Source organism: Heptranchias perlo, chromosome 10 (assembly GCF_035084215.1).
Source record: "Heptranchias perlo isolate sHepPer1 chromosome 10, sHepPer1.hap1, whole genome shotgun sequence".
NCBI lineage: Eukaryota > Metazoa > Chordata > Chondrichthyes > Hexanchiformes > Hexanchidae > Heptranchias > Heptranchias perlo.
The window spans coordinates 70,600,424-70,672,512 of record NC_090334.1 but is presented as its reverse complement, the minus strand read 5'-3'; the positions used below and the strand labels follow the sequence as shown (position 1 = coordinate 70,672,512).

Here is a 72,089-nt window from a genome sequence, read left to right as displayed (position 1 = left end):
CCTTTGTCTTACCTGATTTTTATGGACCAACATAATCAGCTCTTGATTTCAATTTCATATAAGAATAGGGCTAAAATGTGACTGGACCGTACATTTGACAACCTGGCTGCCCACCTTACTCCAACTACTAAAGAACAGTTATTTCTGAGCCCTCTTAAACAAATTATTTTTCATCACTGTGACCCCTCTTGACATTGACTGTATATATTTAAAGGGCCATTGTCTGCATTGGCAAACCATGTGTTTTTTTTTAAAAAAACAGTTTAGGGTAGTAGAAAAGCCAAATGAGCAGTGCATTATTTTTGTCCTAATCTCATGTACCAGTAATGTGGCCAGGTGTTTTGATATGATCCACATCATTGGCTTTCCAAAATTTCCCCTCAGAACTGCCCCTTTAGGAATATGGCACCACCTTGTTGATACATCAGAGGAACGGGAAACTGTTGGGAGATTGGACTGGCATGAACTTTTCATCTTTCATCAAGGTCAAATTGCGTACCTCCAGCCCATGATTTTCTGTCCATTCATTTTAACGGATGGAGAGTCACAGGCCGGAAATGCTCAATTTCTTGCATTTGCCAGGAGCAGTGGAAGCAGAAAATCTCCCCTATAGTGCTGGAGTGAGGAGAGATCAATTCACACTCGCCACCCTCTGTGTGTTGAGCAGGTTGGTCCCAGGAACATCCAGGTGTTTCCTCACAGAGGAAGGATAGACACCGTGGGCTGCCTGTTCACATCTCTCTGGAGTCACGGCATTGGTGGCCGTGCCTTCAGCTGCCTAGGCCCCGAGCTCTGGAATTCCCTCCATAAACCTCTCCACCTCTCTCTCCTCCTTTAAGATGCTCCTTAAAACCTACCTCTTTGACCAAGACCTGTCCTAATATCTCCTTATTTGGCTTGGTGTCAATATTTGCTTGATAATGCTCCTGTGAAGCTTCTTGGGATGTTTTACTATGTTAAAGGTGCTATATAAATGCAAGTTGCTGTTGTTTTTGAGCCAGTTTCAGATCAGTGGCAGGGATTTGTGATTCAATACACGCAAAGCACTTTGTAAAGCTTCAATGCGATAAGATGCTATATAAAATAAAAACAGAAAATGCTAGAGAAGCTCAGCAAGTCAGGCAGCATCTGTGGAGAAAGAAACAGACTCACTGAGACAATGGCAAGACACTTAGCCTCATCAAGAGGATGGTGCTATATAAATGCTAGTATTATTATTTCATTATTTATGCAGCTCAGCTGGCTCCAGGAAGGGGTGGTTGGCCAGATCATGTCATCTGGTATCTAGAGCCTGAGCTTGAATTTACCCAACTGATGAGATGAAAGTCTTTTTCTCTCAGCTGTAAAGGTTTTAATTGAAGTGAATTTGAAGTAGCCTAATTCTGTTCCTGGTTGATTATGAGACAGTAGCACTTTAGAAACATGAGTACTGAACTGGCAGTATCATTCAGAGACCTCAAGGATGCGGGGGCAGTGGGGGAGGAATGGAAATGTCGTACAAGTGCAGAAGGAGGTGGTCTTCTGAGGTTGAAGTTTAGGTGCTTTGAGAGGGAGCTTTACTCTGTGTCTAATACATGTTGCATCTAACCATGGAACTGAAAAGTTTCTGCACTATTCTGCAAATTTACAAAGTAACACTTATAAAAGGATATGTTAACTGATGTGTATGGACTGACATCTGCCATGGAATGCAGCTCTCCACATTCAGACTTGATGTGAGAAAGACACAGATTCTCTGCTGGATTTTGATGAAAGCGTGGGCATAGCTGATGTGCCGTATGATGCGAGGTAACCTTTGACCTCAATTTGACTGTGTCCCATGACAGGTGTGTTGATTCAGAAGAAGCAGTGTCCTTCGCAGTGGCCGAGAGGCTATGTCCTATGTCACTGTGCGTGCCATACCTGAATAGAGGTTCAGGCAACTCACTTAGAGGCATCTGGGAGCCCAGAGCTAATGTTAAAGGTGCCTTGGTATGAGGCATTGGACAGGCTTGTTTAATAACTGGGCTAACAAGGCTAGGTTGGTTTTGGGATGATTTTCTCACCACCAGTGGTATTGCCTCTGTCTGATCCTGAATGTCGAAGGTACAAGCATTTTGAGAGTTGTCAAAATATCTGTGCATCATCATTGGATCTTGAGGGCACCGAAGCTCATGACTGGCCATCCTTAAGTTTGTGTTCTCATTATGTGTGACACTCTTGGGCCTAGAGGCTGGCAAACCTTGAAATGACCGAGAAGAGGTGCTTGAAGGTTTAACAGAGAACAACTGTACCGCTGAGTCTACAATGTGAGCCACTGCGTTGGTTAATTCATACTTAAGGGACTCTGCGAGATATCCACCCTCAACAAGAGAGAAAGAAAAATGATTATGATTGTTGAACTTTCTGTTCATATCTTGATGCTTGTTTGTGTCCTTTCCTGTTGTCAGTTCTTCCTCTTGGCTAAATGACTGAACATAGTCAATATAGAGACCTTGGTCCATGTCTGAAAGATCACCGTCACATCTTTCTGGAGTATTTTCTCCAATCTCTGCATTACAGTCAGTGCCACCCAAGTGGAAGCTGGAATCTGATGTGTCCTCTTGGTCTTCTTGTTCTGATTCACTGGCATCGTAAACCTGGAAAAACTTTTCCTGAAGTTCAAGGAGTTTTCCCTGCATGTCCTGCAGCTGCTGCTTCAATCTATGGCACTCCTCTCTCCTGCGCTTCTTCAGGGATGAAGCTAGTTTGGGAAGGTTCTTGGGATTCCCCTCCTGCTGTTGCTGTTGTTGTGGAAGTCTCTGCTTCCGTTTATTCTCTTTGTACTGGTCTCTCAAACTTCTATGTCGTTGGCTACTGTGCCTCTCAAGCTCATTGTTGGGGAGGATGGTGTTCGGAGAACTGCTCATCCCTCGGATGATGTTCTCTACTCTTGCCCTCTTAGCTTGCAAGTGCTCGTCAAACGATCGATCCCCTTCACTGTTGTTCATAGCGTGGTGCTGACTGAGAGGTGAGCCGAGGTCCAGAACACTTTCTTTGGAGCAGTTGCTGCTTCTGTCCTCCTGAGATGATTCTACGGTGGAACGGGGCAGATTCCTTGCTGAGAAGAAAAGCTCTTGATCTGTTGAATTATTTTTCTTGGTAGCTTTCTTCAGAAATTGCGAAATGATGGCCCTGCTGGAATAGGACGACACAGAGTCCTCAAAAAAATTTCTTTTCAGACGCATGTGAAGCCTATTTGATTTGTCTCCTTCTATGTAGCAGTTATTGGAACTGCTCATATCCTGTTCAGACATGTTGAGGTTCATTGCATAGGCTGAGGATTCAGTACCTTGCCTAGAGACAGAGTCACCAAAGGGGTTTGTGACTTTCGAGTCAAAGCTTCTTTGTTCAGATTTCAAGGAACGAAGTGATGAGCTACGGCACTCAGGCATTCCCATGGACTCAAAACACTATTGGCACATCCTTTCAAAAGCAGCAAGAGGAAGCAGGCTTGCGACCTGGGTAATAAAAGAGGAGAGAGATGTTACTTTTTCAGAGAATTTAGTTTGTGTTTACATTTATTAAGTTGGACTTTTTTTCTTCATTGGGAGGGATCAGAATGCACAGTGAGACAAATGCAGAGATACACACCCAGGAACCAATCACAAAACACCAAATTCAATGTTTACAGAGATCCCCTAGAAAGTCACAAACCAGTACTGCCAAAGGTGGGAAATCCCACGCCCCACTAACCAAGTCCTATCAGGTCAATGCCCTGCCCCCACCCCCCTCCGCTAACAGACAACAGGAATCCACCCTCTCCCATTCTGCCAACTGTAGCAACCCTGCTGCAGTATTGTCAAATTCCAGGATGTCCCCCTACCCCATTTCTTCCAAACCCCATGATCATTCGCCAGTGCTATCAAAGTCCAGGGTCTTCCCCTAGTGCTCCTAAAGCATAGGATTATCTCCATTTTGAACAGAGTGCAGGAGTGCCCCAAGTACAACTAAACCCCATTTGCCCCTCCCCAGTACTGTTATATAACGTCTACCTCCAATTCACACAACTTGCAAACCATCTTACTCGAAATATGGTAAGAGATAAAATAAATATATAGGTAAAAGAATATGATGCTTTCTTTACATGGCATAAACACCTCCATTGTTATAAAACATCAAATCCTCTGACTTACTGTGAATCACACCACAGGAGATCTACCATTCTATATTAAAAAGTCTTATGACTGCATGCAGCTTCTGTTAACTTTTCCTATTATAAATTTTTATGTCCACATTTATAATGGAAACTGCCTATGTAAAATTGCATCGGCCGTCTAAATTTCTCTATTCTCCTCTATGCTCACTCTAACCTACCTCACTCTGAACTTGCAGCACTCCGTTCTCTCAGGCCCAATCCTAATGTTGTAATTAAACCTGCTGCCAAGGGCGGTGCTGTTGTTGTTTGGTGAACGGACCTCTACCTTGCGGAGGCTGAACGCCAACTCTCCGACATCGCCTCCTACCACTGCCGAAATCAAGCCATAGTTTCCCAGACCATCACTGACCTCATCTCCTTTGGAGATCATGCCCCCACGGCCTCCAAACTCATAGTCCCCCAACCCACACAGCCCGCTCCTACCTCCTTCCCAAGATCCACAAATAGGATTGCCCCGGTAGACCATCGCTTCAGCCTGTTCTTGCCCCACAGAACTTATTTCTTTCTATCTGAACTCTATTTTTTCTCCCCTAGTCCAGTTTCTTCCGACCAACATCCACGACTCTTCCGATGCCTTCCGCCACTTTAACAGTTTCCAGTTTCCCAGCCCCAACCATCTCCTTTTCATCATGGATGTCCAGTCCCTCAACACCTCCATCCCCCACCAGGACGGCCTGCGGGCCCTCCGCTTCTTCCTTGAACGGAGGCCCAACCAGTCCCCATCCACCACCACCCTCTTCCGTCTGGCACAACTTGTTCTTACATTGAATAACTTCTCCTTTGACTCCATTCACTTCTTCCAAATAACAGGTGTCGCTATGGGAACCCGTATGGGTCCTAGCTATGCCTGCCTTTTTGTGGGATACATGGAACATTTCTTGTTCCAGTCCTACTCAGGTCCCCTCCCTCACCTCTTTTTCTGGTGCATTGATGACTGAATAGTGTAATTTCCTGCTCTCGCCCCAAACTGGAAAATTTCATCAACTTTGCTTCCAAATTTCCACCCTACCCGTGCCTTCACATGGTTCATCTTCGACCCTTTCCTTCCTCGACTTCTCTACCTCCATTTCTGGGGATAGGCTGTCAACCAATATCTACTATAAGCCCACCGACTCCCACAGCTACCGTGATTACACTTCCTCCCACCTCATTTCCTGTAAGGACTCCATTCCCTTCTCCCTGTTTCTCCGTCGCATCTGTCCTGACGATGCCACCTTCCACACCAGTGCATCCGATATGTCTTCCTTTTTCCTCAACCAAGGATTCCCCTCCACTGTCATTGACAGGGCCCTTGACCGTGTCCGTCCAATTTCCTGCATTCAGCCCCCGCCCCTTCCCCTCCCTTCCAGAACCACGATAGGGTCCCCCTTGTCCTCACCTTCCACCCCACCAGACTCCACATTCAACCTTTCATCCTCTGCCATCTCCAATGCGATGCCACCACCAAACACATCTTCCCCTCTCCTCCCCTTTCAGCATTCCGAAGGGACCGCTCCCTCCGCGACACCCTGGTCCACTCTTTTATTACCCCCAACACCCACTTTCCTTCCCACGCGAGCGCAAGAGATGCGACACCTGACCTTTCACCTCCTCCCTTCTCACTGTCCAGGGCCTCAAGCACTCCTTCCAGGTGAAACAGCGATTTACTTGTACTTCTTTCAATTTACTATACTGTATTCGCTGCTCACAATGCGGTCTCCTCTACATTGGGGAGACCAAACGCAGATTGGGTGATCGCTTTGCTGAACACCTCTGCTCCGTCCGCAAGCTTGACCCTGACCTTCCAGTCGCTTGCCATTTTAATTATCCGTTCCATTCCCACTCTGATCTCTCTGACCTTGGCCTCCTACACCATGAAGCTCCGTTTCTTTCTCCACACATGCTGCCTGACTTGCTGAATATTTCCAGCATTTTCAATTTTTATTTCAGATTTCCAGCATCTGCAGTATTTTGCTTTTCATTTTATGGAAAATTGCATGTGCTGTAATTACACCTTCCCGCCATTGGAAGTTGCATGCAGATATAGTCGCAGGGAATTTCCTCAGGGTTTCCCCCTGTTGGCCGCTATAACTTCGGCAGAAGATAGTGGGAAACTCTGTTTATCCCGGGGTTCTGGTCACCCTATTATAGAAAGGATATTATTAAACTGGAAAGAGTGCAGAAAAGATTTACTAGGATGCTACTGGGACTTGATGGTTTGACTTATAGGGAGGGGTTAGATAGACTGGGACTTTATTCCCTGGAGAGTAGGAGGTTAAGGGGTGATCTTATAGAAGTCTATAAAATAATGAGGGGCATAGATAAGGTAGATAGTCAAAATCTTTTCCCAAAGGTAGGGGAGTCTATAACGAGGGGGCATAGGTTTAAGGAGAGGGGAGAGATACAAAAGGGTGCAGAGGGGCAATTTTTTCACTCAAAGGGTGGTGAGTGTCTGGAACGAGCTGCCAGAGGCAGTAGTAGAGGCGGGTACAATTTTGTCTTTTAAAAAGCATTTGGACAGTTACATGGGTAAGATGGGTATAGAGGGATATGGGCCAAGTGCAGGCAATTGGGACTAGCTTAGTGGTATAAACTGGGCGACATGGACATGTTGGGCCGAAGGGCCTGTTTCCATGTTGTAAACTTCTATGACTCTATGACTCTAAAATTATGGTGGCCAATCAGGAGAACAACCAAGGAAATTCCCGGCAAAGATTTGTAACATGGACTAGTCAATCTCTAGTAGTATTGCACACAGCAAGTCAAGGAATCTACTCACTTTCTTACTGCTGTCTTTGTGATGCTGTTTCTCTCTCTATATCTCTTTTCTGCCTCTCATTTTCTTCTCTTCTGCTTCTTTTTGCTTCTCTCTCTGTCTTTTTCTTCTTTCTTTTTGGATGGGAAGTGGTGGGTAGCATAGCATGGTGTGTTGGGGAAAGGAGCCACTATTGGCTTCAGGTGAGGTGGAGTTTGCAGGGAGAGTGGCCCACAATGGCTCCCTTCTCCTCCCCAATTGCATACTTCCCCTCACCTCATCACATCCATCACATTCCCTACCTCTTCACCTCCCAACTACCCATTCCAATTCCTACCACCCTCTCATTCCCTTTATTACCACTACCTCTTCCCATTTGAACTAACCACTCAACCCATGTATCTTCCCCTAACCCTTGCTCCTCTGTCATTCTACTGACTGCTATACCTTTATCCACTTCCCTAAACCCACATTCCCTCCAAGGGCAGGTGGCGAAAGGATAGAGGCCCCCTTACCATCAATCACTTTCTCTCCTGCCCTCTCTTAATATCTGTCTCCATGAAAGAAGCTTTGTTTTTTTTTTGAAAAGGAAAAATTAATCATATTAGAATGAGGAAAGATGCTGCCTGTCTGAAATTCTATCTATTTGTGTGTATGTGTGTCTCTCTGTCTCTCTCCCATGTGTTAGAAATTAGAATCTCTATCTCACAGGTATAAACATGCAACATTGACTTTTTCTAACTGTCAACAAAACATGAGTAACTGTCAACAAAATCCAACTGGTATTTTTATTTGAAAATTGAAGTAACATTAAATGAAGAAAGACACACACTCTCCCCTTCTCTCTCATTCCCTCTATCTCTTTGATCTCATTCATTCACTCCTTCAAACTTAATACACTTTCTGAAATTTATAGAACACATAAAATTTACAACAGATGTATAATCAAAACACTGTTTCACCATTGTTTCCATCATCACACACACATGCACAGATATGTCTCTGTGTTTTTTTTCTTTAAAAATTCTCAATATTATTTTACCCCGTAAACCTTTTGAAGTTTATCTTCTTGCTTTACAAAATTAGTTGAAGTAAAGCTATTGAGCAGAAGGTTCTGGAAGTTAAAGAAGAATTTTCCATCAGTTCAGCTGACTGACTGGTGCTGATGCATCCTGTGAAATTAGATACACTGTAAATTGTCAGACTGTATAATCCAAATTCAGCTCACTGAGTCACAGCTCTGGGCAAAAATATTAAGTTCAAGCCTAGAATTTTGGGAGGGGCTGGCACCTTCAAATAAAAAGACAATTCAATTGATAAATGTATTCATGATATTGTGAAATATGTAATTATCTGATTTTTTATTGTTTTGAAACCCCTACTTTGAGAAAAAAATGGCAGATGAAAAAAATTTCAGAAAACATTGAGTGATTTGTTGGAACCCGTTGGCTAAATTGTGCAATTACAGTCATGAGTTTACATAGGCAAAGCCCATTATAAACGTGGACATAGGAATTTTGTAATGGAAAAGCTTAGAAAGTGTGACAAAACAAGATACAGGAAGTAACGTTGTGCAGACAGGAAACGTCAGAAAGAGAGAAAACAAAAGGGGGATGAGAAGGCGTGGGAGGGGGAGCAGCAGAGGCTAGTTCTCACATTAATCAGCATCTGTTTCTTACTTCATCGGAGAACTAGCTTCCCTACGCTGCATGCAATCCCTGACTGAGAATGCAAGTAATCTTTTCCTGAACTCTTATCATCAGCTGTTCCCTATCACTAGCAGCAGCGAGAGCTGACTCGGCTAATGGGTGACACCCCCTCTGATATTCTCCCTTCTTTTTGTAGGGAAGGCTCCACTCAGTGCCTCCTGGCAGCATTATGGCTGCAATCTGGACCCAAATGTGTTGGAACTAAAAGAAGCATCATGCCACCCCATGGCGTTCTTTGTGACAATCATCAGTACAGAGAGTAAGTTGTTTAATTTCTCTTTAGAATGTCATGCTTGTGCAGATCTCATGAATGCTATCATTTTCAATCCATTTACAACTACACATCGATGTTGGCTTTTGTTTTCTAGATAAGATCGTCTAATCTTGCAGCTGATAACATAAGAAAAAGTCAATGGATGAAAAAAGGCCCCTTTTGTCCCATTAACGCTCGTTGCTGTCGTACCCTCTCTCCCCCGGCCTGGCTCCAAATGCATTTTGAATGCCCAAATGCTCTTCTTTCTATTACTTTGACAGACAGACTATTCCAATCATTTATCACATTTTGAATAAAGAAGTTCTTCCTAATACATATGTATTTTAAATTTATTTTACACTAATTTAAACTTACATCCTGTGGTCCTATTAGCCTAACTTCCTTTCGAGTAATATTCGGGGTTTACTTAATCTAAACTGGTCAATATATTACATACCTCAATGAGGCCCTACTTTATTATGATTTGGGCTCTCAATAAATGTTTTCCAGATATACCTTTACAGACAAGCCCACATTTCCTACCAACCAAAATGAGGCTTTATACACAAAATCTGGGAGGTAGCATGTGCAAGCTAAACAATAAAGCCCTTATATTGCTGATAAACTCACTGAATATAATGTGTTGCCTTGTACTCTCCGATTATTTTCGATAGACAAATAAGACTATCTCAGCGTATAAACTATGAATCAGATTTATTATAAATATTAATCAGAAGAATGAATTAAAATGGCATGTTTCACTCCATTACAATACCTCATATCATCGCCCAGTGTCGCTTTTTGAACAAGAACAATTAGGAATACTTTAACAGTCCACTGCAATACTTTAAACAGCAAGCTTCCTTAATGAAACACCTTAGTATGAGAAAGGCAAGCTCACATAGTCCTCCGTTTGTCTCCACCCGAGTGGTAGTACAGCAAAAAGGAGAACTAGTGAGCTTGCCATATCTACACCCAGTGATCTTCAACGGTACAAGTCTCCTGTCCTGCAGAAAACCATCTCAAGCCCTTCATCAACCTCCAGGGCAATACAGGTCTCTGAGACTGATAAACAGAATCCTTATTGAGATAGCCATCTCAGTCAGTGACCCTTCAAAGACTTGATATAATAGCACATGAAATAGATTGTATATCTGGGGAGATCAGAATCCCCATGGTCCAAATTATTTACATCACTGGCAGGAACTTTAACTGTTATCTCACTTGCTGAACAATAGGGTGATAAAGATTTTAACTGTCCGTCTCCAGTCTATATTTCTTTGTATGTAATTGACAATGTCAGAGAAGGAAAGGAACTTAGAGACCCTAGGGGTAATTTTCCAAATTCACACTCCTGCTTGGGAGCCTCACCACCAGAAGCACATATCAGAAACTCGGGGCTTGCTCTGCATGGTTTCCTGATGGTTGGAAAATCGTGTGCAACCAATTTTCTAACACAAATTCTTTGTGGGTGAGACTCCCCCACGCAGCATAAAAAGGTGAAAAATTACCCCTCATATTTGTATAGGTATGAGCCACAGATATGCATATTCTAACTGACCAGCCTGCGTTTAGTCAATGCAGTAACCAAAATAAAGTGATCACTGGCGCAAGCCTTCACCAAGAAATTTTAAAATTAGAGCCTCTAGTAAAATGAAAAATGACAGATTAGAAATATGTCACGCTCCCTCCTTAACTACTTTCTGTTTAGATGCTAGAACTTGAGATCTCGAATTTTTCCTCATAGTTCGTTCATTTTACAATTGGGATCATTCTTGTCACTGTTCTCTGTGCCCTCCTGACACGTGTGTGTCCCTCTGTGTCGTGGTGACCAGATTTGAACACAATACTTCAAGTGTGATCTGCTTATGGTAAATTCTTAGTATAACCATCTGTAGACTTTTACTATACTAGTTTTACTATACATCCCAGAGCTCCATTTGCTTTTTTTTTTTAATTGCTTCATCACGTTGTCCAGACATTGGAAGTTATGGGTCAATGGCTACTCCCAATACGCCCAGCTCCCTTTGAGCCTCTGCGTGAATTCTGCTCAATTCATTGTTTACTTGTTCCATGTGTTTTTTTCCCCACCTATTGTGCAATACTTTATATTTGCCTGTCCAGCTGCATAGCTGATCTAAATCTTTCTGAAAACCTTTAACCAGATTCTTTGTCCCTGTTTTAGTACCATCTGTAAATTTAACAAACAAGATGATGTTTCTGAAAATAGCCCTGTACTTCACACTCCATTTGAATGTCCATTTATAGAATAATAATGACAGTAACAAGCATTTAATGAAAAATAGCCCAGACTCATCCTATGAATCACTATTTCTTCTCTATTTTTACAATATCGTTTCACATCTCTGGATGGGATACGTGAAACTGCCTACCCTTGTTTTCTTCAGCACATTTTGACCATTTTTGTATAATCCCAACTTTCCCTTCAGTTCTCGATTGATTTTTCTCCATGTTTCTGTAACCCCCAGGACCATACACAACTCACACACCGAGAGGGTGGACAGATCTAACCTGCTCCCAGGCATATCAATGCTGCTCACTGGTGATGCTCGCAAAGCTGGAATCTTTAAAAAAAAACGTGGACCTCTCACTAGTGGATCCTATGGCGAGTTGGATCTCCTAAAGCAGGCCTTCTGAAACACCAACAGCAACCTGTTTGTAGTATTTCAATTTAAAAAAAAAAAAAAATCGGTTTCACAGTAGGGGTTTAATTGTTCTGGCTGTCTCAAGAACACGTGACATGTGGAGAATTGCAAACGTTATACCCTTGTTCAACAAAGGGTGTAAGGATAAACCCAGCAATGACAGGCCAGTCAATTTAACCTCAGTGGTGGGAAAGCTTTTAGAAACAATAATCCAGGACAAAATTAAGAGTCACTTGGACAAGTGTGGATTAATAAAGGAAAACCAGCACGGATTTGTTAAAGGCAAATCGTGTTTAACTAACTTGATTAAGTATTTTGATGAGGTAACAGAGAGAGTTGATGAGGGCAATGCGGTTGATGTTGTGTATATGGACTTTCTAAAGGCGTTTGATAAAGTGCCACATAATAGGCTTGTCAGCAAAATTGAAACCCATGGAATAAAAGAAGCAGTGGCATCATGAATACGAAATTGGCGAAGTGATAGGGAACAGAGCGTAGTGGTGAACGGTTGTTTATCGGACTGGAGGAAGGTATACAGTGGTGTTCCCCAGGGATCGGTACTAGGACCACTGCTTTTTTTGACATATGTTAATGATTTGGATTTGGGTGTACAGGGCACAATTTCAAAATTTGCAGATGACACAACACTTGGAAGTGTAGTAAACAGTGAGGAGGATAGTGATAGATTTCAAGAGGACATAGACAGGCTGGTCGAATGGGCGGACACATGGCAAATGAAATTTAACACAGAAGTACAAAGTGATATATTTTGGCAGGAAGAATGAGGAGAGGCAATATAAACTAAATGGTACATTTCTAAAAGGGGGTGCAGGAACAGAGAGACCTGGGGGTATATGTGCACAAATCATTGAAGGTGGCAGGACAGGTTGAGAAAGCGGTTAAAAGAGCATACGGGATCCTCAGCTTTATAAATGGAGGCATAGAGTACAAGAGCAAGGAAGTTATGGTGAACCTTTATAAAATACTGGTTTGGCCACAACTGGTGGATTGTGTCCAATTCTGGCACCACACTTTAGGAAGGATGTGAAGGCCTTAGAAATTGGGCAGAAAAGATTTACTAGAATGGTTCCAGGTGTGAGGGACTTCAGTTACATGGATAGATTGGAGAAGCTGGGGTTGTTCTCCTTAGAGCAGAGAAGGTTGAGAGGAGATTTGATAGAAGTGTGCAAAATCATGAAGGGTTTAGATAAAGTAAATAAAGAGAAACTCTTCCCATTGGCAGTAGAGTCGAGAACCAAAGGACACAGATTTATGGTGATTGGTAAAAGAACCAAAGGCGACATGAGGAAAAACTTTTTTTACGCAGCGAGTAGATATGATCAGGAATGCATTGTTTGAAAGGGTGGTGGAAGCAAATTCAATTGTGGCTTTCATAAAGGAATTGGATAAATATTTGAAGGGAAAAAATTTGCAGGGCTACGGGGAAAGAGCTGGGGAATGGGACTAATTGGATTGCTCTTACAAAGAGCTGGCACAGGCTTGATGGGCCGAATGGCCTCCTTCTGTGCAGTACCCACTCGATGATTCTATGACATCATTTTTGGATGCTGTTGGCCTTAGTATCTTTTAAAATATAATTTACAACTGAATGCGTTGCTGTATGACGACGATGTGTCATAAAAATATTTGGTAGTTTCTCCTCAGTGAGAGTATGGTACTTGCTTTGTGCCCTCACCTATTAAATAATGCAGGTCAACACAACAACTTCCATTTAGAACATGCATGTATAGCGCTTTTAACGTAATAGAAACATCCCATGCCACTTCACAGTCATGATCAGACAAAATTTGACACCGAGCCACATAAAAAAATATTAGAACAGGTGACCAGAAGCTTGGTCAAAGAGATAGGTTTTAAGGAGTGACTTAAAGGAGGAGAGGTAGAGAGTGAGACAGGTTTAGGCAGGGAATTCCAGAGCTTAGGGCCTAGGCAGCTGAAGGCACGGCCACCAACAGTGGAGCGATTAAAATCGGGGATGCGCAGAGACCAGAATTGGAGGAGCGCAGCAATCTCGGAGGGTTATAGGGCCGGAGGAGGTTACAGAGGTAGGGAGGAGCGAGGCCATGGAGGGATTTGAACACTGGGATGAGAATTTTAAATTAATTTTGTCTTACTACAAGTCTGTTATTCTCCTATAATGTACAGAGCTAAATTTCATGGAAAGGAATTTAGGGATAATTCTGCATTTTTTCACACTGTGTGCATGCTAGTAAGGCTATTAATGGGAAAGATAAGCACATTGACACAATAATAAAGCCAAAGTGGCAAATGTTAAATAACCCTTTTTATATTACTGCTCCGTAACACATTATTCTCTCGTAAAGTACGCAGATTATATGATTCAGCATCTGATTTATTGCTGTGGGGGTTCTCCAAAGCCTTTGACAGGATCGGCAGTTCTTAACATATGGACTCCCACCAAAGCTTTGTTTGTGTCTGTCTCATTTCCTCTCATATCACTCCACAGTTAGTGGCTCATCCTCGGGACTCTTTTTCCCATGAACTCAGTGGTTTCCCTGGGCCCTGACCTTTTTAATTCTTCATATTAATGACCTCCTCAACTCATCATCTAATCCTATCCACTCTTTTGCTGATGATCAATTTCGTTCAATATCCAGCAGGCTCATTTTTGAACATAATTTGAATCCTGCTCCCATAACCCAGGAGGCTTTTCCAACTCCTCAATGTAATCTGATAGAGTCTAGAAGTGAAACCGAGAGACCACCTAACCTTTCTGTTGCAACCTTTCTTACAAAAGAAACTGCAAAGAGTTGAATGCTCTTCAGTAGTATGGTGAAATAGATACTGAACTCTCGGCTACAGCTGACGGGTGCCCCAGTGAGTCCAGAATAATGAGAGCGAGAAACTACGCTTTAAAAATTTATAGAGGGATCATTATTTTCACTTTAAAACTCTATATATCATGTTTAATGATGGTTTGCAAATCTACAATTTGTGCCAATGAAACAATCCAAAAAATATTAGTAAAATAATCAGAAAGCTTTCGAAGCCGTTTCCTCTCCCTGTTGTAGAACATTAGCGTCGAAAGCCAATGCAAGAGAGCACCTTATAGGCTGAATGAGTTTGTCCGGCGAGTTGTGCAGCAATACAAACTAGGAAGGTTCCAGGTTTGATCCCCGGTTTGTGCTGAGCTAAGCCGATCGCGGTTCGGCAGCGCTAGGAACATTACAATTGATCTCAGTGCTTGTGGGTCAAACAGCCTTCTCCTGATCACTGTCAATAGCCCCTGCTGGAAGTACTCGTGTCTAGATCGGGTGAAGACGAGATCAGGGTGAGCAATGATACTCCCCCATCACCCAGGTTCAAATAACCCGCTGACACTCACTGTCAAAGGCTCACAAATGAGTAACAGACACTTCGGCAATATACCCGTGGATGACCAGAGCCCTTGAAACCATAGTGCGGTAGAGACTCAATGGTTGAGAGAAGAGGAGAGGTGGGGAGAGGAGTTTGGTGGAGAATAACAAATAATCCAGAGTCTCTTCTAAATTCTAATAGGGAGAGTCCAGCTACAGTTCCTGCTTTAAGAGGTTATTTGATAAAGGAATATTTCCAAATAACTAAATAATACTTGAAGAAAGAAAAAAAACTTGTATCTCACAGTGCGTCTTGACCGCAATAATTCTATTATAGTTTACCCTAAATTTAAAGCCAGATTCTGCAATGTAGCCTGAAGGAGAACGCAAGTTGCTGGATCTTGATCAGTATCCTATTGTTTATTTCTAACTACATGCAACAATACAACGAGCAGTATTATAATTCATATTTATGCAATGTTATTAGATTATTGGAGAGAAATGCTTTAAAATACAAATCATAATATTTAATTACGTGTTCTTTATAAGGGGATTGTGTATTTACGTTTGTCTACATGCGTGCTATCTTTACATTCAGTTTTATTTCTGATTAATATTTAACTCGGAATTCTTAGTGTCTGCTTGTCTGAATACCTCGTCATTGTACACGACTTGGGAGATAACATCAGGGTTTTAAAAACTCGACTTCAATTATTATGGAAACTATTCCGAACCCGTTTATAAAGTGCAGGAGTCATCTCAAATCCTTCGAAACTGAAAGCAAGGAACAGTTTGCGGCTCGTCCCATCTTGAACTTAAATCTACAGCAGCCAAAGGAGATTTCAAACCAGTTTAAATAGCCCGTTTAACCAGCGCCTTCCTGCACGAACCCGTTAGTTATATTGATCCCACGAAATATTGAATTATTCCTGCCTTCAAAATATCAACTGGATGACAATAAAATCGACTTCGTAAGACTCCAAACGTTCATTTTTTGAAACACGTAGCTATAGCTTCACAAATAAACAAACAGTCATAATAATTTTAATAATTCTAGGGCTATGTAGGTAGGTGTATTACTAAACAGCATGTCCAGTCCATCAAAGGCAAAGCGGTGAACTCTTTAAAAGAAAGGTGTTGAACACTAACACAATCTGCTGCCATAAAGGTTTACAAGAAACGAAAGCGAGATCGGGTTTGGCCAGAGGTGTTAACCGCTTTTTATCCCGATGCTAACGGACCTACTTATCAGATTTTAAAGGTCTGAAGTTTTTAAAAAAAACAATCAATATTGAATTAAATACCATCGCACAATGACGTCAAGCCATTTCATTACTGTATATATGAAACAACTTTTGAACTAAAAGTCTGAGAATTATTTATTTGCGAGCTATACATACACATAAACCTGGTACGAAGGAAAAACTTTCACTCGCAACAGTAATTTAAAAATATTGGAAAGTTCAATTGCAAAGAATAAGGTTATTTGTTCCCAATAATAATTTGACTTTTTAAACTATTCAGAGAGACGGTGCACCAGCTGACTTTTTCCCTTTGCCCAGAGGGAAAAGAATGCAGTGGAATGTCTATATAGTTAATCAAAAAGAACAAGAGCATCAAGATAGCCGTTAACACGGAAATACAGTGAATAAAGCTTTTGTTAACGCCGTATCAAAAAATAAGGCGAATATCTCAGTCTTCCCGCCATACAAACTGGTCACTATATCATTCTGATTAAAAGATGTGAGACAAAGCTTTTTTGTTAGGAAAACTACAACTGCACTTTCTGTTAACCAGAATAAGAAGTATTTCAATAATTAACCTATTATATATTGTCAATAAAAATAATGGTGGGTGATGATAATAATAATAACTCGCACTCACGTTGCAGCTCTCCCCCTGGTCAGACACTGCCACTCGACCACCAAACCCATCTGAGCACCTGCCAGCGCCGGGTGCACCTGTCGTCACTCATCTTCATACCTTAAAAGGATAAAAGGGGCGGATACGCTTACAGCCAATCCAATTCAAGCAAGCCCGCGGCGATGACCAGATATGCAAAATTAACGAGGACTGGGTGCAAACCATTAACGTTAGCGGGAAGAATTATTATCCATAAGGCAAAATCTAAACGATGCTGCAGTATAGTTATTAATAAATGCACGATGGTGTTTGAACGCCAATTCTCTTTATAGTTTAAATGTGTTTTTCCCCATGTACCTGTTATGGATAGGGTGCAGAAATTGTACTTTAATGTAAGTCCTCCCTCGATGCATTCGTACAGCCCAGTGGGAAAATAGGCCAAACCATTCTTCCAAAATAGGTGCGTCATAAATATTTTATCAAACACACATTCACTTATAACGGTGTATTTTATTCGATGCGATATTGTTGTTTCGGTTTGAGTGTTACGCACGGTTGAACCGAGCTTATCTCCCTTTCCTGACATTCCCTTTTCCCCATACCACCACCACCACCCCCCCCCCCTCTAGTGTCCGGCGTGTTGGTGTGTCCGAGCTGTCTTCCGCTCTCGGGATTCGCTTGTGCTGCAGCGTCGCCATGTTCGCTCGGTCTCGGTGCCTGTCTCGGAGTCTAAGCCGCTTTGCTGTGACCCGCAACCCCGGGGCCCTGCAGGTAAGGGAGCCGGAGGCAACCCCGCCCCGGTGTGTGTGTGTGGGTGGGCGGGGACACGGTGCCACTCACAGAGGAGTCAGACGGACAAGACAGAAAGTGAGGAGGAGGAGGAGGAACAGGCCTGAGGCCTTAAGGCCAAGGACAGACTGTCACCCCGAGCAACAGCGGAGGGTTGCCCTCTCTTTCCCCGTCCTAGGGACCAAACCCAGTTCGGCCACCCCCGCCAGCAACACCTTACTCTCACCGTCTTTGTATTAAATAATATGCAACAGCATCGGTGGTGATTAATTATAATTGTGCATTTGCTTATTTTAATCCCTTTTATTTATTCATTTTCATACATTAAACCAAAAGCAATTTAACAGTTCGGCAGTTGGCGTCAGAAACTCTAGTTATAACTTGCTGTTAGAGTCAGTTCCACACTCACTTTCCATGGAGGTCATCTTCCTAACCCCACCTCCAAAATGGAATGAAGATGGTTGTGTATCTGCGACTGTGAGCATGCGCTTGTGTTTCTGTGGATAAATACTTGAAGTAGAGTTCGATGCAGAGGACCATGGAAGGGGCGGGGAGTGGGATTTATTTTTGCATTACTCTAGCAAATAACCAGCACAGACACAATGGGCTGAATGGTCTCTTTCTGTGCAACCGTTCTGTATTTCTAATAAAATCGTAGACTGGAGCTGTCACTGATTTATTTTTTGGCGGTCAAGTTTTCATTTTCAGTGTGGCTCATTTGTTGAAATGAAGTACTTGAGGGAACACAGTGACTTATCTTCTGAGGATTTTAAGTGGTTGGCATGATCCAGCCTTTTGTTGCTGAAGTGTTCATTGAGAATTTATGGGATAAATGGTGAATGGAAATCAGTTACCACCTATGTGAGGTGGATATGTTAATTATGATGGATGTTGTTTCCTTGAATATCAAAATCATTTATTTGGAAGAATAATGAAATGCATCAAAAGTGTGTCTGATTGTAATATATTGGGATGATATAATCTCAAAATTCTGTTCCCAAAATATGGGTCAGAAAATAGTGCCAATTCAAATTAAAGGAATAGCTTTATTTCTTTAGCTGGAAAGCATTAATGATAGACTAGCTATTGACGTGAGTCTACTTTAATTATTTTTGTAATTTTATTTGATTACAAACTTCTAGGTTTTTTTTCTGTGCTGCATACTGTCCATGTTGAGAATGACGTGACGTGCTTGGAGACTTCTGCCAATGTCGCTCTGAAATTGTCCACTGGGATATGCTTGAGAATTAGCCTTGGTACTGACTTTCTTTCTCTGCCTATTTGGACAGCCTACCCTCTGGTAACTCCTACGACAGCACAACTGAGATGTACTCAGTGACTGGAGGATTGTGGCAAGAACTTTTTGGCTCTAATGTATTAAGTGGTTTAATCCATAGGTGATAACTCAAGCTCTATAAGGTGGATCAATTATACCATTTTCTTTCTCTTTCTTGAATTGATTGGATATGGAGTAAGCCAGTGCTACTGACACTAGGTGGCGTAGCCATTGTCCGCACACTTTTTGCTTATTTATTCATTTATCTGTGCAATAAAACTATTCATGGGTCACTATCTCCTTCAGTAGTTGACAGTCTGCCAAAAAGTGCTTATGTTTAAATGTAGAGGAAAACTTCTGTTAAATCTGTCAAGGCACTCATTTTTGATAGTGGTGCATCTCATGGTTGTGACAGACATCAGTGGAACTGGATGATATAAAAAATCCTTTTGAAACTGCTTGGTTTAAATTTTATATGGTTTAGATGATAGTGAGTAAAACTGCCCAAATACACTCTCATGCCATTTCCCTTTCAATGAGTTCCACTGTGAGTGATGAACTGATCTCCTTATGTTGTATGTCATGTGTGTTTATTCACAGTGTAAATGGTTGATTGTAGACAGAGAATGAAAATCAGACTTCACAGCTTTGTTAGATCTTTGTGTTCAGGTAGTTTAATATAATGTGCTGTAGTTTGTTCGGACTTACAGCTTTTATAGAAAACGACGGAAGTTTAGTAGTGGAAAGGCCTTCCTACTGGAAAATCTGGTGGTATAAAAGTTATATTGGTGTCTGAAATAGGGGGTGGGGGGGTGAAGAGATGATCTCTGCAGGTAATCTTGACATAGGTGGTGGTAAGAGATAGGAAAATAAAAGCAGTTTCTTAGTTCAGATTTGTGCTGAGTTTAAGAAAGTCAAGCTTTTGAGGGAACACATCTTCAGCTAAATCAAACAAGAAATGATCACTGCTAGTTAGGCTCAATAGAAAGTATGAGGAAAGACTTGCAGTTATGTAGCGCCTTTCACAATCTTAGGACATCCCAAAGAGCTTTACAGCCAATGAAGTACTTTTTGAAGTGTAGTCACTGTTGTAATGTAGGGAAACATGGCATCCAATTGGCACACAGCAAGGTCCCACAAACAACAATGAAATAAATGACCAGATAATTTGTTTTTTAGTGATGTTTGTTGAGGGACACCGGGAGAACTCCCCTGCTCTTCTTCAAAAAGTGGATCTTTTACGTCCACCTGAGGGCAGATGGGGTCTTGGTTTAACATCTCATCCGGAAGGGACTGACTAAAGGGAGCTTTTCTCCACATCTAGAGATACTTTTACATTTAGTACTTCTTTGATTAGCAGCTATCTTTCTTTTCCCAACTGTAGAATTGTAGACCCACATGAATCTGATTCTTATGTGGGAATAAGGGAACTCATTTTAGCAGCATGGGGGAACGGTGCCCCAATGTGGCTCTCCACAATGTCAACCATAGAAGCGTGAAATATTGAGGGCTTTAAAAAAGAAAGACTTGCATCTATATAGCGCCTTTCATGACCTCAGGACATCTAAAGCGCTTTACAGCCAATGAACTACTTTTTGAAGTGTAGTCACTGTTGTAATGTAGGGAACGCGGCAACCAATTCGCTATAGATAGAACAATGTGTAGTGACATTTCTAAATTGCACAATTAAAGATCCTGGCTAGCAAAACGAATGCCAGAAGATTTCAATTTTACTGGTCTGACTGTGAGTTGTTGAAGTGTGGCCAGTCAGGAGCAGAAAACTTCACAACCTCTCAGTAACCTGACAGAGGAGCAGGAGCAGGTCGTTCATCAAGCATGCTCCACCATTTTGTCAGCCAAAATGTTTGCTACAACTACACATACAACCAGTAGTAAAAATATGACATTTAGGGTTTTTGAACACAATTTAGATCCAGCTAACAGCACCTGCTTTTGTATTGGATCCTGGTTTTGGGTTGTTCTTGTAATGATGCTTATTGTGCAAATGGTAGCAATCCTGCTGGCAACCAGCTTCCATCAGAAACACTGGTGTAGTGGTTTTAATACTGGACTAGCAACTCAGTTCAAATCACATCATGGCAAGTTGTCAATTGTTTCAATAAATCTGGTAACTTGTGACCAGAAAGCTGCTGGATTGTTCTAAATGTTTCACTTTAAGGAACGGAACCTGCCACCCGTATCTGGTCTGGCCTGCACTACATGGTTGCCTAGCAAACCCCTCGGTTGTACAGCCGCCTTGGGGCAACTTGCCTGCTTCGTCCTCATCTTGAGAATTTAAAACAAAATTATTTTTTGGCCCAGAGCAATGCACCATGACATAGGCTGTAACAGACCAGTTTATTTTGTTTTTGGCTAAACTGGACTTGGTAAACAGATTAGATGGTATGATGGTGGATAAGCAGTGGCAAACATTTAAAAATATATTTTATGACTCGCAACCAAAATATATCTCTGTGAGGAGGAAAGACTCCACAAAAAGGGTGAACCAACCATGGCTAACTAAGGAAGTCAAGGATGGTATCAGGTTAAAAGAAAAAGCATACAACATGGCAAAGATTACTGGTAAGCCTGAAGATTGGGCAAACTTTAAAAACCAGCAAAGGATGACTAAAAATAATAGAGGGAGAAAATAAATTATGAGAGTAAACTAGCAAGAAATATAAAAACTGACAGTAAAAGCTTCTACAAGTATATAAAAAGGAAGAGGATAGCTAAAGTAAACATTGGTCCCTTAGAGGATGAGACTGGGGAAATAATAATGGAAAACAAGGAAATGGCAGAGGAATTGAACAGATATTTTGTATCTGTCTTCACAGTAAAAGACACTAATAATATACCAATAATAGTAGAAAATCAAGGGGCAAAGGGGAGGGAGGAGCTAAAAACAATCACTATCACTAGCGAAAAAGTACTAGGTAAACTAATGGGTCTAAAGGCTGACAAGTCCCCTGGACCTGATGGCTTGCAGCCGAGGGTCTTAAAGGACGTGGCTACAGAGATAGTGGATGCATTGGTTGTAATCTTCCAGAATTCACTAGATTCTGGAAAGGTCCCAGCGGATTGGAAAACCGCAAACGTAAGACCCCCATTCAAGAAGGGAGTGAGACAGAAAGCAGGTAACTATAGAACAGTTAGCCTAACATCTGTCATTGGGAAAATGCTAGAATCCATTATTAAGGAAATAGTAGCAGGACATTTGGCGACTCAATGCAATCAAGGAGAGTCAGTATGGTTTTATGAAGGGGAAATCATGTCTGACAAATTTATTAGAGTTCTTTGAGGAAGTAACGGGCAGGGTGGATAAAGGGGAACCAATGGATGCAGTATATTTGGATTTCCAAAAGGCATTCGATAAGGTGCCACATAAAAGATTACTGCACAAGGTAAGAGCTCATGGTGTTGGGGGTAATATACTGGCATGGATAGAGGATTGGCTAACTAACAGAAAACAAAGAGTCGGGATAAAAGGGTCATTTTGAAAATGACCATCTGTAACTAGTGGGATGCCGCAGAGATCAGTGCTGGAGCCTCAACTATATACAATATATATCAATGACTTGGATGAAGGAATAGTGTCTTGTGGCCAAATTTGCTGATGATACAAAGATAGGTGGAAAAGCAAGTTGCAATGAGGACACAAAGCATCTGCAAAGGGATATTGACAGGTTAAATGGGCAAAAAATTGGCAGATGGAATATAATGTGGGAAAATGTGAAGTCATCCACTTTGGGAGGAAAAATAAAAAAACAAAATATTATTTGAATGGAGAAATACTACAAAATGCTGCGGTTCAGAGGGATCTGGGTGTCCTCTTACGTGAAACACAAAAAGTCAACATACAGGTGCAGCAGGTAATCCGCAGGCAAACTGAATATTGGCCTTTATTTCTTTTTTGACCTTAACGTCCCCTGCCAAGATTGTAGCAATCTCTCCTTGCATGAATACAGTATGCTTTAAATCACAAGTTTTAAAAGGCTCGGAGACAATAGATAGTTAAGACACTAATGAACTAGTTTCCATGTTCTTTCCTGAAGATTGTAAATAATAAGCAATTTGTTAGCCTGTCTGCACAGTTGAAAAATACGTCCCACCCATTGTGCTGGATAATCGCTGATCTCTTTCTGCTGTGAACAGAGGAAGATAGAACACAGAGATATAGAGTAACAGTCAAATTTTTGAAACAAAGCTGCAAGGTAGTCAGGCTCAGCAAAGGCTGCGAGAAAGTTAGAATGCAGGAGAGAATAGCTTGGAGTTATTTTTAAGTCAAGCAAGATGACCCACTGATGTGGGGAAGCATTGAGTGTTTATTATTTTTGTATTACGTACAGACAAGTTGCATTGATTTTAAGTGTATCCGATCATAACTCTTGCTCCATATGTTCATGGGCTGTGAAATAATGCAGCTTAACAACTCTTACCTGGCCTCGTCTAACCCAATGTTTGCTTAGTCTGCCTTCAGAATGATTGAACAAACACGCATGCAAAGGAGACGAATATCCAGTTGAGATCATAATGAGATACTACTGTTACACCCCGGGTTACGCTGTGGTGTATTTAGATATCAGGCAGTGCAGTCACACCCCAAACGCAAGACCCTTAGCTTGCTTTTGGGTGCGACTGCCACTGCTGTACCTGAGAGAATATATACGGCGAGACCCTAAACTTGTAATAGGGACACTATTTCCTTTCTTAGTGGGTGACAACATGGCATTGAAACCATGTTAGCTGTTTTGATGCTGACTAGCCAGGACAACACCTGTATTGGGTATTAAGATGTCGCTCTCCTTTTATAATGTTGTTACATTCCTGAATCTCTTTTGATAATTTCCTGTACACTAAAGTGCATATTTATTCAGTAGTTTATATCTAGCATTTTAAAAGAATTCTGGTCGATTGATTTTTTTTACTATTTCTGTCTGTTTCTCTAGTAGAATTGTGACTTACCCATGTGGTTTTGGGGATGGGGGAGGGGAGAAACATAGTTCAGCAGACCATTGCTGTGGCATGCTACTTGGAAATCAGCCAAATAAGGCATTACCTGGTTTCTGCTATGATGCTATAATCCTTTTCTATGAATTGCTTTATACCTCTGCAGCCTTTTAATGTTTGCTACTGTTTATTGCTGCTTTCCTCTGTGCTCAGACAGGTATAAAATAATTAAAGGCAATAAAAAAAACTTCAAAAATAATGAATTAGTAATTCGAGGATGAGTTTTTCCAATGAATTAGCATTATAAACTTGAACTTGCTATGCTTGAAATTAAGGCTGAAGCCCCAAGCCTTAAGGCTGAAGCCCCAAGACTGTGTGATTGCTGGTACTTTGAATATTTGTGTTCTATGTTAACCAACAGCAATAATAGCTTGCTTTTATATATTACAGTTGATATTAAAAAAATCCCTTTGCGCTTTATAGCGGGGAAAAGGAACTCAAGCTAAGCTGTAGTGAAAGAGTTAGGAGAGATGACTGAGTACTTAGTTGGAAAGATGGATTTTAAGAAAGCTTTTAAAGGTGGAGAGAGAAGTAATGAGGTGTTCATGGAGGAAGTTGAGGCTTTGTCACCAGTGGTGCAGCAGAGTGAGGAGGATGCATAGAAGACCAGAGTCAGGTGTGAAGGAGGATTTAAGACTGGAGGAGCTTGTAGAAATGGTGGGGGGTGAAGGCAAGGAGTGATTTGAAGATGTGGAAGAGGATTTACAATTCATTACATTTGGGGACAGTGTAAGTCAGTGAGGATGGGGTTGAGGAGAAAGTGGAACTTAGTGCAGCACAGGATGCAGGCAACAGAGCTTTGGATAATTTGTAATTTATGGAAGAAGGGAGGCTGAAAAAGAGGGCAATAGAGAAATTGAGTCTCGAAATGAGGAATGTGTGGATAGGGGTTTCAACAGTGGTGTGGGTGAGTAGGGGTGGAAGCAGTTGCCGTTGCAGAGATGGAAGTATGGGGTTTGAAGTTCATTTCTGATTGAACAGCACATTGAGGTTTTGCACAGCTTGAGTAATTAGAGGGATAGAGTCAGTGGTAAGAAAGTGAAATTGATGGCATAGGCTGAAGATGATGGCATCCATCTTCCCAAGATTCAGTTGGTGTAAAATTTCACATGTCTACGATTTAATGTCAGACAGGCAATCTGACAGTGTAGAAGTGGTTGTGGGGTGGAGGGAAGAGGTAAAGCTGGTGTCATCGGAATAGAGAAAGAAGCTGAATCATACATGTAAATGATGCTGCTAGGTGATGCTTTGTAGGTGAGAAAGGAGAAAGGGCCAAAGATAGGTCTTTGAGGAACTCTGGAGGAGCCCCAAAGATCTATCTGCTTCGAGGAAACGTAGAGAAACGTCACTGCTGGAGATGTGCTGGCTGTGTTGCGATGCAAAATCATAAGGAACTGGACAACAAAGGAGAGATGGTGAAGGTGGATGGTATGGTCGACAATATCAAATTCTCTGAGAGGTCAAAGAGAACATGGAGGGATCATGCACTATGGTCGTAGTCTCAAAGAATGTCATTTGTGATTTTTGATCACTGCTGCCTCGGTTTCCTTTTTTCATGTGGATTTTTCATTTATTTAGAAACTTTTCAGAAGGGCATGAGGACTCCGATGACCTGATAATCTCCTCAAAAGGAGATTAGTATCACAATAGTTTTAAATTTGAGTTTATTATGACTATTAGGGTATTTAAAAAAAAATTTGCATCAGTGTGCACTTCCTGCCTACAAAACCTTACTTCCTGTTGTCACATTTTTGTCAACTTTCTCCATTATAAATTCTTGTGTTGACATTTTCATGGGAACTGCATATGTAAACTACTTGCACTGTTATTACACCTTCCCACAGGGGTGGCCTAGTAGCACCTCACTTTTGCATCTCCTAATTCTTCATTCTCTACTGCAGATAAACCCCTATGCACCAACCAACTCCACTTCAGTGCTTCCCAAATTTCAATAAGTTTTCTTATTTATAGTTAAATAATATCAAATGAAAGCATTATACAAAACATAAAACAGAATGTATCACTTTAAAATAGGGACTGAATTATGTCTGCATATCCTGGTCCAATTATGACTTGCCCTTTAACCCCATTTTGCCTGAAGACCATGCTTGATCTTGATTCACCATATGCAATGCCACGGGAGATTGACCAGTATACATAATTGATCTGGATGTATAATTGAGGGAGTTCTATCAATTTGCTGACTCAAAATAAGGGGCATGGCAAACTGAGGAAGAATGCAAGAGACTGCAGAGGACATTGATAGTTTAGGGCATTGGGTAGATATGTGGCAACTGCAGTTCAATGTAGATAAACATTCTGGATTTTGTATATAAGGATATCGAATTCAAAAGCAAGGAAATTATGACTGTTCAAGGCATTAGCAAGGGCACAGTTGGAGTATTGTGTGCAGTTTTGGGGACCTCATTATAGAGAGGATATTAGAGCCATGAGAAAGTATAATTGCTAGGATGATACCAAAGATAAGAGGATGCCGTAATCATGAGAGACTTTTAAAAAAAAAACTAGGCTTGTAGAGAAGTTCAAGGGAGAACTAATAAAGCGTTCAAAATTACAAAAGGGCTTGAGCAGGTAGCTGCAATAGGTGATTTCCACTGGTCAGTGAATTGGTAACAAGGGCATAAGTTCAAGAATTGTAATACAAGCATAAAAGAAGTGGTTAGAAGGATTTTCTTTTGGTGTACTAGGGTATGAGATGAATTACCACAAGTGGTTGTTGAAGCCGACTCAATCATGACATTTAAGAATGAAGTAAACACTTGAAGATATTATGGGATACAACAAAAGAGGAGAAATGAGATTAGAGTAGATAGCTCTGATGTGGAGGTAGCATTGGTGCGAATACTGAAATTTGTTTGATTCTGTAATTGCACCCATTTCAAATGAGGGTTAGGTCATTGGGATAAGGCCAAGCTGGAGGGAGAAGTACACCAATATTGTAAAAATTATAAGGTCTTTACAAAGCTGCAAAGTAACTTATCTATAGCCAGTTGGAAATTTCAAGACTTAGTTAACTGACACATCTCTGACCGTCTGGCAGTAACTTAGATGTTGTATGCAAAAATATTCTGTTTTGCTATGTTGTACAGATTACACTTTGCAGCCACATAATTCATTTTTTCAATAACAACTTGCATTTATATAGCGCCTTTAGCATAGTAGAATGTCCCAAGGCGCCTCACAGGAGCTTTATCAAACAAAATTTGACACCGAGCCATATGAGATGAGGACAGGTGACGAAAAGCTTGGTCAAAGAGGTAGGAGAGTCTTAAAGGAGGAGAGAGAGTTAGAGAGGCGGAGATGTTTAGGGAGGGAATTCATGTTCCAATGATTCATGAACACAATGCACAGAAGATTAATAAAAATTAATTGCAAAATAATTTGTTGCAATTGTACGTGCAATATCGTGATTTCAGCTTCGTATATCGCAAGGTATAATTGAACAATTAGTATGATACATTGGCATTTAATTGTTAGTTTAGCGATTATGTATAGCCAGTGGTAAAAAGCTTTTGTTCTGAGAATAAAATGTTTTCTCTTTCCATTCCTCCCTCTCCACAGGGTAATGGTTCACGAGGACACAGAGGTCTCTATGGTGAGTTCATGTTGTTCCTGAGTGGAAATGTGTGTGTGCGCAGTTTAATTAGTTGGTATTCCCTATGACTTGTGTTGATTCTTCAACTATGAAGTTTTTCTGTAGTCCTGTTTCTTTTCACCCAAAAGAGTTTCACTCGAGTTCCTGCTGTGCTTGCTCTAGTATCCTGCACCAGTAATTATAATAAATAGAGATCTTCAAGGTAGAAAAACTTTTTTTTAAATTACAAATATTTTTGCACTTCTGGAAAAGTTGTGAATAAAAGGGGGAAGAAAATGTAGGGGGGTAAATTTTATTTAAGGTACTCGGCCCATTCTGACGACGCAAAGTAGCCGACCGGCAGTATGTCTTCACAGGTCTGGGTGATTCTATATTGCTTTTAGGCTGGCTCAAAGTTGCAGTCTTTGCTGCATTCAGTGGCGGCCAACCGCGGATGCTAACCATCAATGTCATGATGTGGAGATGCGGTGATGGACTGGGGTGGACGAATGTAAGGAATCTTACAACACCAGGTTATAGTCCAACAGTTTTATTTGAAAATCACAAGCTTTCGGAGATTATCTCCTTCGTCAGGTGAGTGAGTGAAAGGTTCTCAAATCGCATATCTTATATTAGGCTGGGACACGATATCAAAAGTGTCGTTGGTGTTCAGACAGGTTAGCCACGGAAAACAGTACATCCCAGTATACTGAATACACAAGGGTCAGATTACAAAGCCAGAGAGAGAGAGAGAGAATGTCCAGTTGTATTAAAAACAGATAATTTTTTTTTTCCTGCTGGTGGGGTCACGTGTAGCGTGACATGAACCCAAGATCCCGGTTGAGGCCGTCCTCATGGGTGCGGAACTTGGCTATTAATTTCTGCTCGACGATTTTGCGTTGTCGTGTGTCTCGAAGGCCGCCTTGGAGAGCGCTTATCCGAAGATCGGTGGCTGAATGTCCTCGACTGCTGAAGTGTTCCCCGACTGGGAGGGAGCCCTCCTGTCTGGCGATTTTTGCGCGGTGTCCGTTCATCCGTTGTCGCAGTGTCTGCATGGTCTCGCCAATGTACCATGCTCCAGGGCATCCTTTCCTGCAACGTATGAGGTAGACAACGTTGGCCGAGTCACAGGAGTATGAACCATGTACCTGGTGGGTGGTGTCCTCTCGTGTGATGGTGGTATCTGTGTCGATGATCTGGCATGTCTTGCAGAGGTTGCCGTGGCAGGGTTGTGTGGTGTCGTGGACGCTGTTCTCCTGAAAGCTGGGTAATTTGCTGCGAACGATGGTCTGTTTGAGGTTGGGTGGCTGTTTGAAGGCGAGTAGTGGAGGCGTGGGGATGGCCTTAGCGAGGTGTTAGTCGTCATCGGTGACACATTGAAGGCTGCGGAGAACATGGTGTAGTTTCTCCGCTCCGGGGAAGTACTGGACGACGAAGGGTACTCTGTTGGTTGCGTTCCGTGTTTGTCTTCTGAGGAGGTCTATGCGATTCTTCGCTGTGGCCCGTCGGAACTGTCGATCGACAAGTCGAGCGTCATATCCTGTTCTTACGAGGGCGTCTTTCAGCATCTGTAGGTGTCCATTGCGTTCCTCCTCGTCTGAGCAGATCCTGTGTATTTGCAGGGCCTGTCCATAGGGGATGGCCTCTTTGACGTGGTTAGGGTGGAAGCTGGAAAAGTGGAGCATCGTGAGGTTGTCCATGGGCTTGCGGTAGAGTGAGGTGCTGAGGTGCCCGTCTTTGATGGAGATTCGTGTGTCCAAGAAAGAAACCGATTCTGAGGAGTAGTCCATGGTGAGTTTGATAGTGGGATGGAACTTGTTGATGTTATCGTGTAGTCTCTTCAGTGATTCTTCGCTGTGGGTCCATAGGAAGAAAATGTCGTCGATGTATCTGGTGTATAGCTTTGGTTGGAGGTCCTGTGCAGTGAAGAAGTCGTGCTCGAACTTGTGCATGAAAATGTTGGCGTATTCGGGTGTGAATTTGGTTCCCATGGCTGTTCCGTGTGTTTGGGTAAAGAACTGGTTATCGAAGGTGAAGACATTGTGATCCAGGATGAAGCGGATGAGTTGTAGGATGGCGTCTGGAGATTGGCGGCTGTTGGTGTTGAGTACTGAGGCTGTTGCAGCGATGCCGCCATCGTGGGGGATACTGGTGTAGAGCCACCGATCTTCGGGTGAGCGTTCTCCAAGGCGGCCTTCGAGACACATGACAACGCAAAATTGTCGAGCAGAAATTGATAGCCAAGTTCCGCACCCATGAGGATGGCCTCAACCGGGATCTTGGGTTTATGTCACGCTACACGTAACCCCACCAGCAGGGGAAAAAAAAGTTATCTGTTTTCAATACAACTGGACATTCTAATTTTCTCTCCCTCCCTCCCTCCCTCCCTCCCTCCCTCCCTCCGGCTTTGTAATCTGACCCTTGTGTATTCAGTATACTGGGATGTACTGTTTTCCATGGCTAACCTGTCTGAACACCAACGACACCTTTGATTGGTGTGATCGTGTCCCAGCCTAATATAAGATATGCGATTTGAGAACCTTTCACTCACTCGCTCACCTGACGAAGGAGATAATCTCCGAAAGCTAGTGATTTTCAAATAAAACTGTTGGACTATAACCTGGTGTTGTAAGATTCCTTACATTCATCAATGTCACTGAGTGGCCTAGTGAGGCCGATCAGAAAATCTCGGCTTCTTTCTCAGAAACAAAAGTCCTGTTTTTAAAAATCGCTGAAAATGGCCAAGGAGTTTTATTGACAGCAAGAACTAGACACTGAATATGAATTCCTTGTGAGGAGAGTTGGAAATACTTGCTCATCTGCACAGCTCCCACAGGTCAGAAAGCTGGAAAATAAACGGGTGAGATTTCAACTGAAATTGGTGGAGGTTCTGATATTGCCCACTTTTTGATGAAACGTGGCAAAAATTGGACGTGGCTTGGTAGGCTGAAGGGTTAGATTGGTACACCCTGCTCATTACTCAGTTGCCTGGGAAGAGGCCTGCGATCAGGTCACTTGCTCATATTGGCATCTGGAGCATAGAATCCATGGTGATTCCAAAACTTTCCCAGTGGCTGCTGTGTAAAGATTTTACTGCATCTTGGAAATTGCACTGTAACCAGGGTATAAGTGGCATTGCCAGACTTCTCTTATCAGATCTATCTGCCATCCCTGCTGGAGAATGATTTGGGAGAAACTGAAGAGGACAAGGGGCTGAGGGAAGGGGTGTCGGAGTAAATAAGATTGAAATTTTGATCTGTGACTTCCAAAATTGATGTATTGTTATTTTCATGTAATGACTTTGTAGAGAAGATGTTTCCACTTGTGGGGGAGTCCAAAACTAGGGGCCATAAATATAAGATAGTCACTGATGAATCCAATAAAGAATTCAGGAGAAACTTCTCTACCTAGAGAGTAGTTAGAATGTGGAACTTGCTACCACATGGATCAATTGAGGCGAATAGCATAGCTGTCTTTAAGGGGAAGCTAGATAAGTACATGAGGGAGAAAGGAATAGAATGACATGTAGATAGGTTTAGATGAAGTAGGGTGGGAGGAGACTCGTGTGGAGCATAAACACCGACACAGACCAGTTGGGCCGAATGGCCTGTGTGTGCTGTAAATTCTGTGTAATTCTATGAAAATGTAAAATTTTAGCATCCCTTGCATTATCAGGCATTCTGATTAGCAGATTATGTTCATGTTTCTGTGTAAAATATATCTGATATCAAGTTGGAAAATGTACATGGCATTCCACATTCTTCCAAAATGGAGCAACACTTCTAAGCACTTTACAAATACTGCCTGAATGTTTAACTTGCTGAAATTAGTAGCTCAGTATCCTTTTAAGACTGTCTCCTCCATTGTGTTTTACTACATGTGAAACCTGATTGGCAGTAACCAAGTATGCCTCTTGTTTTTCTAGGTTTATTGGTGTGCCAACGATCTATCTATGATAAAAACAGGCAGCTTCCGTAAGTACTGAGAATTGTAGAGAATATAAATTGAAAATATATGCATTATGTTTCCAGTTCCTCCATGATTTTTATTTTTGAAACCATTCTTTCTCAGGATCTTGAAACTGTAGAACTCTTCACTTCCCCCCCACCCTCACCCTTTAGTTTTTCCTTCTATAATCTTCAGGCATTTAGGACCTAAACTCTTTCACCTAATTACTTAATTTATCTCTTGTACTTTTTGTGATGAGCCTTACCCCAAGGGGCATTAACCCTTTGCTTAGGTTTCTGAATTAAAGAATGCCGTTTCCCTATAATATGGATGCAACAGGAAACCATTCCCTGATAATGTAATGAAGGACCTGTGCTGTACGGTCCTGACTCCCCAAAGCCTTTCCACCATCTACAAGGCACAAGTCAGGAGTGTGATGGAATGCTCTCTGCTTGCCTGGATGAGTGCAGCTCCAACAACACTCAAGAAGCTCAATACCATTCAGGACAAAGCAGCCCGCTTGATTGGCACCCAATCCACCACCCTAAACATTCACTCCCTCCACCACTGGCGCACCGTGGCTGCAGTGTGTACCATCCACAGGATGCATTGCAACAACTTGCCAAGGTTTCTTCGACAGCACCTCCCAAACCCCGACCTGTACCACCTAGAAGGACAAGGACTGTAGACACATGGGAGCAACACCACCTGCACATTCACCTCCAAGTCACACACCATCCCAACTTGGAAATATATCGCCATTCCTTCATCGTTGCTGGGTCAAAATCCTGGAATTCCCTGCCTAACAACATTTACCTGAGGAAGGAGGAAGCCTCCGAAAGCTTGTGAATTTAAAATAAAATTGCTGGACTATAACTTGGTGTTGTAAAATTGTTTACAATTAACAACACTGTGGGAGAACCTTCACCACACGGACTGCAGCGGTTCAAGAAGGCGGCTCACCACCACCTTCTCGAGGGCAATTAGGGATGGGCAATAAAAATGGACACCCACATCCCATGAACGAATAAAAATAACCCAGATAGTTAGTGCAATGCGGAGCACATATAATTTGTTGTCCATTGTCGCATTCACAGTCAGCAAAAGAGAAAACATTTCCTAAAAGGGGCTAGGTGGGGGTAAAAAAGATGTCCTGTTCCTGAACTTAAACCTGTATAAATTGTACAGAATAACAGGCTGAAGCATTTTCAAGGGTATAGTTCTGATTAAAAGCACTATTCACAGAGCATTCTAGGACTTGCTGTTTGTAAGCCTTCCCCCCCCCCCCCCCCCCACCATGTTCAGAGATATAAAAAGCCTGAGGAATGAGAGGCACTGAGTCAGAAAGCCTTTATTAGAACTGTAAATTTGTTTATATAAAAACATCAAAACAAAGTGAATCATGAACTTTGAGGTAGAACAGTGCAAGTAACTATATCCAATGGGTTGTTTGTTTACATAGCTACATGCACAGATTTATGTATCTATGGTATGTAAGGGAGAACAAATTTATTTTCATACCTGCAGCTGGTAAGTAAAACACTGCATTCCTGGAATCAAAAAAACACGATTATCTGTGAGCAGATCTCTCGCAAACCTCTTTCCAGATCCTTTCATTGACCATGCGTACCTGCCTGAAACAATATAACCTCCGACTCTCTGCAAGCACCTCTGATAGAGGTTTGCTGGTAGAAAATAAGAGTTGGGAATACTTTAGGGGATTGTAAAGCAATTTGGATTTCAGTAGGCTGAAGTTCTGAGTGAAAATTGAGTTGTTTGTCGGATGATCTGTATCCGTTGATTGCATTAACAGCACTTATTTTTTATAGTATCTTGTGACCGTTTTTTGGATGGGACGGCTCCCCATTTTTTGTCCAAGCTTTGTTGAGATTGTATTTTACATTGGCACCAATTTTTCACCTATCCACTGTCATAGTTGCCTATTTCTGTGGCAGTCTACCCTTACAGGGCGGGAAAAAGACATTTTACTACGGGAGAAGTATTGTCTTATAGTTTTCCTGAAAAAGAGTATAATCAGTCTCGAGTATGTTACACAACATGTTAGTCACGTTTTGCGTCTGCATATATTATAGAATTTTACATAATCGTTGTCTCTTGTCTGTGTAATGTATGGTTCTAATTATGATTTATTTGTAGAGAAAATGTCTCTAAATTCAGCATCTTCCATATCCGACACTTTAGGACGTCAGCGGTCTTTAGTAAGTATTGAATTATTTTATGTGAAGTGCTGCTGTGATTGAATATACAAGAGACCATCAGTCATGCTCTTAGATCCATTATTTTTAAAAATTCTAATCAGATATTGACTCAGCTGTAGTGTAGTCAGTGTATAGGTGAGGAGAGAGAATTTTTTTTGCTGAGTAGTGAAACTACCCGATCAAATAATATTGTGTACTAAGAGGCACAGTATCTCAAATTTTGAAAAAAATCACAATTAAGACTACAAAATACATCAATTGTTTCACAATTTTAATTTAACTTCGATGTACTTAAGTCAGAAACTAGAGTCTTAAACTTAAACAAAGCCAATTACATAGGTTTGAAGGGCGAGCTGGCTAAGGTAGATTGGGAAATTAGATTAAAGGGTATGACAGTAGATAAGCAATGGCAAACATTTAAAGAAATATTTCAACATTCTCAACAAATATACATTCCATTGAGAAATAAAAACTCTACGAGAAAAGTGATCCATCTGTGGCTAACTAAAGAAGTTAAGGATAGTGTTAGATTAAAAGAAGAGGCCTATAATGTTGCCAAGAAGAGTAGTAAGCCTGAGGATTGGGAGAGATTTAAAAACCAGCAAAAGACGACCAAAAAATTGATAAAACGGGAGAAAATAGACTATGAAAGTAAATTAGCATGAAATATAAAAACAGATTGTAAGAGCTTCTATAAGTATGTAAAAAGGAAGAGAGTAGCAAAAGTAAACATTGGTGCCTTAGAGGCTGAGGCAGGAGAAATTGTAATGGGGAATCAGGAAATGGCAGAGATGTTAAATAAATATTTTGTATCTGTCTTCACAGTAGACGACCCAAAAAGCATACCAGAAATAGTGGGGAACCAAAGGGCTAATGAGAGTGAGGAACTTAAAGTAGAGAAAAAGTACTTGACAAACTAATTGGACTAAAAGCCGATAAATCCCCTGGACCTGATGGCCTACATTTGAAGGGTCTAAAAGAGGTGGCTACAGAGATGGTGGATGCATTGGTTTTGATCTTCCAGAATTCCCTAGATTCTAGAATGGTCCCAGCGGATTGGAAGGTAGCAAATGTAATCCCGCTTTCAAGAAAGGAGGGAGAGAGAAAATAGGGAACTATAGGTCGGTTAGCCTGGCATCAGTCGTTGGGAAAATGCTGGAATCCATTATTAAGGCAGTGGTAACAGAGCACTTAGAACATCATCATATGATTAGGCAGAGTCAACATGGTTTTATGAAAGGGGAATCGTGTTTGACAAATTTCTTAGTGTTTTTTGAGGATGTAACTAGCAGGATAAATAAAGGTGAACCAGTGGATGTAGTATATTTAGATTTTCAAAAGGCATTCGATAAGGTGCCACATAAAAGGTTGTTACGCAAGATAAGGGCTCACGAGGTTGGGAGTAGCATATTAGCATGGACTACTCCTATTCTCTTGTGTTCTAACAAACTTGAAAACCTGGTTTTAAAACCTTTTCAAATGGGTTCTTGACAATGAGTACAGCTCTAGTGCACGTTTAAGTTTTTTTTTGTGTAAGAAGGCAACCGGCTAACAGAGGGATAGGACACTGTTTTGGGTGTTTGTATGACACTGGGTTAATGTGTAGCACAAGTACTGTTAAACCACTTTGTAGTAAGTATATTCTTTCCTTCAACTCTCTCGACTCCTCATACTATTCACCATCCCTGATTGAGAGGGGCAGGCAACTTGCTTCTGCCAATGGTGCTGTCATTAATTTTGAGGCTCATTGTTAGAGCAGAGTAAAGGGAGCTTTAACCTGTGCTGTATATGACCAGTGAGCCCTCAATGCTGACACTGGGCATTGACAGTAGAAGGATAGTAAGTTGTAACAAAAACCTTCACTTTCATTAACAGTAAAGTTCATCCCAGGTTATTTTATTTGATATATTTCCGTTTTCTTTTATTCAATGCATCATGATCGAACCCCATCACAGGTTAAATGCCGCCAGAACTGAAAATTGGATCTATCAAAGCAGTTAGAATAACAATTTCCTTGCACTGCCCTTGTGGTTAAATATAAGCAAGACCACATTATGTTGGCTTCATTGTGGTTTGACTTTCAATGAGAAAATTCAGATGCAGTCTGTTACTATTAATATGGAATGCCAGTGTACAGATCTGAGGCCACAGCAGTAGGCAGTAACAGCATGGATACAAAATTGGCTAAGTAACAGGAAGCAAAGAGTAGTGGTGAACGGTTGTTTTTTGGACTGGAGGGAGGTGTACGGTGGTGTTTCCCAGGGCTTTTTTTGATATATATTAATGACTTGGACTTGGGTGTACAGGGCACAATTTCAAAATTTGCATATGATACAAAACTTGGAAGTGTAGTGAACAGTGAGGAGGATAGTTGTAGAGTTCAAGAGGCTATAAACAGGCTGGTGAAATGGGCAGACACGTGCCAGATGAAATTTAACACAGAAAAATGCAAAGTGATACATTTCGATAGGAAGAATGAGGATCGGCAATATAAACTAGAGGGCACAACTCTAAAAGGGGTAGAGGAACAGAGAGATCTGGGGGTATATGTGCACAAATCGTTGAAGGTGGCAGGGCAGGTTGAGAAAGCGGTTAGAAAAGCATATGGGATCCTGGGCTTTATAAATAGAGGCATAGAGTATAAAAATGAACCTTTATAAAACAGGTTCAACCACAACTGGACTATTGTGTCCAGTTCTGGGCACTGCACTTTAGTAAAGATGTGAAGGCCTTAGAGAGGGTGCAGAAAAGATTTACTAGAATGATTCCAGGGATGCGGGACTTCAGTTACATGGATAGACTGGAGAAGCTGGGGTTGTTCTCCTTGGAACAGAGAAGGTTGAGGAGATTTGATAGAGGTATTCAAAATCATGAAGGGTCTAGACAGAGTAGATAGAGAGAAACTGTTCCCATTGGCGGAAGGGTCAAGAACCAGAGGACATAGATTTAAGGTGTTTGGCAAAAGAACCAAAGGTGACATGAGGAAAAACTTTTTTTACACAGCGAGTGGTTAGGATCTGGAATGCACTGCCAGAGTGGGTGGTGGAGGCAGATTCAATCGTGGCTTTCAAAAGGGAACTGGATAAGTACTTGAAAGGAAGAAATTTGTAGGGCTACGGGGAAAGGGCAGGGGAGTGGGACTAGCTGGATTGCTCTTGCAGAGAGCCGGCACAGTCTCTGGCTGAATGGCTAACCTTTTCTATCATTCTGTGATCCATCAAGCTTCTTTGCTTAAGCAAACCTCAAATGTAAACTTTTTTTCTTGAGTGTAAAAAGTGGATGGTATCTTCAGCTGCTTGATTTGTAAAGAGTGCCTTTTCCACACTAGCTTTTAACTGTTGCTGACTTGCTTTCACAGATGATGAAGTGATGACGGTGAATACGCCGGCATTTGCAGAGTCTGTCACCGAGGGAGATGTCAGGTGGGAAAAAGGTACAGTGTGTTTTAGAACAATATGAATATTTGGTTAGTTGTAAAGAAGGGCTGGATAGTTGAAAATTGGTGGGGTCCACTCGATTAAATATTTGAGACGGTCTGTTTGACATCCGTCACTGTCTCTCCAATCAAGTTAATGTCATTGGCAGCTATTAATTAATTCCTTAAAAACATATTAGTGGAAATAGGTTTTTATGGAAAATTCCTAGTTTCCGGGTGCTGGAGGCCAATTTAAGTAAGTAGCACGTGAATAAATGGAAATAGTGAAATTTATTTCCATTCAAGTTTTTCAAATTATCTAGCCATATTTAAAACTTAGTAACGCCTAGAAACAATGGACTAGAATTTGACCTTTTGTGCACCACCAATTTAAAGTATTTTATTTTGGGATTTTTATTTTATTGAAAATAGTCACTTTCTTTTGCTGATGCCCAGTTTATGTCGCAGAGTAGGTGTTGAAATCATTCTGGTATGGACTATGCTCAGAAGCAGAAAGCTTTATAAAATTGGGCTTCATGCTGTTAGGTCACTGGTATCAGTGTAGAGCAAATGCCATTATGGAGATAGACTGTAATCTGCCTTTGATTTATACCGTGTACCTCAGGGTGCAGAGCAATACCAGTGTGGGACTCAATACTGCATTTGTTCAGTTGTTATGGATATAGGCTTTCAAGGTGTGTGGCCTGCAACAGTGTGAATAGGGAAAATCTAAGGTTAAAACCTGGACAAAGCTTATAAGAATGCTCCTTCATCTATGTAGGGACGAATAAATAAATGCAGAGTTCATTCTAACCACTTAAAGGAGCAAAAATAAAGGCTTGGTTGGGATGAGAGGCTGGAAAATAGCATTAGCTAGTGTGTCAATTCACTAGCATGGGCTGGTAGGATGTGGGAAGAGGAGCAGGCCTTTCAGCCCTTTGAGCCTGTTCCCCATTCAATTAGATAATGGCTGATCTGTACCTGAACTCTCTCTACCTACCATTGTTCCATGTTCCTTGATACCCATACCCAACAAAATTTTCTGGCCCTTTTAGGGGTTGCCATATTGCACAGGGAGATTTAGTGGAGAGAAAATATGCATTGGGGAAATAATTTAATGCTTTTTAGATGCACAAATTGGGTGAGCAAGATGTACTAGGGGATATCCTTTATTTATAATATCTAACTGATTCTAACTGAGTGTAATCATATAAAAATGCAAACAGTGTTTGAAAAATACTGGGATGACAGTGCTTTTGATACCTTATTAGGGTTGTCATGTGACAACTAGGTGTTAAAACTGCCCTACAACAATTCCATACATCTCTATCATACAACTAAAAAGAACGAGCAACTCGCAATTGATTACAAGATAGCAATCTAATTTGGGGTTCAGGTGACGTGCGAATTTATACAACACTCGCTTCTGTGATTTTTGTTATCCAAGTCCCTGGATGAGATTTTTTTTGGATATACTCAATCCCAGCTATCCATAGTTGTCTTCTGTGTTCCCATATCAAATACACACATTCATTCCCTGTGTTTCATTGCAGCTGTTGGTGATGTAGTAAGTGAAGATGAGGTGGTGTGTGAAATTGAAACTGATAAGGTTAGTAACATTTTTACTTGTTTCTGGCAGCCACTTTCTCCTTGTTTTCCTTCTCAATCTCTGTACCAAACATGATTGAAAAGGCAGTCTGCTAGGAATTAGACAATAAGTTTATGCATGTCCCTTCTAATTATATATGTTGACTGAAGAGAAGTTTATAACAAAAATGAGCTGTGGAATGCATGAAGTAATCTGACCTTGTAATTTAGTAATTCCCTTCACCAGGGAATTACTTTGAATTTTACTGCTGCAAATTGGAATTTGTCAGAAGAGCCTGGAGCAGGCGCACAGGCAAAGTGGGAAGACCGGAAACCCAAAGCTTGAGGGGGGAGGGGGAGGGAGAAAGTATGTAATCTCAGTCTCTGGGAGAGCAAAACAAAAACAGAAGTGGTTCAGTACGCAAGAAGGGAATTATAATATACAGAAGGAAAAAGCAAGGAGGAAGGGATAATAATCTTGAGGATTGGAAAAACAAAACAAAAGTTACTTATGAAAAAAGGAACCGAGAGGAGGATTTTCTAAATAGAATGTGAGTGTGCCAGAGCTGGATACACTGGTGTGAGACTCGCTCGAAAAGCTGTATGACTGGTTGCTGCAATGGGTCAGACCTGTAGGTGTGTCATGGCGACTGCGTCTCTACAGCAGTCCAGCTATCTGCTAGTGGTTGAATGGAGGCACAAGGCCACACCTCAAGTAGGTGCATACTTGTCGCCAGTACTGTGAGCTGGGGCCAGTCGCTTTTTATTAGTGGCAGGCCCAGGAATGTAGTGATGTAGAGCGTGTTCATTTCCCAAAAACAGCAGCAAAGCCTGGACGCAGTGCGACGTGGCAGAGATTGGAGGGTTGTTAGTGAGAAAAGTGCAATGCGTGCGTACCAAACCCTGTAAATTCTGTGTACGAGAATGCTGAGAGACAACTCTAATGTAAAAATAAAGAAATTGGCATTGCTGATCTAGTGACATGCTCAGTGAGTGGTTTGAGGTTTGTGTGATCCAAGTAAACAGTTAATCCATTTGATTTTTTTTTGTCCACAATAGTAGAGAAATAAGCATACAATTTGTTTGGACAGGGAAAAATATTATAAATATATCCCCCTTTCTTACCATTGCTGCATTATGGTTCCACTAATCTGGACAGTGAATGCTGGCAGGCTGTTTGACCATTGGAAAGAGTGTAGTCGGACCACATCCTGTCCTAGTCCACATCCTCATTCACTTGTAAGCAGGGTCACTGAATGGCAATGAGTTGTAGGAAACCAAGCTGCTTTCCTCCCACCCCTTTTCTAACTGCAGCACTGGAAAGCTGAGTCCAATTATAGCACCACCAACCAGGTGGAGATCACCTAACTCGGCACAGACCAGGGATCGACCTTCCTGGTATAATATTGATATAAATCACACAATTAACAACCTGCTTCATAAACTGCATTTTTTTCGCTTTCTGAATTTCCAGGAAGTGGGATTCTAGGACTGCATTACTATGTAATAAAATGCACCTTTTTATAAAAGGAGAATAATTCCACTGTCCCACCTTTGTGTTATATCAGATTGTTCCTAAACTTTCCTGCCCGCCCACAGGAAATCCTACTTCTAGCATTGTTGTTACAGCCCCGTAGAGAACCAACATTTTCGAAGCCGAGTCGATTATGGGGTTTAGCTCTGTGGAGGTAACTGACATTGGCATCTGAATAGGTCCTCTGCGTTAATCAGTGATTTAAAAAAAAAACTCTTTGTTGACTGAGTGTTGCTGAGTAGTGGCCAGAGTAGAATGCCCTGGTTGCCAAATTCCAGAGTAGAAAAGACATAGAAGGGCAAATTCAGAAAGGATGCACTCTCATTCACAAGTAACATTCGCGCCAGGCAATGACCATCTCCAACAAGAGAGAATCTAACCACCTCCCCTTGACATTCAACAGCATTACCGTCGCCGAATCCCGCACCATCAACATCCTGGGGGGTCACCATTGACCAGAAACTTAACTGGACCAGCCACATAAATACTGTGGCTACAAGAACAGGTCAGAGGCTGGGTATTCAGCAGCGAGTGACTCACCTCCTGACTCCCCAAAGCCTTTCCACCATCTACAAGGCACAAGTCAGGAGTGTGATGGAATACTCTCCACTTGCCTGGATGAGTGCAGCTCCAACAACACTCAAGAAGCTCGACACCATCCAGGACAAAGCAGCCCACTTGATTGATAGCCTACCCACCACCCTAAACATTCACTCCCTCCACCACCGGCGCACTGTGGCTGCAGTGTGTACCATCCACAGGATGCACTGCAGCAACTCGCCAATTCTTCTTCGACAGCACCTCCCAAACCCTCAACCTCTACAAGGGCAGCAGGCACATGGGAACAACACTACCTGCACGTTCCCCTCCAATTCACACACCATCCTGACTTGGAAATATATCGCCGTTCCTTCATTGTCGCTGGGTCAAAATCCTGGAACTCCCTTCCTAACAGCACTGTGGGAGAACCTTCACCACACGGACTGCAGCGGTTCAAGAAGGCGGCTCACCACCACTTTCTCAAGGGCAAGTAGGGATGGGCAATAAATGCTGGCTTTGCCAGTGATTCCCACATCCCCATGAACGAATAATAAAAAAAAATTGCAGAGCCCTGCTAGAAGAAAGCAGCAATCAGAGAATTGGCCATCTAATCTTGTAGCCTTATCTTTGACTCGTTCTTCTGTGGAGTGATACTCTTGGTGCACAGCCTCGCTGAATTTGCATTTGAGTGTTTTGTCTGCCCTGGATGTTAGCAACCAAGGTATTGTATTCTTTCTGGCCTCTACAGCACTCAACTTGCTGATGGTATTAGCCCCTGTTCTCAGACCTGGGTGTTCTTTCACATTACCTAGCCACTTTTCTTTGCGTCTCCTGATCTATTACCACCCACTTTTCCAGACAGTGAGCATTTTTTTGGGGAATCGCAAGGAAAGTTGTTGAGGTTGATACTATCGGGGAAATTTTACAAAATCATGTTCCCAGCAGGGGGTGTCTCGCCTGTAGGGAACCAAGTACTACGACTTCAGATGCACGATCATGATTTTCTGTTCATTAAGGCTTCCCGCTGGGAGTGAGATTTTGTAAAATTACCTTTTAATATATAATTTTTTTCTCCTTATGATCGGCCTCATCAGTTTTCCCCCTTTTCTTCCACTAGTTCGAGAACTGTCATCAGTCATCCTTCTGGCCCAGCTAATTTTCAGCATACATCCATAGTGCGATAATTCAGATGCCGTCTTACTTTTGCATTTTCATATCTGTACAGTGCTGTGATTGGAACGAAACATTCAGCCATTCCACTTCCTGTCGCCAATTCATGTTGTTAAATGCCTCTTGCAATCGCTGTCTTCTGTTCAACGTCTTCATCACTTTGGACATTATTATTGGGAGTATGCAAGAAAGCACATTGCCCTATTTCCATATTTACACTAAAGTCAATTTTTGGGTGGGCTTCTTTTGATTAGCATTTACTTTGTCATCTTAGTATTTAATTCCAATCCATATGACAAACTTATTTGATCTATTTTCTGCATCTGCAAACAGTACTGTATCATCATAGTCCATTGGGTTGTTAATTTTCTATTGACCTTGAATCCAATTTCTGAGCCACCCAGATTCTCTCACATCCGAGTATTGCTGAGTACTGAACATTAAAATTGCTGCTATGTTCCAATTGACGATCAGTATTGAAAAGGAAGCTGAGGAATTCTTCGCCGCCTGTGAAATACATGCTGTCAGGCCATGGTTTCTGAAATTAATTATTCTTTCTTTCAGACATCAGTGCAGGTTCCTGCTCCACATGCTGGTGTCATCGAGGAGCTCCTGGTTCCTGATGGGGGTAAAGTGGAAGGAGGAACCCCTCTCTTCAAACTCAGGAAGACAGAAGGTGGGTTCTCCTGTATATTGCATAATGTTTTGGAGAAGTCATAGCTTAAACCTGGTTAACAATTTTTTTTTGCTTTTCCAGCTGGTGCTGCAAAGCCCAAACCAGCAGCCCCTCCTGCCCCCAAACCAGAAGCACCACCTGCAGCCATAGCAGGGGCGATTCCTACCACAATGCCACCTGTGCCACCGGTACATACGCAAGCCATTGATAGTAAACCTGGTGAGTAAAAACATAATGATTTGCCTTTAAAAAGGCTTGTATTAATAGAGTGCTTTATCACATCTCAGAAATCTCAAAATTCCTTCACCATACATTGAATTGAAGTGACTTATTATGCAGGCAAACATGTCGGCCATTTTGTACACAAGATGCCACAAACAACAATGGGATGGATGTTTTTGGTGGCGTTGGATAGGGCACAGGGAGGTCTCCTGTTCTTCAAATAGTGATGTATCTTTAACATCCAGCACCCAGATGGGCCCTGCCTCATCTGAAGGCGAGCACCTTCAATAATGCAGCACTGGACTGGCAGCCTGGATTATATGCCCAAACCCTGGCGTGAGGCTTGAACCCACAACTTTCTGACTCAGAGGCAAGAGTGCTATCAAACAGGCCAAGCTGACACAGCAAAGAAAACAGTGAAAACAATAGATTGTTATTAATCTTGGATGGTTCAGCAATCCTTTTGCTGTACTTGACTGAATGCTTAGAACATATGCTTTGCAGTCATGGATCAGTGACTTCTAACCAGTGCACTTGCTGTACTCTTCCTCTATTGTACGTGCATAATGGCTGTAACGGTTACATTGTTGGCAGGTAATCCTCCTATCTTGTTTAAATGGGGTTTTGCCAGAGGCATCTACAGCACAGGAGATGATATGAATAGGATATAAATGTGGATTTTACACATCTAGTTCCTAACATCGCCTCGTGTTCTGTTTTTGTTCCAGTGTCAGCAGTGAAACCTACTGCTGCCCCTGTTGGACCCGTGGCCCCAGCCAAAGGTGTTAGATCGGAGCATAGGGTAGGTATGAAGCAGTAAATCAAACTCTATGATGTTGGTTACAACCTACTGTATATTTAAATACATTGTATAAAATTAACGAGTGGAGCATGTTTAATATGTAACAAAACTTAATCTGTGGGCTGATATGTAACTGCCTTACACCAGACTTAATGATATTTCTTTTTTTTTAAAAGAAGTGATAAGTTCTGTGGTTCTCCCTGGGCTGAGTGGGCAGGTGGGTAAGCTGCTCTTGAATTTGCTGCTAAATGGTACAAGAGTAGCACAGGGATGGCTCTTCTGAGTGTTGGGCTAGTTGTGTGCTGCAGATTTGATTCCACATTGCTGTTCTTCTGGCCTCAACTGTGTTGCTGTGAAGTGGCATCAAAAAGAGGCAAAGAGGAGGCCAGGTCAGGAGAGCCATCCGTGGTTGACTCCCGCTCGTGCCTTCAGGTGCAGAGGCCTGACCACATCACTTTCTGGGCTGCTAGTGGTGCAGGGCTTAGAGAATTTATGGGGAAAAAAAGAAAGATATGGGTATTAATACACCAGTTTTGCTGTGGGAATTTCTAATTTTCTAGTGAAGGGGTAGGAAATTTAAAATCCGGCAAACTGAAAATGGCCACTGTAGTTTACCACAATGCAGAATCTTGTAATTATTGACTGATTCGTTTTCTTTACCCAGTTATTGTACAAAAGTATTCAAACTTTGTATATTAACCATCTATGATGGTTAATTATATTAGCCATCATTTAACCCCAACTATATTGCATCCTGTTACTCCCAGGAATCAATTATTCTACACAAATGTTAATAATTGGCTAGGACACAACAATGCAAGATATTTGAGGGTTGGCAAATTCCTTTCTGTGCTTGCTCTGACTACTACAGTTAATCATTTACTAGGATGTACCCTCAGAACTGAGAGGTTTTACCTATCAGGAAAGATTGAGCAGGCTGGGGCTCTTTTCTCTAGAAAAGAGAAAGAGGGGTGACCTGATAGAGGTCTTTAAGATTATGAAAGGGTTTAATAGGTTAGACGTAGAGAAGATGTTTCCACTTGCAGGGGAGACCTAGGGACCATAAATATAAGATAGTCACTAATAAATCCAATAGGGAATTCAGGCAAAACTTCTTCACCCAGAGAATAGTTAGAATGTGGAACTCGCTACCACAAAGAGTAGTTGTGGCGACTAGCATAGATGCATTTAAGGGGAAGCTAGGTAAACATATAAGGGAGAAAGGACTAGAAGGATATGCAGATAGGGTTAGGTGAAGTAGGGAGGGAGGAGGCTCGTGTGGAACATAAACACCGGCATGGACCTGTTGAGCTGAATGACCTGTTTCTGTGCTGTACATTCTATGTAATAATGGTGCAACACTGCCTGTGGAATAATCATCCAGTATTGACATTCTATCACTATCACCAGAAACACAAGTGTGACATATTGTATATGGACATTCAGATATCCTGCTTCTTCATTTGTAGTGTTGAGAGGATATCATTTTTTATATTAGGAATAAGAAATAATAACATGGTGTGATAGCATTGATTGTAATCACTTCCAGGCATCAACTATTCTAAATGTAATATATTTGAACCTCTTAATTAGACAAAGCTTTGACGATAAGTTTGTGTTAAATAGAATAATTTTGTAATTGACTTCCAATTGTTTAGGTTAAAATGAACAGAATGCGACTGCGAATTGCACAACGGCTAAAGGAGGCACAGAATACTTGTGCCATGCTGACCACCTTCAACGAGATTGACATGCGGTAAGGTGAATTCGATAGCTACAGTCAGCATAACGGGAGGCATGCACAGAACTGTCACTGTTGTCATATTGTTTTGTGTGCCTCAGTTTGGTTATCAGGAAAAACTAAATATAAAACCAATCTTTTATATATGTTTTAGTTTAAGTTTAGGTGCTGAAACCTGTATCAGTCTTAGACAGTTTTCTGCTACAAGAACAGTGATGCAATGAGATGTCCCTGCCCTGTCCCCGTTGTGGGAGTGGGAGCCAGTATATAGTGACTCATCTACAGGCATCAGTCAGGACTGCCTAAACTACTTAAATTTTGCTTTGGAAGGAGATGGAGAAAAAATGTTGCATTGTGTTGGGAAGTGGGGGGGAATAGTGAGTGACATACTTATGGTACCTTTCCCCCCCAACCCCAACCCTTTCCTGGGTTTCCCCATGTTACAATTATTTGTGGCCAAAATTCAATTAGCCTTTGCTAGTATGTGTCTGGAACCTGCCAGCTGGAGGAATGCCTAACCCTCCAGTTATTCCTTCCCTATGGTGGTACAGCTGAGATTGAGAACTCAGTGTATGGCTAATCACTGCCACAAACACATGTTCCACCATTTCAGGGCTCAGCAATTTGGTCCACTGTCATGGGGCTTCCCCATGTTCTATTATAGTTTTCGATCTTGCTGCTTTCTCCTCTTCTCCCCCCACCCTCACCCCCCCATCCTTTTCTCTAAATTGAATTAATCGCAGAGCGCTTGTGAAAACTTTCAAAGCCAAACAAAGAGAAGGGTTACAGGGCAGAGTGTTAGCTTTTAAACTGTAACTGAGGCTACATCTTGACCTATCATTAGGAAATTTCTTTCCAAATGCCATTTAAGCCCCTTGGCAAACTGAAACATCATCTCCACTTAAAGAAAAACACGTGTAAATATTTGTTCTTAATGTGCTTTTGTTGTAAGATGGACAGACTGCACAATATTAATTTAGGGGAAAATATTTGTCTCTTGTGCTGGAAATGATGCTTTTAACATTTCTTTTAAAGGGCTAATATGCCAGTTTTGGTTTACAGCTCTTCAGGATAGTGTTGTGTGCTGTAATAATACCTATTTAAACAGATTAGTGAAGAATGCACTTTACAAGACTAACATCTGCCTGGAGACTGAGGAGAAAGAGGGAAGAGATGGGGGAGAGAGATAAACCCCCGAGGGAGAAGCCTGGTCTTCAAATGAAAGCAGTTTAATGATGAGGCAATGAAATTTTGATATAGTTAGACCAGAAGATTTTATCATTCCCGGCTCCTTTTCTTGTGTTCTTGCATCTTGGGGACGCATAATGGTGTTAGGGAAGTAATCCTAGAGTTAATGAGCTTAAGTGCAGGAAAACAAACAGGGTTAAGGGGAAAACACAGACATAGACACCTTTTATTGGGTCAGTGAACACACTATCCACTTTCACTGGGCTTTAACTGTTTCATTGCTGGTTTCATTTGAAAAACAGATTCTCATTGTTTTAACACTTACACAATCAACAACTCCAGGGAATTCTGTTTGCACTGCACAGTTGAAGATTTCAGCTCAGTGCTGGGGATTGGAGCACTTTTTCACTTTTGACGCCAAATGTCAGCATCAAGTGCTTCAAGGCCAGTTACAGTATGGGTTAGATGCAGAGTGAAGCTCCTACTGTGCCCAACACTGTGCATTAAATAGGACCATAACCGTCTACAGTTGTAAAACATCTCTCTGGTGCAACTTCAGTAAAGGAAGATTGAAAACAAATCTTTCTGGTTCCTAGCAAGAGCATCTCAGCAACTGTCCATCAGAACTAGTAAATCACAAACTCTTCTGCCAATTCAGTCTATTTTCCTCATAAAGTAGCTATCTCCATGTTTTCTACAGTTCCCCTACAATGAGCACCATGACTCAGTTGAAACGCTACCTCCCCTTTACCAATGCTGTTCTGCTGTTGGCCATTAGAAGTTCGGTCAGAGCATGGAGAAGAGTGACTTCCTCTCCCAGTTTTTTTTTCTACCTCCTGTGAATGGTCCTCGCCTCTGCTTGATGTTTCATGAAGACCCCTGAGATCAGGAATTCATCTTGAGAAACAGTGTTGCAAACTACACCTTGCCGTGTGGTGTGTGTGTGTATCTATATCAAAATAACCACCTTTAAATTCTAAAGACGGCACGCTAGAAGATACCAAAGTCTCACCAAAAATCTATTGTGATTCTATTTGCTGCTCTAGGGCAACTTCTGCGATGCGTGTAAGTTGTGTTTGGGATTTGTCTTAACAAGTATCTGATCGTTCCAACCATGGTGGGGGGAGGGGGTAGCGAGGGGGACATGTTTTCTTTCCCCTCCTACCAATTTATTTTTGACACACTTAACTCTCTGTTATCCCACTCTGAAGGCTGGGCTTTCCACTTTGTAATGCCCAGTTTTCGGGCTGTACTGGAGTGGGTAATGTTATGCCAGATCTTCATTCTTGTGCCCGCCCAATTTTCCATTGTCATTTCTGCCACGTGCTGGAAGCGCACCCAGAAATGGAAATTTGTATGTGAATGAGGCACTAACAACATGGTGGCTTTCATTATCTAGTTTGTCTTCAGGTTATGGGTGGTACAATAGCACGAGAAGGAAGAGATTCAGAATGAGATCAAATTTACATCTCTCAACTGCCCTCTTTCCTCCGTCTCAACTCCCTCTGATGTCTGCTTCTCTGGAGCTCCTTGTAGCGGTTGAGAGGGTGGGTTGTGGGGTGGTGGAGGAGAAGGTGGAGAGTCCAGCTGTCTTTTAAGAAGAATGCTTCTGATTGCCATGAGAGGCAGTGAAACTCAGCAGGCATACTATAATGGGGTAATGATAGAGTGCATAAAACAAGCAATTACATATCTGTTCACGTAAGACTGAGAGTGAAGGAAACCTTGTCGGTCAAGCCTGGACTGTAAAGGGCCCCATGGTACCTCTTGGGCTTAATGGTAAGCTCTTGAAGTATTTCAGTATAGTGAGGGAATGTGGGTGTAAGTGGCAAACATGTCTAGTACAGTGCATTCTTAGAAGGTGTGGCTGGCTCCTCTTATCTGATTGTCATGAGATGGCTGGTCATGTCATTAAACACCTTGAGGCATGGGGTCATGGAGATGGCACTGACTGCCACACTCACCTCCTTTCACAGTGCCTGGGCACTTCCTTTGGACAGCCGCCTTCGTCCCACAGAGGTCCTCCTTTATCAGCCTTATTTGGACCAGCATCATTTCCGTTGATGCCTCTGAAAACTTGTGCAATGATTTTCAATCCTCCTTTTCCAAAAGCTATTGATTTGTGATGTTTGGCCTGCAGCAATGTACCATTTGTTTCTCTTTCTCCCCCGCACCTTGCACCACCCACCACCAACAGGCAGGGTGCTTGCAGTAGAAGTGATAATACCACCGGGAAACTTGCCTGGAATATTTAAATTAAGCTGACCCCAGAAAATTCACTGGGGTCACATTTGGGGCAGGCTGAAGTCAGGCCCCAATACTCTTTCCTGAGTGGTGATCCTGTCAGAGTAGACAATTTAGGCTTAACTTTCTTGAATTGACTGTCATGTTCCTCCCCCCAATTCTTTATAAGTGGTTGTACCTCTTAAATGTCTATCTAACAACAGTACTTGTTTATAAATGTCTGTCATCACTGAGAACCCTGGCCCAACCACTGCCAATGAAGGTAAACGTGCTTCCTTTCAGGAATTGTCAGAGCAAGCAAATTTAAATTTACTAATAGAGCTCTCTGACATCCAGCCCAGCTACAAGCTCAGTACATTAGAAGGCTCTTAAAGTCACCAGCTGATAGAGCCGTTCGGTTAGTGTGGTCAATGCAAAAGAAACATTTTTCTGTTGGTCACAGTAGTGTGGCTTTTCCGATTTTCCTACTTTTTTGCAGGCAATAAAATGTCTAATTCTGTGTGAAGGTGTGATTAGTGCAGTTGACTTTATTCTATGTAATGCTCTGTGTTCAGTGTAATCACCTTGCCATGTGAATTTGATTAGTGATCATCTCTCAGACCTTTTATACCAAATCCATGTACTTTTTGTACATGAAAATTTAAACTAGACCTTTTGTCCTCTCAAAAAGTGCTTGCACTAAATTCTGCATCTGTAAATGACTGTTAGCTCTACTGATATTTATAAATACTCGTTCATTTAAAATATAAGACTCTAAAGTATGGAGCAAGAAAACACCTCAAGAAACTTCCCTCAAGAAATCCCTCAAGAAAATCCATGATCTGATGGCATCAGCTGTTTTCAACTGTGTATGTACAGGTGAAACTATCATGGATTCTCTGCAACCTATTTAATTTCCTGAGGGAGGTGAACAGGTAAAACTACCAAGAACACTGTGAAATCTCTCGCCTACTGCCACATAACAGCCTATGGGATTAAAGGGGCATTGGCAGCGTGGAGACAAAATTGGCTAAGAGACAGAAAGCAAAGAGTAGCGGTGAACGGTTTTTCAGAATGGAGGGAAGTATACAATGGTGTTCCCCAGGGGTCGGTAATACATTAGGCAATAGAAACTAATTGGTGCGATTTGGAACAGAGACCTGGGAGCTCACATACACAAATCTTTAAAGGTGGCAGGACAAGTTGATAAGGTTGTTTAAAAAAGCATAGGGGATCCGTAGTTTTATAAATAGAGGCATAGAGTACAAAAGCAAGGAAGTAATGCGAAACCGTTATAAATCACTGGTTGGGCCTCAGCTGGAGCGTTGTCGAATTCTGGACACCACACTTTTGGAAGGATGTCAAGGCCTTTGAGTGGGTGCAGAGGAGATTTACTAGAAAGATACCAGGGATGAGGGACTTCAGCTATCTGGAGAGACTAGAGATTGTTCTCCTTAGAGCAGAGAAGGTTATGGGGAGATTTAATAGAGGGTGGTGGAAGCAGATTCAATAGTAACTTTCAAAAGGGAATTGAATATAAGAAAAATTTGCAGGGCTGTGGGGAAAGAGCAGTAGAGTGGGACTGATTGGATAGCTCTTTCAAAGAGCCAACAAAGGCACAATGGGCCGAATGGCTGTATGATTCTATGACACTCCCAGAAATAATTGAGTAAACTGCAGGATATCAGTCCAACATAACCATTCCACCTAAACCAGTTGTATTAAAGAGAACCCAAGCAGTACATGTGCCATATTGCTCTACAAAGAATCTGATGGCACATGTACTTGTCCTTTCAACCTGTATTTTGTTCTTGACCAGTTACTTATCCAGCTCCTTTCGAAGTGAATGAATTGACAGGACAGCAGCGTTGTGACACTAATGCAGGGTAATTCTGGGTATAGAATGGCTATTTTGGTAGTGGAATCAAAATGGAAGTTCCCAACCACAAAGTCCTTAGCAGCTCCTGTTGTGGGTTTGGAGCCTTTCAAATAGCAACTTCCTTGTTTCCGCAATAAACCATCGCTGTCAGAATGTACCTGTTTGAGTCTCGTTGACTTGCAATGTGATGGAGTAGAGATGACAGTAAGGTCAATTCTATTAAGACATCCAACTGAGCTTAAAGTTGCCGTGTTCCTGATGTCGATTCAGAGCTGGACTTGTTATAATACAAAGAGGATGGCAGGACGATCTGCTACGGATTGAGAAACTGACCTGAAACTGAGGGGCCTTGATTGTAATGTTCCCGCCCACCCCCTCAACCCCAAGTCACTCCGTTTCCGTCTGGGGACATTTTAATGGCAGCGAGTTTCTTCAGGATCGAGGCTCTCGCTGCAGACAGGCGGGAGCCTCATGAATACTATGTAAATCGGGGTCCAATTAGGATCCGATGTAATTTTAACATGCAGAACACGGAAACCCGGGCGGGATGGGATCGGCTCTCCACTTAACAAGCTGTCGGATTTAAAGGGGCCACCACCTGCACCAACTCTGATTTGTTGCAGGTGCTGTAACTGGCTGTTTTGGGCTATGAGCTGCTTGTGTATTTTGTTGGATTTCTGTGCTTTTCTTCTGCATCCACACCCAACTGTGGCCAGAAAAACTATGCATGGGTGTATTGGATGGAGGAGGAAGAGCATCAGCAACATCAGAGGACTTGAGAAGAAGCAGGAGCTGCAGGAGTGCCTCCAAGAAGTCCGTAGGTAAGGGGACTTGCTCGCAGAAGACCTTACCCACTTCACGGTATACAGGTCAAGGGTCGCCTTCCTGGACCGGTTTGAGGGGCAGTGCCCCACGAGGCTGAGATTGTTCAGGCAGGTAGTCCCTGATCTCTGATGCCACCTGGAAGACCACCTGCTGCCTGCTAGACTGGGGTGGGGGGCGGCATGCCATGCCGTGCCAGTGGCATTTCAAGTAACCACTACCCTCAATTTTGTCGCTGGATCCTTCCAGGCTTCCGTGGGAATCAAATTGAAGGTATCTCAGTCCGCCACCCACAAGTGCATCAGGCTGGTCACAGATCCTCTATTTTCCAGGACCAGCCGATACAGCTCTTTTGGGATGGATGAAAACAGTCAGAATGAGAGCGCCTCGGGCTTTGCTATGTCCATCTTTCCTTGACTGCACACATGTAGCCATCAGGGCACCTCAAGATCAGGAGCTTTCATCAACCGGAAGAGGTTTCATTCAATAAATGTGCAGCTTGTATTAGTCACGAGGAGGTTCATGCAAGTCTGTGCCTGCTATGCCTGATGCTTTCATTTTAAGGCACTGCAATATCCCAGTTTCTCCAAGGTGAAGCAGACATTGGAGCCCAGAATATGTATGGCAGCTGTCTGAACTTGCATCAAAGCTGCAAAGGCTGGTGACAGACTCTTAGTGTGAGGGCCCGTCTGCAGTGTCCCTGTAGGTAGGCATCTGGTCCAGGGTAGACTGAAGAATGAAAATGCCCTTTGACACCGCCCCACACATGCTGGAAGTGGACTCCTCCATCCTTCTCACCAGAGTGCCTTGAGCATTTTCTTTTTCATGGTTGGGCCCTGGAGTTCCACATCTCCGTCTTGCTGAGCTGAATTAGGAGAGGACGGAGGCCTTTGGTGCATCATTACCTGTGCTGTCCCTGCTACCACTATCCATGTCTGCTCACTTGTGTTGTGTCTCTCGCCAGGTGCAGGCTGGGACTCCCACTGCAAATTGCATTGTGTGTGCAGGTGTCCATCCAGCCTGCCAATCTTATAGAAATGAGGCCCAGCTGTTAAAATCGACCGGGCCTCAACATCACACTCGCTTCCGAGCATGCTGTACGTTTTGGGGCTTACGTGCACTGTTCCTGCCCTTCCGTTAAAATCGGGGCCTTAGTGTCTACTTGGCGTAAACATTCTTTGCACCGTTTCCTTCAGCTAGTACAGTTAAAGAAAAGTCTAGGTGGCAATTATGACTTTTATAGTTGATGTACCTATATCCACTGATCTGTGAAATCCAATGATTTTGTGACTTATACAGGATTAATTTTCCTGTAACACAATAAAATATTATCTCGTATTGCATATTATACTATGCACAAAGTTCTGTCACGAGCTCAAACATTTTGGTTGGCTGGCTATCTGAGAAGAGAAGAATTTTTGTAAACACCCCTCTTCCTCCTGCTTTGCACTTGTGCCTGTTGCTCATTTGCAGAGGAGAAGTAATAAGAGCACTGGACAGTTTTGGTGATAGAAACTATCCCAGTGGCACAGAGAAGGAAAAGCTTTGGTGAGAGATGAGAAACCGAACAAATCATACTTGATGAACACAAGTGGAGCTGTAAAGATGTATCCTTCATGGCTAGCGACCGTCACCAGAGTAATTTACGGGGGTGACAGGGTCATGGAAATTTGTGTCGAGGAGCCAGAAAAGCTGAAGTACAGCGCACTTCATTGTGTGGCAGAAAACAGCTGTGCAGTAAGAGGCGATAATTCTGCTCCGGTCAAACAGACGGAAATTATAGTGCTGCAGTGACCATCGTGCATGAATTGAATCATAGAAATTTACGGCACAGAAGGAGCCATTCGGCTCATCGTGTCTGTGCCGGCCAAAAAACAGCCATCCAACTTAATCCCACATTCCAGCTCTTGGTCCGTGGCCAAGTGCATATCCAAGTACTTTTTAAATTAGTTGAGGGTTTCTGCTTCTACCACCCTTTCGGGCAGTGAGTTCCAGACCCCCACCACCCTCTGGGTGAAAAAATTTCTCCTCAACTCCCCTCTAATTCTTCTACCAATTACTTTAAATCTATGCTCCCTGGTTTTTGACCTCTCTGCTAAGGGAAACAGGTCCTTCCTATCCACTCTATCTAGGCCCCTCATAATTTTATACACCTCAACTAGATCTCCCCTCAGCCTCCTCTGTTCCAAAGAAAACAGCCCCAGCCTATCCAGTCTTTTCTCATAGCTAAAATTCTCCAGTCCTGGCAACATCCTCATGAATCTCCTCTGTACCTTCTCTAGTGCAATCACATCTTTCCTGTAATGTGACCAGAACTGTACACAGTACTCTAGCTGTGGCCTAATTAGTGTTTTATACAGTTTTAGCATAACCTCCCTGCTCTTATATTCTATGCCTCGGCTAATAAAGGAAAGTATCCCGTATGCCGCCTTAGCCACCTTATTTACCTGTCGTGCTACCTTCAGGGATCTGTGGACATGCACTCCAAGGTCCCTTTGTTCCTCTACACTTTACAGTAACCTCCCATTTATTGTGTACTCCCTTGTCTTGTTTGCCCTCCCCAAATGCATTACCTCACACTTCTCTGGATTGAATTCCATTTGCCACTTTTCTGCCCACCTGACCAGGCCATTGATATCTTCCTGCAGTCTACAGCTTTCCTCCTCACTATCAACCACACGGCCAACTTTTGTATCATCTGCAAACTTCTTAATCATGCCCCCTACATTTAAGTCTAAATCATTAATATGTATACTACAAAAAGCAATGGACTTAGTACTGAGCCCTGCAGAACCCCACTGGAAACAGCCTTCCAGACACAAAAACAGAAAAATTGAAAGCCTTAAGATGATTTCAGTACTGTGACATTAAAAGTAAAGTAGTTCAAACAATTATAGAAGCCATTCAGATGATAATCAACACTGCACAATGCTATCAAACGCACAGCTTTGTGCTGAGCTATAAGTATTTTGCATAGAAAATGCTATTCAACTTCCTCTTCACAAAAGCTTAACATGATATTTAGCGATGGGAGATATGAGGTAAGTAGTCTTGTTAATGTAGAGGTTGAGTTGGCTCTGAGTAAATGTTTGTTGAGTGAAATTGAAAGTCATTAATGAAAAATAAGAGCTAATAATAACTGTTTATTAACATAAGTGAAGTAGAGAATGAAGGCAGATGCTGCTATGCTTCGTATTGAGCAGCCCACCATAACTTGAAAGCAGATGAATGCTTGCGCTCCATTGATCATTGTCTACTTCAAATTGATATTATAACAAAGGGCACTAATAAAAATAACAAAATAATTGTGCAGTACTTAAACCAGGAAAAATTTAGCACCATGAAAAGAACTAGAGAGGTTCAAGTAGGAAGTAGAACTTGAAAACGGAAAAGGCTTCCTTTCCAACATCTTCGAAACCGCTGTATGGTCGACGCATTCGGTGATCTCTATCTGTACATATCCATTTAACCCTCATCCTGTTCCTAACCAGCCGTTTGTACGGCTCTTTTTTAATGCTGCTAATCACGATGGAACTTTAGTTGGGAGCCAATTCTGCTTGTCTGTAATTTCTGTGGGGATTGTTCAATTCTGAGGGTCTGTTTTCATAACTCTGCTTAAACCAACCTCATCACTCTTTTCTGAACGCACTCTAAATAATCAGTGACCTTCTGAAGGGAGGGTGTCCAAAGCTGCATATTCCAAATGTAGCCCCACTAATGATTGCACAAAGTTAGAATAACTTGCTTTTGACATTTCAATCAAATATCCTTGAAATATATTCCAGTGCAGTGGTTAGCCCTGTGTGATTATCGTTGCTTCATATTGAGTGGATAACTGCAATAAATAGTCTGACCTAAATAATTTCGGGCAGAAGGTTAGCCCAAAGGACATGTGCTTCTGGAATCGATGTTGAATTTCTGCTCCAACTAATGGGATGAAAATGTAAATTGCTCTCATTTTGCAGTTGTATATTTTTTTTGATTAGTATCTGTTTGGGTTGGGGTGGGGGGGTGGGGGTGCAGCTACTCGAGGAATATTAAAGATATCCTCTCTTTTTAAAGGCACCTGCTGCTGTATCACTGGGGGATTGAGATTCCCACAATTAATTGGTCCATTGCAAAATAGGATTGCTTAATTGGGTACATGTTTAATTTTTCCTTTTTTCAATTGGCCCACGATTCCTTTGAATCCTATCAGTCTCCTTCAACGTTTATCATTTGGCCTCATAACTTGTAAATTTTTTAGAAGTACCCTTTTCCACTTCTCTACTCCACTTCTTTTAATGAAACCCTCTATTTCATTTGTCTGTGTGGAACACCCAGCGCTTGGGTTTCCTTTTAAGCGTTTAAGAAAACAAGGTTAAGTTTGACCTTGTGATTGACCATTGTATCATCTTGTATACCTTGTGGACTGGTAGTAGATACAAGTCCACCTCCTGCTATTTTGTAGCACCATCCATTGTGGCACTGTGCAGCCTTCCTTGGGAAATTCCTTTAACAGTTATGCTCTGTGGGGCTGTTTAGTTTCAGAGACTGTTGATGGCAAATAGCTTTTTTCTTTCCCTTACAGGAATATCCAGGAAATGAGAACTCTACACAAAGATACCTTCCTCAAGAAGCACAACATAAAGCTAGGTTTCATGTCTGCGTTTGTCAAAGCGTCCAGTTTTGCACTGCAGAATCAGCCGGTGGTAAACGCTGGTGAGTAAAGACCGAGGAATGAGACTGTGTGCTGCCATTAGCTACTTGAGCAGAAGACAGTATTCCAAGTCCATTTCAGATTTTAAGAGAACACTACGGTGTGATGGTAAAACCAAGGGTCTACTTGGAGGCAGGTAGTGGTTATGGCTTCGAGAATAAATTAAATGACAGGTAGATCAGTAACCCTTAGTGAGTACCAACTCTTTTTTAAAAACTCTAATGTCAGAATTACTACCTGAGCCACGGGCTAATTGGCAGAGGGATAGGCAGATCAGAAAGGTGAATGCCTGGCTGAAAGAGTGGTGTGGGAAGAAGGGGTTCCATTTCATGGGACACTGGTACCAGTACTGGGACAGGAAGGAGCTGTATTGCTGAGAAGGGCTCCACCTGAACTGGAATGGGACCAGAGTCCTAGGGCAAAGGATAAAAAGGGCGCTGCTTAAGGCTTTAAACTAGCAAGGTGGGGGAGGGTTATGGTAACAATAACAAAAGCTTAAAGATAAAAGAAGCAGGAGATGAGTGTAAAGGTCTGACCAGGGTAAGGAATAAAGATAACACAAACGGTCAAGGATCAAATACAGTTATAAAACAGAAGTATAAAAGGACTGTTAAAAAATAAAGTAAAAGGAATAACTATTAAAGATGAACTAAACTGCCTGTACAGCAATGTACATAGTGTCCAAGATAAAACGGGGGAACTGGAGGCAATAATCCATAGTGGGGAACCAGATGTAATAGGAATAACTGAAAATGGCTACATAAAGAACAGGACTGGCAACTGAATATTGCAGGTTATAACTTAATCAGAAAGGATAGGGAAGAAAGTGGGGGGAGGGGTGTGGAGTAGCTGTACTAATTAGAGATAACATAATGGCAGTGGAAAAAAGGGACATAATTAACAGAAGGATCGAAACACAATCCATATGAATTGAAATATAAGACAAGAAGGGATCGATCACACTAATAGGGATATACTACAGACCACCTAATAGTGGAAAGGAGGTGGAGGAAGAAATATGTAAGCAACTATGTGAAATGAGTAAAGAACATAGAATAATAATCATGGGAGATTTTAACTATCCCCCAAAAAACTGGCAAGAGCTAGGTAAAGGGGTACTGAGAATAGTTTTTATAATGTGTGCAGGACTCCTTTATTATCCAGTATGTAAAAAGCCCAATGAAAGGAATCACTGGATCTAGTAATGGGAAATGAACCATAACAGATAAGAGAAGTAAGCGTAGGGGAACATCTAGGCAATTACGATCACAACAAAATAAGGTTTAAGATAAAGATTGAGAAGGACATAAGTAGGACAAAGACCAAAGTAATAAATTGGGAAAAAAGCTGATTTTAAGTGGATAAGAATGGAACTAGAGAAAATAAACTGGAAACATTTACTGACAAAGAAATAGAACAGCAGTGAGAAACATTTAAAACGGTGATCAGTAGAGTCCAGGAGAAATATATCCCACTAAAAAGCAAGACAAACTAGTCAGTAATGACACACTATGGATGTATAAAGAAATAAAGACAAAATTGAAACAAAATAAAAAGGCATACACTAAGTACATAGACAACAAAGTAGAAGATGACAAAAGGGAATATGAAAAGTTTAGGAAAGAAGTTTAAAAAAATTAGAAAGGCAAAGAGAAACTACGAAATTAAATTATTAAGGAATATAAAAAGAATTAGTAAAGTATTCTACCGACACATAAACAACAAAATAAAAATCAGGATAGGCATAGGGCCATTAAGGGATACACACGATAAACTCACAGGAAATGGCAGAAATATTAAATAATTACTTGCATCAGTATTTACCAGGGAGATTAACATGGTAGGCATAACATTAAAAGAAATCAAAAAACATATAAAGACATTTAAGATAGAAAGTGGGGGATAATTGATAAACTAATCAAACTTAGAGAGGATATAGCCCCTGGTCTGGATGGATTGCATCCACGCATATTAAAAGAAGTTAGGAAAGAGATAGCAGAGGCACTATTAAATATATATAAAAATTCATTAAAAAAGGGAATAGTGCCAGAGGACTGGCGGACAGCTAATGTTATTCCTATATTTAAAAAGAGAGATAGAACCAGTCCAGAGAACTATAGACCAATTAGTTTAACGCCGGGGGTAGGATAGATAATGGAATCTTTACTCAAAGATGTAATAGAAAACGACCTAGAAACCAAAAGTATAATAAAGAATAGTCAGCACAGATTTCAAAAGTGAAGGTCATGCTTGACCAACCTTATTAATTTCTTTGAAGAAGTAACAGAAAGAGTAGATAAGGGTAATGTAATAGATGTAATATATTTGGATTTTCAAAAGGCCTTTGATAAGGTACTGGATAGTAGACTCATGACTAAGATCAGAGCATGTGGAGTCAGGGGACAAGTAGCAGAATAGATAACAAGCTGGCTACAAAACAGGACACAAAGAGTTAGGGGTTAAAGGTAGTTACTCAGACTGGCAAAAGGTGGGAAGTGGTGTTCCACAAGGATCGGTGCTGGTGCCAGGACCACAGTTGTTCACCATTTACATAAATGATTTGGACTCGGGAATTGGACATACAATTTCAAAATTTGCAGACGAGCCAAATTGTCGTTATAGTTAATACCGAGGAGGACTGCGACAAAATACAGGAAGACATTAATAAACTTGCAGAATGGGCGTGTAATTGGCAAATGAATTTCAATATAGATAAGCGTGAGTTGGTGCATTTTGGTAGGAAGAATAAGGAAGCCACATACTCCTTGGAAAATAAGAGTCTAAATGGGGTAGAGGAGCAAAGGGATCTGGGAGTACAGATACACAAATAATGAAAAGTAGTGACGCAGGTTAATAAAGCCATTTTTTAAAAAAAGCAAACAAAACATTGCGTTTCATTTCTAGAGGGATAAAATTGATAAGCAGAGAAGTTATGTTAAACTTGTGTAGAACCTTGGTTAGACCACGCTTGGAGTACTGTGAACAGTTCTGGTTTCCATATTATAAAAAGGATATAGAGGCACTGGAGAAGATGCAAGAAAGATTCACAAGGATATTAACAGAACTGAGAGGTTATACCTATCGGGGAAAGATTGAGCAGGCTGGGGCTTTTTTCTCTAGAAAAGAGAAGACAGAGGGGTGACTTCATAGAGGACTTTAAGATTATGAAAAGGTTTAATAGGGTAGACGTAGAGAAGATGTAACCACTTGCAGGGGAGACCAGAACTAGGGGCCATAAATACAAAATAGTCCAATAGGGAATTCAGGAGAAACTTCTTAACCCAGTGATTGGTTAGAATGTGGAACTCGCTACCACAAGGAGTAGTTGAGGTGTATAGCATAGATGCATTTAACGGGAAGCTAGATAAACACGAGTGAGAAAGGAATAGAAGGATATGCTGATAGTTAGATGAAGTAGGGAGGGAGGAGGTTTGTGTGGAGCATAAACACCAGCATGGACCTGTTGGGCCGAATGGCCTGTTGCTGTGCTACACGTTCTTTGTAATAAACTACTTTTATATTTACCCAATTGATTGCTGGCTTAATTCCTTTTCAATTATTTACTTGGATTTGATTTTTCAAATGTTTTTTTTGCATTTTATCAGTTGTGTCTCAAGCTAAAATGTTTCAATTTGTCTGAGAAATTTCACATTCTTGTAAATAAGAAAAAAAAATTGCCATGCACTTGTAAATAGATATAAAAGCTGCCAGTGTTTCACAATGAAAAATCTTTAATAATTTGAACCGTTGCAATGTATCCTTGTTTCTGATTGATTGTCCTATGACATTCCTATGTTCCTATTGTCCCTTGGAGAGACGACCATAATTTTCTCCAATAAATTGAACATATTTAAAATATAACTTGATTCAACCTGTACTTTATAGCAGAGCATTTTCATTAGTTAATTTCTCTTCATATTCATTAATATAAAGTAAAAATAACAATCTCTAAAATTTGTTTTGTTTTTAAAAAAAAGTTAACTTGAGGTTGATGTCCCTTTTTTTAAAAAAAAGAATTTTGTGCCCTTCTCTTTGCTTTAATTTCCTCATGTCAAATACTGTTCATGGATGAGAGGGGAGGTAACACATTCCCAGACCTCCACTTAATCTAAAAATCGGAGCGTGAGATAAGTGCTGGGTTGTTGCAGAATGGTATTGGATTGAGGCTTAAAAGCACATTGACCATATGCCTCCCTGGGCTGGAAGGTGATACAGGGAGAAAAAAAAGAAAATTCATTTCGCAAAGGATGTTAGTAGTCACAGTGCAACTTGCACTTCAAGTATTTGATTGTACTGTGCAGCAGGCAGTCACTCCAACAGTGTGGTTAAACCATGCCCACAGCACTTGATTCCACTGCAGTGTCATGACTATTTCTAAAGTTAGCAACTAGTCTACCTTTATGTTAATAGTTTAATTCTTGTTTTTCTGTCTAGTTATGGATGATACAACCAAAGAAATAGTCTACAGAGATTATGTTGACATCAGCGTAGCTGTAGCAACACCAAAGGTGAGCATTGTACAATATCCATTGGTGGTCACTGGTATTGTAATTCCATGGGGAATAAACTGCAGAATAATTGCTATACATCTTCTGGATACAGTGAGCAAGATTCTGTCCAGACTGGGAGGGAAGGGAAGTGTTAGTGGCTTATGTTACAGTCTACAAGTTTTGTTTGTTGACTTGGTTCAGGGAGCACACTATTTTTCCATGCAAAATAAGCATCGCAGGGAGTGTTTAGATGTATCCACATATTATAAGAACATAAGAAATAGGAGCAGGAGTAGGCCAATCGGCCCCTCGAGCCTGCTCCGCCATTCAATAAGATCATGGCTGATCTGATCCTAACCTCAAATCTAAATTCATGTCCAATTTCCTGCCCGCTCCCCGTAATCCCTAATTCCCTTTACTTCTAGGAAACTGTCTATTTCTGTTTTAAATTTATTTAATGATGTAGCTTCCACAGCTTCCTGGGGCAGCAAATTCCACAGACCTACTACCCTCTGAGTGAAGAAGTTTCTCCTCATCTCAGTTTTGAAAGAGCAGCCCCTTATTCTAAGATTATGCCCCCTAGTTCTAGTTTCACCCATCCTTGGGAACATCCTCACCGCATCCACCCGATCAAACCCCTTCACAATCTTATATGTTTCAATAAGATCGCCTCTCATTCTTCTGAACTCCAATGAGTAGAGTCCCAATCTACTCGACCTCTCCTCGTATGTCCACCCCCTCATCCCCGGGATTAACCGAGTGAACCTTCTTTGTACTGCCTCAAGAGCAAGTATGTCTTTTCTTAAGTATGGAGACCAAAACTGTATGCAGTATTCCAGGTGCGGTCTCACCAATACCTTATATAACTGCAGCAATACCTCCCTGTTTTTATATTCTATCCCCCGAGCAATAAAAGCCAACATTCCGTTGGCCTTCTTGATCACCTGCTGCACCTGCATACTAACTTTTTGATCTTCTTGCACTAGGACCCCCAGATCCCTTTGTACTGCAGTACTTTCCAGTTTCTCGCCTTAATTCAGTTTACATTTAAGCTGTAAGGTTTTAAGGGATGTCGAGATGTGTAGGTTTCTGCTACAGAAGGCTGGATAATGCTAGTTACTCTGGTTATACAGACCAGGCATGCAGTTGCATTAAGAGCAATGATTGTCATATGTCGTAGACACGTGGTTGAATTACAGTTCGGTAAGGATTCTGAAAGTAGGAGCCCATTCAGAGTTCCAGATCCAATTTTCAGGAGTGCCAGCATTAGATTTGGCATGCCAAAATAAAGAAAATGTTGCTGCAGTAATGAGATTCTGCCTCTTGTTCTTTTGTATGTTTTGCAAATGTCTATGGGATTATTCTAATCGCGGGGGCAGCCTGGAATCAGAAATTTTGTGTAGAATCACCTCCTCTGTGATGTCACGAAACTCCTCTCACGTGATGCAGTTAGATGGATGGAGGCTGCAGGCAGTACTCGCAATTCCACTGGAGGAGGTATTCTATATAGGAACTTCCTCACAGGCAGCCACTAACTCTAGTAATTTCAAAGCATAACAAAATAAGGAAGGACTGAGAAACACCAGTAGTTGTACAAATAGCAGCCTTTATATCATTTAGGATTACATAATTCAGTTGAAAGTGACTCCCCTTTAAGTTGTCCTTGAGACATTTTGTTCAAATCAACATAAATTGACTTTTGTCAGATAAATCCAGGATATTGAAAGGTTGTTAAATGAGATGTAGTTTTATGATTTAGGAATGAATGCAAGCTATAAGCTTGCAGAAACTCTCTTGATCATATTTTTTAATAATGCTTCCCGTGTTTTCCCCCTCCCCCTCCTTTATAAATAACGGCCTTCAAGTTTATCTTGTTAGGTGGTGGGGTCATGGATGTAACTGTGTTCCTAATTTATTCTCCTATTCAAAACAGCAAGTATGTTAGAGTGCCATTCTGAGGTAAGGAACATTTTTCCGATTCCCTCATACTCCCATTGAGTCAGAAGGTTGTGGGTTTAAGCCTTACTCCAGAGAATTGAGCACATAATCTAGGCTGACACTTCAGTGCAGTAATGAGGGAACACTCAGCAGTACTGAGGAAGTGCTGCATTGTCAGAGGTGCATTCTTTCAGATGAGATGTTAAACTGCGGTCCTATCTGCCATTTTGGGTAAATGTAAAAGATCCCGTGATACCATTTGGAGAAGAACTGGGGATTTCTCCTGATGTCCTGGCCAGCATTTATCCTTCAACCAACATCATTAATACAAATTATCTATTCATGTATCTCATTGCTGTTTGTGGGACCTTGATGTGCACAGATTGGCTGCTACATTTGCCAACATTATAACAGTGACCAGACTTAAAAAGTACTTCATTGGCTGTGAAGTGTTTTGGGACTCCTGAGGACATGAAAGGTGCTATATAAACACAAGTTCATTCTTATTTGCTCCCTCTTAATTCAAATGATCTCTTAACTAAAATGGAAATCATACAAAAAATCCTCATTTTACTAAAATTTAATTAATTCGCACTACTGGATCATTCAAATCTATTTCAAGTTTTAAAAAAATCTGAATTAGTAGGAGTAGACTGTATTGTGGAAAAAGCATACATTTTCCCTGATTTATTATACATTCGGTCACCTCTAATTCTCCTCTGTGAAGCAGCTTGGGACATTTACTACATTAAAGGCATTATATAAATGCAAGGTGTTCATTTATTTATTTTCATCCACAGGGTCTGGTAGTCCCCGTAATCCGAAATGTTGAAGCAATGAACTATGCTGACATTGAGAAAGCGATAAACGAACTGGGAGAGAAGGTGATTGTTCCCAGTGTTTATTAGTTACTCGTGAGTTTGGGCCTTGACTGTTCTGTCTTGCTTCTTTTACTTTAAGCTCTGTTACAACTTGTTCCCAAATTGCTTCAATGCACATGGTGCTGTGTTGATATTTTGCGCAGAGGGTATCCATGTTTGTGGATGGGATTGACAAATGGAAGCCCTTGTAGCAAGGCAAAAGGTCTGATTATTGCAGTTAGAATTGATTGTAAATCTATGGGAGCAACTACTTTTTACAGAATGGAAATGAGATTTAAGGGAATGATAAAGAAAAATAGTAGATGGGAAATTTATGTGGAGGGGCTGAAAATAAGGACTGAATTTTGTATGACTGCAAGGACCCTAAGAGGAGGGGGGGAGGGTAGAGAAACATAAAGTGTGGCCATATAACATGAGAAGGGAAGTCACACACTTGAAGGACCTAACTCATACTGTTTGTATTGTGTTGGTGTAGGCCCGTAAGAACGAGCTGGCTATAGAAGACATGGATGGAGGCACTTTCACAATCAGTAATGGAGGAGTGTTTGGCTCAATGTTTGGGACGCCGATTATCAACCCACCCCAGTCTGCCATCCTAGGCATGCATGGTATCTTCGAGAGACCAGTTGCAATCAAGGGCCAGGTGAGTGACATCGAGTTTTGTTTTCAGGTTTATTGACTTCTGGTATTTTAAAAGGGTTTAAAGTATTGCACCTTCTTTTCCTATCTGTTTGTGACAGAATAGATCACAATTCGCTATCAGCAGTGTGATGTAATTTTAGGGTATGTTAGTGCTTCTTGCAATAGTTTTGCCTCACTTCCCGTAAGTGGACCTCACATACTAGAAGCTACAGTGCTGTGATTTTCTGACGCTGCAGAGACTTCTTACAATCCTAGCTTGCTAGTGCCCGTTGCACTTAATATCTACCAGGGTGGCTTGGATAGAAATAGTCACCATATCACATTCAAGCTGGGCTCAGTTTCCTACTTGACTTTTTTACATTTATTTACAGGAATTATACAAGTAGACCACATACAGAACAGCATTAGGTTTTGTACGGTGACTGCAGAAAACTACCTGGCTGTATAAATATACAGTCTTTATTCATTCATGGGATGTGGGCATCACTGGCAAGGTCAGCATTTATTGCCCGTCCCTAATTGCCCTTGAGAAGGTGGTGGTGAGCCGCCGCCTTGAACCGCTGCAGTCCGAGTGGTGAAGGTTCTCCCACAGTGCTGTTAGGTAGGGAGTTCCACGATTTTGACCCAGTGAAGGAAAGGCGATATATTTCCAAGTCGGGATGGTGTGTGACTTGGAGGGGAACGTGCAGGTAGTGTTGTTCCCATGCGCCTGTTGTCCATGTCTTTCTAGGTGGTAGAGGTCGCGGGTCTGGGAGGTGCTGTCGAAGAAGCCTTGGCGAGTTGCTGCTGTGCATCCTGTAGATGGTACACACTGCAGCCACGGTGCACTGGTGCTGGAGGGAGTGAATGTTTAGGGTGATGGATGGGGTGCCAATCAAGCAGGCCGCTTTGTCCTGGATGGTGTCAAGCTTTTTGAGTGTTGGAGCTGCACTCATCCAGGCAAGTGGAGAGTATTCCATCACACTCCTGACTTGTGCTTTGCAGATGCTGGAAAGGTTTTGGGGAGTCAGGAGGTGAATCACTCGCTGCAGAATACCCAGCCTCTGACCTGCTCCTGTAGCCACAGTATTTATGTGGCTGGTCCAGTTAAGTTTTTGATCATTGATGATCCCCAGGATGTTGATGGTGGGAAATCAGCGATGGTAATGCCGTTGAATGTCATGGGGAGGTGGTTAGACTCTCTCTTGTTGGAGATGGTCAGGCACTTGTGTGGTGCAAATGTTACTTGCCACTTATCAGCCCAAGCCTGGATGTTGTCCAGGTCTTGCTGCACGTGGGCACGTACTGCTTCATTATCTCACAGTCTGCTCCACTAGCAGAAATTCTCTTCTACCTTCAGTCTGGTTTAATAAACTGATCTTTTTTCCTTCCACTTTCCTCTTTGTACTTGAGGTAATTGGTTGTAATGTGCAGAAAAAATTAGTCTCCTTGACGCAACTGGAGGTGTTGAAGTACGGATTTTCACAGTTCAGCTGTATTGGTTCTTGAAGCCATAACTTAAGCTAAGATAATCACGAGAAATATGTTGTCTTTGGTTTCAGAGTTGTGGCCTAGCTGATGGTCAGAATTTCACAAGAAATGATTTACGTTAAAAATGATTTAGTGTATGATATTTAGAATTGTGTATTTAGATATCAACATCAATGACATTCCTAACAGAACCTCCTCACTCTGTTCTTTAATAGTTTCCAGATTTGCTGTAGTGAGGTAAAGCAGAGGGCTGGGTTGAGTTAAAGAAGAGGGAAAATTTGCCCTGCACTATTGTCCACATCAGTGGCAATTTGAAGGGGTTACATTGCTCTGTACTGGGGTTGACGGCAGGCCTGTGCTACATAGTAGAAACATTGCCTAGGACTGTGCTGGATAGTAGAAACATCTCCTGGTGCAGGTTTGTGGGAATGGGTAATGTTGTCCTATATTAGTGCCGGCGGTAACTGCGCAGGAGCATTGCCTTGCACTGTGGTAGGCCTTTGATGAACAGTGAGCGGGTTGCCCTGTATTTGTGATGGGCTTGTGATAGCTGGGTGAGTGTATCAGTGTGGGCTTGTGATAGCTGGGTGAGGGCGTTGTCCTGATTAGGAGGCGGGTTTGTGATAACTAGGTAAGCATATTGCATTAACTGGTGCCATAAAGCTTCCATTTAAAGGGGCAGCTCGTACCTAAAATGTCAGCACATCATGCATGTTTCCCTCTTATTGCAGGTTGAGATCCGTCCCATGATGTATGTGGCTCTAACCTACGACCACCGCTTGATCGATGGAAGAGAAGCAGTAACTTTCCTCCGAAAAATTAAAGCTGCAGTTGAAGACCCTCGTGTGCTGCTACTTGACATTTAAACTCTAATGGTTATTTAAAAAAAAAACACACATACTATGTCATATGCATTTTCATCATATTAAATGTTTGTTAAACCCTTTTTTTGATGTTTAAAAAAAATATAAATGAATGTTTTGTGGACAGATTGCAATTCTGTTGGAATTGTTTGATGGAAAGGTATCGCATGTCAGAGATCTTGCAGCTAATTCATTTTTTAATGAGTGAATGAACATACTAACATCAGTGGTCTTTTTTTGGGGGGAGCAGCTTTGAGCTCCCATTCATAATTTGGTATTAAACAAGCATGAAACTGGCAGTTACACTAAAAGAAATCACAAAGGGTTGACTGGCATGGGAGCTGGAAATGTCAAACTGATGCATTAGGAGTGCTGTTCTGAGATTGGTATTAAGGCATGTTGCTGAGACAAGTGGAGAGGCTTCACTCTGCTTCTAACAGATGCTATTCTTGATTTGGGAGTGTTCCACAATTGTGAGAAGTACTGAAATATTTCATTCCCCACCATTAACATTCTTTATCTTGATCACAAAAATTCGCTGCCCAAAAAGAGAATACTGCTGCAACATTACTCCCCATCCACCCAAAGTAAAGGTAGAAGGTAAAACCATTTTGTTTTTAAAAAAAAAATTGTTCTGTGACCTTTTGCGAAGATATTGCCATTTTTGCAGCAGAATTACTTAAAGAATGCACGATTTGAGTACATGTTCTTGACTTCCCACAATTTTCTCGTGACCAAAATACCAGGCTTCAAGTGTGAAAGTTGACATTATTAGCGTGTTCCTGGAATTTATTTCTGCTGTCAAAACCTGTATCTTTTCCTAGTCAAAGACGCTCAGAAAATAAGTATGGTTAGCTCACAAATTTATGCATAATGACGACAGATAATGGGACACAGCATCTTTAAAACTAGGGGAAAACCCACATATCACAAAAGGTATTTGAAGAGTGACATCAGATTTGGCAATCTGAATTCCACAGGTGTTCCCATAAGGCACAAAGCTTGAGTTACAGTTAGTGTAGAGCAATCACTTGGGTATAAATTTACAATTTGAAAAAGTTGTGATTGCACTGCACTAAAGCCCATTTAGTTTTTTGTTTCCATTTATACGTCTTTGCACCAGGTTTGCTGCTTTTCCATTCTCTTCTCCCTTCCTCACCCCTCCTCCTAAACTGCCCAGCTTCAATTAGGAACTTAAAAGGGCCTTTGCCCCAAGAGCACGAGCCCATGTCCTGCCATTCTGCATTGCAACATGACGTTATTCCAGTTCTCCAAACATTGCACCATGGGACCAGCTCACTGCTAACTCCTGAGAAAACAAAGCAATATCTTTCAAATCAAAAACTGCTTCCTCTGCATTGGAATGACTTTGTGTCCTCTAAGAATTAAGCTCTTTTACAGATGAACAAATACACAAAACTTTTTTCATCCTGCACAGTGTTGGGGTGTACAGACAGTATTAGGATTAGTATGTTATTCGGGTTAGGAAACTTACCAAGTTAGATATTGTTTGAATAAACGGATCTTTCTACATTTTTTTTGTCGTATAGAAATATTCCTGCAACCCTCAAAAGAACTGAGGTGTTTGTAGTGATCTTTAGCTGTAAGGTACTTCCTGACATGCGATGCCCTTCCTACATAAGTGGATTATAATTGTACAAATTGATATAGTAGGAAGCCAGTTCTGAAACAAAAATAAGGGCAATGATGTTTTATTCCTGTGGAGAACCGGACAGTTAGCAGGGATTTGCCAATCTCGCACTGTGGTCGTAAGTATGCAGTATGTGTAGGGATTGCAAATGACAAGCTGGGATGGTGAGGGGTGGACACTTTTCTGAGAGAATGGTATATTGTTAGGGGGAGGGGGAGGGATGTAGAGTAGAGGGAGCAAGGAGAAAATTTGCATAAAATTTTAACCAGCAAGGCCTGAGTGTCCTAACTGTCACTGGGTGTTAACTAGAAAATGAGTTCTATCCCCAGCTGTCATCCATTGCCTTGATGAGCACAAATATACACAAGTGCACACTCACAGATGTGCTGCTCTCCCAGATTCACATGCACTTGCACGTAGCTACCTAACAGTGAAATGGAATATCAATATTACTTCCCTCAAACTGCACAACTTTTAAATATTTGGTACATGGTGAGGACCATGTTTTTACTTGTGACACTAGCTAATCTGTTTCAGTCCTGGCATTGGGACATGGTTGGATGTATGTATGCTTTTTATTATTTTTTTTTTAATTACTTGCACCGCAGTGCGGTCAATGGGAGGAAGGAAGCTAACCTGTGAGCGAGAAAATCAGTTAACCAACAAAATACAGAGAACAAATTCCTAGTGGGTTATTGAGGGCTTGCTGCCATGCAACCTCAAGCTCTATGTGCCAGCTGGATGCAGTAATGTGGTGGCTTTATACTTGATTGTAGCAATTGTGCAGTTTGATCCACTCCCAGTTGGTGCTTTTTCTGATGTGGCTTTCATGATACCCAGGATGTTCAGTGTTGCCTCACATCACTGAGTCAGTTATTAAAATTCCAAAGAGATCTAAATTTCTAACTAGTAGTGAGGCAGTAAATTGGAATGATGCAAAGGAGAAATTGCTATGTAATGGTTTATTGAAAACGAAAATAAATGTATGTGACTGTTCAAATCCTCTTGCAGCTGGTTTAGGGACCTGGGAGCGATGGGCCATTTTGAATGGGAGATGGGTGAGGTTCCTTTGCCCTTTTTGCTGTTCGTCCTTCTTTCCATTACACAGAAGTCCTGTGTTTGATTGCACTGTTTTGAAGTCTGCACTTGCTTTATATTCAACACAGAGGCCTTTATTTCTTCCATGGCGGGGGAGACTTCTGAACATGGGCCATAATTCTGATAGATGTCCATCAGAACCTACTGGAAAATGATTGGGACCTGTTTGCACTGGGTTCCAGCCGTTTGCAGGACTTCCTGATCAGCCTTGTAAGGAGCAGAACTTCCACTGACCCCTTGTAAGAGCAATTACATTGTGGAGGGGGGGGGATCAATACTCTGAGTTGGGAGCTAGGATCCCTTTTGCTAGGAGTTCCTACTTCCCCAGCTCAATAGGGACCTGATCTATTACTGAAGACCAGGACGGCATCTAAGATGTGACTTCCTGGCCTCCAGATGGGTGCAAATGGGCCATGTAAAGGTTTTGGGGAGGTTGGGGGGGGGGGGGGGGGAAAGAAAAGAGGTGTCCATATGAAGAGGTGTGGCCTGAACCACTGATGAAAGGAACAAAAGATGATTTTTTTTTTGGACAAAAACCTGTGTCCGCCCTTGCACAAAGGGCTGAAGGGGAGATGGGTGGTGGCAGGTCTGGCTCCCCAGCCCAAAGGGCGGGCACCATTGATGCACCTATAGTGACGTGAGTGCCTGCTAGTCTAATCTACACAAAGCGTATTTCAATGTGGTTTTAGGGTAAATACCACTGTCATGTACCCAACAGTCACTTCATCGTTGCCTTTATTTCAACAGTCCAAAATCCACGCTAACACATGCAAATGGAGTGCCCACCTATTGACCCTGCAAACCCTTGATGAGGTCAACACTGGAGGGCACGGTGGGGGGACGTGCGATCCTGGTGGTTATGCTGGGATCATGGCCCATTGATTTTAAGGGCCAGTATCTCCTGCAGAATGCCTTCAGATCCATAGTGAAACCTGACCTTTGGTGACTGCAGAGAGAAAAAAATATTTTTTTTTTTCTGCAGATTTAAATGTAAACCATTCTAATGGCTTTTCCAGCACACTCTCCTCCCAGTGTCTTTGTGGGTAAAGACAACAACTTGTCTAGCACTAAACCAAACAGACCCGAAGCTTCCAATTGTGTTTCCTGGTTGGCTCTAAGTTAGCTAATCTTAATCGGTTAGCAGTTAAGAAGCTACATTTGTCCTCAGTGGGTTAGAGAAGCGGGGGGGGGGGGGGGGGAGGAGGGGAGGAGAAGAGGTCAGTTAAAAGTTCCTCTTGATCACTATCGAGGGTCCTATTTTGGAAAGTGCACATGGGGATGCCTACAGAGAACTGGGTTGAGCTCAGCTCTGCCACCCTTCACTGTAGGTTGGACTGCTGACACATGGACACTTGGGTGAGATGTCAGGGGACGTAGAACCAGACCCAGCAGTAAACAATGCCATCAGGAAAAGAGGGGAGAAAATTGGGCAAAAACGGGTTCCCACTCTCTGCTCAGGTTGTACGAAGTGCCTTTGCTAAGGGCCGCATCTGAAATGTGAACCTGTCTGTCTCTGACTTGCCTGCACGGTGCATGATTTTCTGGGTTTCAAATTTCCAGCCTTCACGTTTTTATACTTTTTACCATTTAGTTTCGCTGATGTTACATTTTATACCTTGGTGGGTGAAGTAGAAATGTTAATGGTCAAGATTAAATGTTCATTTGCCCTTCCCCCTATCCCACAACAGCCAAAATGGAAAGATGGCCATGGTCTGTCCATTAGGAGTTAAATCCAAGCAGTCACTTACTGTTCTAACCGTAGACTGGAAATGTGATGTAGTCTACTCAGTTGGGTTAGAACAGGTGATTCTACTCCTATTCGGACATGGGCCATTGCTGTACAGTTTAATAGTCCTCAGGCAGACTCCCATCCATCAAAACCCAACGGTCGGGTTGTTTGTGAAACGCTATCACCCATGTGATGCTGACAGAATTCACTCTTGGAGTGAATTGGATGTTAAATTTTTCCCGCATCGGGATCTCCTGCAATTGTAATTATTTTTATTCATGGGATTCCTGGAGAGTTGCTGATACAATTGTGATCCATTAACCCTCAGAAATCCTGTGCTTTAATGCACCAGTTTGAAGCACAAACACTTAGTATGTAAAACCATTTCTCTCTGATTAAGATGACATTCAGATATGACAAAACTTGGCTATAATGATCCCCCCCCAAAGGATTAATAAATAGGACTAACTTCAGATGGTCTCTTAGTACAGGTTTGGTTGTTTAATAATATATTATCGGGACTGTCACTGGGTGATCTTTGTAGACTGGTGGGATTTAAAACTGGTTTCATTGTAGAGGAGCTTAGAGAATAAACAGTTATCCTATTTGGATCATTTCTATGGCTGCTGTATTTTCACTTCGCAGACACTGCATGTGATCTCCCACCACGTTGCGGTTTTCAGAGGTGGGGTGCGGGGGGAGTTATATGCTAAGGAGTTTAGATACTCAAAACATGAGAGAATGAATACAGTGCGTCCTCGGTGGGATACACTTTGGTCATTAACCCCAAAACCACCGAGTTCCAAATCTCAACTATTGGTGTGGGGTGAGAAATTGTTGTCATGTTCCTTCTCCTGGTTACTGACAGAGCAGGAAATGGGTGAGGCCTGGGAGTAATGGCAGCCTGACGGGGCATATTTGCCAAACAAGTCTGAAGGCCTTGGAGGGAAAATGTCTGAAACCTCAGCAGTGACATCCATTTACCATCAGACTTTCCAATAGCTTAAGACAAGGTTCACGTCCAGTGAGGTAGATGGTCCCACCACACCCATCCAAATTGCCATCTATCTGCTCAGAACTCTACTACTGAAATGGCTTTTATTTCATGGTGCTGTATTTTCCAAAGATATGATGAATTAGGAGACAGCTCCCATTTCAATAAAAGGAATAGCTCTTCGGTGCTGATGAAATTTGGGCATCCTCTTCTGAAAAACTTTCAATGGCTTATGACCAATTGAAGAACTGCTATAAT

General features: G+C 41.8%; 2 protein-coding genes across 2 annotated transcripts in view; one reads left to right on the top strand and one right to left on the bottom strand.

The window, feature by feature from the left end:
* Positions 1-3,287, bottom strand: part of prox2 (prospero homeobox 2) — a 24,028-nt gene extending 20,741 nt beyond the window's left edge. Inside the window, exon 1 of the mRNA XM_067991053.1 lies at positions 1,629-3,287. Within this exon, the coding sequence (XP_067847154.1) occupies positions 1,629-3,287 (1,659 nt within the window). The remainder of the gene's footprint in view (positions 1-1,628) is intronic.
* A 14,126-nt stretch (positions 3,288-17,413) lies between these two features.
* Positions 17,414-69,010, top strand: dlst (dihydrolipoamide S-succinyltransferase). The gene is made up of 15 exons (XM_067991993.1): positions 17,414-17,511; positions 27,398-27,431; positions 31,336-31,384; positions 33,516-33,577; positions 36,936-37,010; positions 38,546-38,601; positions 42,388-42,499; positions 42,581-42,718; positions 43,450-43,523; positions 45,182-45,279; positions 55,947-56,077; positions 60,510-60,583; positions 63,304-63,387; positions 63,860-64,027; positions 66,228-69,010. Exons 1-15 carry the CDS (start codon positions 17,437-17,439, stop codon positions 66,360-66,362), a joined length of 1,365 nt encoding a protein of 454 aa, XP_067848094.1. The 5' UTR covers positions 17,414-17,436; the 3' UTR covers positions 66,363-69,010.
* The last annotated feature ends 3,079 nt before the right edge of the window (positions 69,011-72,089 follow it).

What these genes read in the sequence shown, in the direction of transcription:
- dlst (XM_067991993.1), top strand. Translation starts at nt 17,437, where the DNA reads ATGTTCGCTCGGTCTCGGTGCCTGTCTCGGAGTCTAAGCCGCTTTGCT. An exon ending in CAAACTCAGGAAGACAGAAG is followed by an intron (nt 42,500 to 42,580) that starts GTGGGTTCTCCT and finishes TTGCTTTTCCAG; the next exon opens with CTGGTGCTGCAAAGCCCAAA. An exon ending in GTGTTAGATCGGAGCATAGG is followed by an intron (nt 43,524 to 45,181) that starts GTAGGTATGAAG and finishes CCAATTGTTTAG; the next exon opens with GTTAAAATGAACAGAATGCG.